General features: G+C 46.1%; 1 pseudogene; it reads right to left on the bottom strand.

Moving 5' to 3' along the window:
* Nucleotides 1-29,623: 29,623 nt before the first annotated feature.
* On the bottom strand, nucleotides 29,624-65,881 carry LOC114689496 (annotated as a pseudogene).
* Between the last annotated feature and the right edge of the window lie 6,208 nt (nucleotides 65,882-72,089).

The following is a 72,089-nucleotide window of genomic DNA, read 5'->3' as shown; positions in this document are numbered from 1 at the left end:
ACATTTCGAAGAACAAAAATTTTTCATTTTCTAATTATTTCACAAAAATCTAGCTTTTCATGCCAATCTCCATTCTTCCTCTCAGCCAAATGATTAAGGGAACATTCATTTCCTGTGTAGGGCCGTCTTGCAGAATGCTTGTGCCCTCCGGGTAGGTTATTTCAATTTTGACTATACGGAGGAGATGGATTCTGGGAGGGAGAAGATCCGCCTCCAGGTTACCGCTCCAAATAATTGCTCCTCATTTATAGAACTTGGTCGAATGTATATTCTCTCCCCCCAGCACATCCCCACTGTCCCTGCAGGTCTTAGAGCAGGTAGAACATTCAATGCTGGTCTTTTATCACCTAGGCTACGCTCTTCATCTCCATATGCTGTTTGTGTCCTACTCTGTGACATACATACGTATAAAACATACAAAAGAGCCACCAGCACTAAGTCTTATTATGAACTGGACTGTGTGCCCCCAAAATCATATGCTGAGGTGCTTGTGTCAAAGCTGAGGTGGTATTCAGAGATGGGACCTCTGGGAGATGACTAAGTTTAGATGAAATAATGAAGATGGGGTCCTGATGATGGCGGCAGCACCCTCTTAAAACAAAACACCCCAACGCTCTCTCTCTCTACCCTGTGAGGACCCAGGCTGAAGTCCGCACCTACCAGCCAGGAAGTCGGCCTTCACCAGAACCTAACAGTGGAGACCTTCCACTGGGCTCCTAGCCTCCTGGGCTTTAGAAGGGAATTTCTGTCCCTGAGCTACTTTCTTATGGTTGCTTAAGCAGACAAAAATACCTGAGGATCCCTGCTCTCTCCCTTTTCCTTTAAGGTAGGAAAAAGAAATGTATCACTGATTTCAACCTTGGAGATATATTTTTGTGCGTTTGTCTTAACCAGTTTCATCATCGTCGGTCTCTTTGTTCACTTGTGTTTGCAATGCTGGGGAATCAAGGCCCGGCACTCCAGTCTCGCTAGGCAAATGCCCTACCACTGAGCTCTACCACTGAGTGGAAAGGAAAGACGGCTCATGTCTCAGAAGAAGGGCACAGCTTTTGCAGAAGCTCAGCATGGCTCTTACGGATAAAGAAGGGTTGACCCTTGTGTCATCTGTGGTGGTCAGGGTATTACAGTGGAGAGGCGGCTGAGAAGCACAGTCCTGGGTGTTTGAGCCACAATCTGGTTTGGCCTTTATTTCAAGGCTTTAACTCTGTGCCTTAGCTTCCACGTCCATATCTACAATGACATAAGTGGTTTCCACATCAGTACTGGAGGGACATGGCAGTTCCGTAGGCACTTTATGGATGACTCAGAGATTGGGGTGAGCCTCAGAAGGGAAGAGTCGCTGGTATCCAAACTTACTCTGCTTTGAAGACTCATTGCACATACTGCCTTCTTGAATGTAAAGGGAAGGCTCGATAGCCCAAGAGAGAACCATGGGTAGAGTTCTCTATCCACACAGACAAGTTAAAAAGGGGGTTGTGTGCATGTGCGTGCACATGTGTTGAGAGGACGGAGCAGATGCCATAACAGGCTGCTTGATCTTCTACCAGAGATCAGGCCTCGGTTTCAGTTTCCTGAGACTGAGCAAGTCATTTTTGAGGAAGCCACAAACAAAGAACAACCAGTCTTCAATGCCCTTAATAGCAGGGACGAGGGACAAGCATGGACCCAGCCTGGGCTACTGAGCCAGCCCCCACAGGCAGTGCATACTAGGCCAGCCAGTCTCCACAGTCAATAGCTCAAGGTAATAACCAAATAAGGACAAAGCTTGGGACTTGTCCAGGCCTGCCTCAAAATGGAAAAGCTATAGTCTTAACCAGCCCCTGACTAGCCCTAGCCAATTAGAACATACTGTTACAATTGCCACTTGAGTAGGCCAATCCTATCTGAGGTGACTTAACTGCTCCAGGAACTCCCCTTGGCTGTGCTTAAAAGGAATCTGTGAGCTTCTCTTGGGTTCGTTGCCATTTTACCTTCGTCTAGGATGGTTGGCCCCAGCATGCTGGAATAATAAACACTCTTGTTGATTGCATATGTGGATGGTGGTCTTTTGTGGAACTTTTCCAGGACCACCATAACAATGTGTGTGTGTGTGTGTGTGTGTGTGTGTGAGAGAGAGAGAGAGAGAGAGATATGTTGCTCAAATTGTAATAGCACCATTAACATGTGCTGAGTATCTGTGACAGTCAGATCCTCAGACTCATTAAAATCAGCATCCATGTTTAACAAATCCCCAGGTCATTCGTTAGCATATCTATGTGTGAGAAACTCTGGTTTCGATATTACCCTGTAGGTAGAGAACCGTGTGTGCCATCACTTCTGGAAAGGATTGGTGGAGGAGCTGAGGGGCTTCTCTGCTCTTTGGAACTCATAAGAGTTTTTTAGAACTGGAGCCAGTAGGTACCATGTGTCTGTGAAAGAAAATCAACAGGCAGAAGTAGAGCTATTTAAAAAACATTTGTTCAGTCTAGGTTTACCAGAATCTGAGCATAAGATCCTGGGACCTGAATGCCACAGTATGAAATTGTGAAATGTATAAATCAAATATGCATGATGCTTGAAATTTGCATATAATCCAACCAGTTGGATCAATTGGCCCATCATATCTACCTCAGCTTCATGCCCTCCTCTCCTGCTTCCACACACAAATAAAACCTTTTATACCTTCATCCTGCCACTTTTTGAGCTAGTCCATAATTATTTTTTTAATATTCTTTCTTCCAAAAAAGGGAAGTCATTGATAATAAAGCTTATGGCCTTTAATATCTTTCATACCTGCATCCAACAAAGATATAAACCAATCTTTCTGATACCTCACAAGGTCGATGCAATGTGCACTGTAGGCAGACAAATAATTCTTGAAACAAAATGGATGATTTCACATTTTTACCTGCAGAAGTTGAATATAAGGAGCTATATAAGACTTTGTTGAGGGTGTCATAGGAATCCTGGAGTTTTTAATGCTGAAAATAAATGTAAAAAAATTATTCTAGATATTGTCTGTATTTAAATTATAGATCTGGGGGCTGAAGAGGTGGCTAAGCAGTTAAGAACATTTGCTACTCTTCAGAGAAGCCAAATATGGTTCCCAGCACCCATATTGGTAGTTCATAACCATCTGTAACTCCAGTTCCAGGGGATCCATCTTCTGGCCTCTGTAGGAACTAGTCACAAATATGGTACACATATATACATATATGCAGGCAAAACATCAATAAATCTTTTAAAAGCACAGATCTAGGCTGGGTGGTAGTGGCACACATCTTTAATCCCAGCACTCAGGAGGCAGAGGCAGGTGAATCTCTGTGAGTTCGAGGCCAGTCTTGTCTACAGAGTGAGTTCCAGGGCAGGCACCAAAAGCTGCACAGAGAAACTCTGTCTGGAAAAACAAAACAAAAAAACAAAATAAAACCAAAAAAGCACAAAAGATCTCTATAAGATAACAGGGTCTGGTTGTAGTATGACTCAGTGGTACAGGCCCTGGGTTTGATTCCCAGCAATGATAAAAAGGCAGGATCAATGGAAGACGTTAGGGGTGTGAAGTTGAGGAAGAGATAGAATAGGACGCAGAAGGGAAGGCGGGGACAGGACAGGTCTCCTGCTCCGCTATGAGCCAGTGGTGCTTGAATCATCCCAGTCATCCTGGAGTCTAGGTCTCCTTTCCCACATGGGCAGGAAATAATATGGGTGTGGGGAACACACTCTGGTAATCCCTAGTCTTCCTAGGATACAAGTCTTAAGCTTGTAGGCTCTGGAATGAGAACTCTGGATTTCCTGTAGTCTCAGGTTTTCCCTATGCCCCCAAAAGTATACTGGAAGCTGAGCATGATGGCATACACATGCAGTTTCAGCACGTGTGTGTGTGTGTGTGTGTGTGTGTGTGTGTGTGTGTGTGTGTGTGCTTGTGTGTGTGTGTTTGTGTGTGTGTGTTTGTGTGTGTGTGTGTGTGTGTGTGTGTGTGTGTGTGTGTGTGTGTGCTGAAGCTGGAGGATCATGAGTGTAAGGCTAGCCTGGGGTACAGAGCAAGACTGTAGTGGGTGAGAGGATGGAAATAGGGAGGAAGTAGAGAAGGAAGGAAGCGATGGAGGTGAGAGGAGAGGAGAGGACCCTAGGAACAGCTCTAGAAACACTTTCTATCCTTTTGTGCCTCTCCTTGTGAGTCAAAGCCAAACCCAAGGGCACACAATTTTTCTTGAAAAAAGAGAATTTATTGACATATGAGTTGGACAAATGGATCTATCTGATTTAAAGCTATTTTGGAATTCGTGCATTAACATCTGGCCAAATGGGCCCCTAACTCAGCTTCCTTGGATACAATGAACTCACCATCCACGAGTGATACTAGGCAACATGATGTCCCTGTGTGGGCAACTTCTTCTCAGTTGCTCTTACCTTACATTTGTGTTTACATAACAGAAGGCATCATCTCAGCAGGCAGGTTCAGCCCAAGAGGGAGTGTCTTGGTTACTTTTCTACTGCTGTGATGAGACACCATGACTAAGGTGACTTGCAGAAGAAAGAGTTTTGGTGGGCTTACGGTTCCAGGGGGTGAGTTCATGACCATTATGGAGGTGAACATAGCAGCAGGCAGGTAAGCACAGTGCTGGAGTAGTAGCTGAGAGCGTACATCTTAATCCATAAGCACCAAGCAGAGTTAACTGGGAATGAAACCTCAAAGCCCACCTCCAGTGATGCACTTCCTCCAATAAGGCCACACCTCCTAATCCTTCCCAAACAGTTTCACCAACTGGGGACAAACTATTCAAACATATGAGCCTATGGGGCCATTTCTCATTCAGACTACCACAGGGAGAATTCAAATAATTACTACTCATGTCCAGCTGAGAGGATCCAGGACTAGTCCTCTTGTGGCGTGTCCCTACACCAACACATGGAGGGGAAGAAAGCAGTGTCCTGGGGGGGGGGTACTGTCCCCAATCCTTGAAGCCCTTTCACGGTGCTGTTCCTTTGCATCTCTCCCCCAGGGTCTTCAGGTGAAGGTGTAGACTTAGCTAACTGTGGGTTGACAAATCAATCTAGATAGTTCAATGAACCAACGATGCAAACCAATGATGCAACGATGCATCAATCCAAGACTGAACTCTCACTTCCTTTCTGTTTTCTGTAACAAAATATTTCATCCAATGTAGCACATCAAAGATTCCGAAATTTGACTTAGTAACAACATGAAAATATTTCAAGAATAAAAGGTCTTCCATTTTATTGAATCCTTTTAGAGAACTTTAAGTATCAGGGCTAAATTATCTTGCAAATTAAAGTGCAAAAAAATTTTTTTCTAAAGAAAATCTTCTTACTTTATGATTCCAAAATAACAAATTTGCAGTCAGTTTTAAAATTCACAAAAGCGGAAGGAGGTGGGACCCATGTTCTCTCTGCTACTCTCTCCAATCCTTCTTGACATTGGGATGGACATAGTGTCTTCCAAGTCCCTCATGAGACTCATCTTTTTAGGAAACGCAAAGCTTGGCTATGACGTGTACAATTGTTACAGTGCTAGCTTTGGCTCCTTAGGGTGTAAGAAGCAAGAGCCATCTCCACTAGTCCAGGATATATTGGCTTCCTAGGATTAGTGTGTCATGCTGCCAATGACCATGGCAGAGTCTCGGGGCTGTCTGCAGAGGAATGGAGGAAACACGGATTTGGTCCCCCCAGATCTGTGCCAAGTGACCACAGTGGAATTCAAGTTCAGTGAGGAGACTTTTCCATGCAGGGCTTAAGTGCAGAGCAGTTTATTTACCATTTGAAGGACAATAATTTCTCCATTCTGAGTGAGGCCATGTTAGGATGGAATGATAATGGTAGCCTCAAGTATGGGATATTTTTATTAGGTGGACAACAAAGATTGAATGTTTCTCAAGTACAATATGTCATTTAGAAATGTATAATCATAGTACGAAGGTTAAATCAACCTAATATGTATTACTTCATATACATGTGTGTACATATATGTGTATATATATATATATATATTGTGTGTACATATATATGTACATATATGTGGTGATAAGAACACTTAAAATCTATTCCCATCAATTTTCATAAATATAATCATATATTATCAACTTTGTGTTGATTAGTTTTATGTCAACTTGACACATGCTAGAGTCATTGATGAGAATAGAATCTCAATTTAGAAAAATGCTTCAATGAGATCGGGCTGTAGGCAAGCCTGTGGAACATTTTTTAAATTAAGGATTGATGTGGGAGGGCCTAGGCCATTATGGGTGGTGCCACCCCTGGGCTGGACGTCCTGGGTTCTAAACTAAAAAGTAGGCTGAGCAAGCCATGGAGAGCAAGCCAGGAGGCAGTACCCCTCCATGGCCCTTGCACCAGCTCCTCCCCCAGTTTCTACCCTTTTGAGTTTCTGTCCTGACTTCCTTTGATGATGAACAGTGATGGAAGTGTAAGCGGAAGAAACCCCTTCCTCCCCAAGTTGCTTTGGTCATGTTTTCACCACAGCAATAGTCACCCTAATGAGGACATAACTCTTGTCATCACACTGTATCAAAGATTTCCTAAATCTATTCAGTTTTACAGGAGAACTCTCTCTCCTTCTATCGTGTCCAGATACTCTTCCCGCCCTTGAAAGCTGTGGTGACGTCTCTTTCAGGAATGGAGGGTGAGCTGTGAGGGACATGGGGTCGTATTCTTATGGAACTGTGAGTAATAAGCAGCTAGTCCTGGACCACAGTAGTGAAGCCCTTTGCTCTCGGTACTGATTTGCTGAAGCCATAGGACCTGCTTGCTAAGATTTCTCCACCCCTTCATATTTGCCTCCCCCACGAACCACACGTGGCAGATCCCTAACTGCCCATGCTGATGCTAACATCGGTATAATGAGGGACCCAGCGAGTCCCAGCCTCTGCCACCTACTCTTCAGGGGGCAGACTTCCTCAGGGCTCGGCAGTCCACGCTTCAAGGTCCATTGCTTCCTGTTTCAGCTGCTGCAGAGTGACATTTACTCATGTGACATGGGCCCTGCTGCTCCCAGAAAGTCACCGCTGAGTTCTTAACAACATGCCCTTTTTCGAGAACTGTTTTTCTCCCCCTACAAAAACCTCACACATTTGCAGTACCCTCCTTGAGTTCTCCTTTGTGGACCTGGTAATAGCTTCCAAGGCCTTCTCATGCTGCTCTTTCCATAGCAAGAGAGAAAACAATGAATGGCAGAATGTTTAAATGGTGTCCGACATCACTCTGGGTAGGATGATTCCTCTTGGAAGATACTGTCCCAACAGACTAAATTCTGCTCCAACCTGCCCTGCTCCTGATGGTGGATCACATCTTCCCCCAGGTTTTGTGAGGTCATGTCTTAGTCATACATCCCCCCAGATAGTAGGGAATGTCTGAACACTTCCCTTACATCAACTGTAGATACACATCCAAGAACACTACCCTTATTTTACATCTATTTTCCTAGTCATCCCTTCCCTATTGGAAGGTCTGTAACCTTGTTGGACAACTGCCTCAGCTTCAGTGGTGGTCCTCTGTTGCTCTTACTGTGGACCCCATCAACATCGCTAAGAAACACCTCCCTGATTTGTTGAGTGTCAACTCCTTTTGGGGACGGCCATCTGGCTACTCCTCATGTTCTCTGACCTATGAGATAATTAAACCCCAACTCACGTTTCCATGTTTTTGGATCTTATAACGACTATAACTTCTCATCTTCTTCCATCTTTCTCAAGAGTCACAGGCCTGGCTGCTCCTCCGGACTCTGTTTCTCTCACCCAGGGTTCCAGATTAGCTTCCTTTCTGATGCCAGAGACATCAGCCATTTTCCCGGAGGTGGGGTGAGGGTGGGGTGGAGTTCCTCTGTCTCCAGGCTTGGAATCCTGCTCACACATAATTTCCTCTTTGTCATAAGAATTATATATATTCTCCATAACCCTAAGTCCTTCCTAGATTTCCAGAGAAATCTGATTTCTACCCAAACCAAGTTCCAGGTACAAACCCTTTTAACTGTCTTCTGGGGCTGTGAGTGGACTATAGTCTTGTCTCTTAGTGTCCCTCTGTCTCAACAAGGAGATGAGACCTTCGCTTTACGACAGTTCCTGCTCGTATTTTTCTTTTCACTTTGGTTTCTCTACAAAGCCCACCTCCCTCGAGTAAGTGGTAGACAGAGCTTCTTGTCAACAACGCAGGCAACAGAAAAGTCTGGGTCAGGAACCAGCGGGCAAGCTGGGTCATTGTGAGAATTATCTCTCCCCTTTGGGGTGCCTTGAGTCCCAGCACCTCCTGGCTCGACACTGACGGCTTAGAGGTCACACTGCACGGATCTGTCCTGTAGCGTGCTTGGCTCTTCCTCTCCCTGAATTTGTTCTTTTTCAGTTTGCCGCCTTTGCCTGCGGACAGAATTGAGAAACACAGTAAAGGCAGCAAATGTCAACGCATACCCGGATGACCTCTTCCTCCCTTTCCATCCTCATACGCGCTCCGGTACCTGCGCCAAGCAATGCCTGGAGTTTAAGATCAAGCGGGCTATGTGCAGTGTGACAGAAGAAACGCGTGTTTAGAGCTGGCGAGATGGCTCATGGGTAAAAGACCTGACAGCTTGGGTTTGATCCCAGGACCCATGTGGTAGGAAGAGGGACCTAGCTCCCAGAAGGAGGCCCCTGACCTCCACTCAACCCCTGCTCCCTGCCCCTATACACACTGTATTTTTGAGTATGTATCTAATATTTTTAGTAAAACCTACACCAGGACAAAACCAGCTACTCTCTGCCGGCCAAGTTTCCACGGGCAGCCATGCCCAGTCTGGACAGAAATCCCATTTGCACCACACTCACAGCCTGACCCTTGAAGCCGTCCAAACGTAGGCGAGCTAGAGAAGCTGCCCTTGGCGTGTGGGCAGCTTTTCTGTTCTTGCTGGGAATGTCTCACGGCAATGGGCCATGTGATAGCTATGAGGATGCTTAGGAAAGTCAAGCCCTGTTCAGACAATTGTCTCGCTAGCACAGATGGAGACCAGAACACCCCGAGTGTCTCCCTCCATAAAGCAGTCTGAGAATATTTCCTGGAATCCACAGAGGGCTTGCTGCTGCTGACTTTCCCCTAGTCACTTGCTTAGCAGGGCATGGGTGAAACTGAGCTACCATGGCTGCTCCCACCCCTACTTCCCAGAGAGAGAGAGAGACAGACAGACAGACAGACAGACAGAGATAGACAGAGAGGGATAGGAGGGGATGGTGGAGAGAACCAGAACCCGGGACTCTTGCCACTAATACCTGAGACATGTCTGCTGTGGGATGGTCTGTATGTCAAATTGCTCTGATTGGTCAATAAATAAAACACTGATTGGCCAGTGGCCAGGCAGGAAGTAGGTGGGACAAGGAGAGAGGAGAATTATGGGAAGCGGAAGGCTGAGAGAGAGAGACACTGCAGCCGCTGCCATGACCAGCAGCATGTGAAGACACCGGTAAGCCACCAGCCACGTGGCAAGGTATAGATTTATGGAAATGGATTAATTTAAGCTATAAGAACAGTTAGCAAGAAGCCTGCCACGGCCATACAGTTTGTAAACAATATAAGTCTCTGTGTTTACTTGGTTGGGTCTGAGCGGCTGTGGGACTGGCGGGTGACAAAAGATTTGTCCTGACTGTGGGCAAGGCAGGAAAACTCTAGCTACACATGTCATGTCCATGGACCTCAGTCTAGGGATGGATGTCTCTGGAATATCTTGATTCTGCGGTAGTGGAAGTCACAAGTTTCTTCTGCACTGCCCTCTGCAATCAGCTGCACTGTTTCCCCATCTAAAGGGTGGCCAGCCTCTTCAGAAAGCTCCGAGGGACTCCAGCCCACCAGCCTCCATGCACAGAGCTCCACACATCCCGCTCAGCTCTTGCTGCCCGCCTTCCTTCCTACATCGACCTCACTCACCTTTCCCTGGCTCCTTCCTGCCTCTTTCCTTTTAAACACAGCTGGCTGGCCATCTGGACCTGTCTCTCTCAACTGAAGTCCCACACTCACACTCACACCCTGCCCCCTCTACTCTGGAGCCCCAATTCTTGCCTCTCTGCTTTCTCAGATCCCATAAACATAACAGAGCATTCCCCAGGCTTCAGGCCAGAAAAAAGAAAGAAAAAAAAAAGGAGATTAGCCAAAATGTGCATATCACATCTGCCACTCATAGAGACATTTTAATCCATGAGCCTGACGACACCACATTGTTGCTTCCCTGACTGTTCGCCCTGGGGGTGAAACCGCCTAATCTTCTCCAGCAGGGGCAGTTAAACTTTAAAGACCCTCTCATCCACCATGGCATTGGGGCCCAGGGGGAAGCTATTACTATGAAACAAGCACCCCAGGCCTTCAACTCCCCTCTGATCTTGCTCTTGCTGGTTACATGCTTGGTGCATCTCCTGCTGGCATTTCTGTGTGGTATCACAGCTCCATGGATGTTGATAAATGTTATATAAAAAGCCTATGAAATTAATCCAAGGACTTCCATGCTGGTCCCCTTTTGATACCACAGATATGGGGATGGGGAGTCTTAAAAGTTGAAGTGCTTCCAGGGAAGCTCCGGGTGGCTTCCCTCATGAGGTTTAAATATGCAATCTATAGCCACTCCGAGGGCTTACTGGCTGGCCACCCCAACCGTGTGTGTGGAGAGCTACTGGTGTATTCCTTCATTTTGGTGTTTGTCCACGCCATGCAATGCAGACCTCTTTTCTCTAGAGGAACAGAAATGTATATGTATACAGGGGATTGATTAGAGTGGCTTACAGGTTGTGGTCCAGCTAATCCAACAATGGCTGTCTGCCAATGGGAAGTCCAAGGACCTGGTATTTGTTCAGCCCCTGAGGCTGGATGTCTTAGCTGGTCTTGAGTATATGCCGGATTTCCAGGGAAGTATGCTCTAATAGAAAGGAATGAACTTGGCAGCAAGAGTGAGGGCAAGCAGGCAAAAAGAGAGAGAGCTTTCTTCTTCTGTGTCCTTTATGTAGGCCGCCAGCAGAAGGTGTGGTCCAGATTAAAAGTGGACCTTCTCACCTCAAAAAGATACAGATTAAAAGATGGTCTTCTCACTTCAAATGATTTAATTGAGGGAAAAAGAAATCTCTCACAGGTATACCCAGGTGCTTGGGTTTTAGTTAATTCCAGTTGTAATTAAGTCAATGACCAATTATAGCCATCCTGGGTCTTTTTCCACCTGTTGTTAAATTTCCCTTTCCAGCCCTTCATCATCATTATTGCTGTTGTTTGATTTATTCTTTTTATGTGTATGCCTGTGCAGTTCTCACGGAGCCAGAAGAGGGTATCCACTCCGCGAGAACTTGAGTTACAGATGGTTGTGAGTTAGGATGTGGGTGCTGGGAACCAAACTCTGGTCTTCAAGAAAAAAAAAAAAAGCAACATATGCCCTTAACTGCTGAGCCATCTCTCCAGCTCATTCCTCAGCCCACCCCATCCCCAGGCCCACATCACTTTTTACCTCTCAATAGTTTGCCATTAAAGGGTAGAGATAGATCAGTGGTAGAGCACTTGCCTGGGGGTCAAGAACCTAGAGAAATAGCCCCATAACTATAGCTGCAAGAGAAGCCAGGAAGGCAGAGCACAGTGTCCTGCCACTAAAAATCTCTTCCCTAATCTGGACAACTCCTCTGCTAACAAGCCCTACTCCTCAGAGGAAGGACCTAGCCAGCCCCTGCCCACCCCTAGGTTAGCGGAAATCCTTCTCTAATACGCACTATAACTTCTCTTCAGAGTTATATCAGGAAGTGAAAATCAGCTAGTTTGTGTCTCTACGATCATTTGCTCAGCATCCAGCTCCCCGCCTGGGCCCTAAGTCTCCTTCCTAACTGCGTCCATGGTGCAGTCCACTGACCCTCTTCAGCAGATGTGTTCAGTGAATCAGTGACTAAACAATGCCAAGAATCCTAGGTGCCCAGCAGCCCTTTGGCAGGACACTTGCTGTCTTAGATCCTGCCTCTGTATTACCACTATGGAAGTGGTGAGGAGTCCCTTAGTCACGGGAATCTAGAACATTCCTTTTCATTCCTTTGTTCCATAAACATGTGCCCATGGCAGAAGAGTCAGCTTACCCTGTGCCGAGATGACTCAGTAGCATCACATGCAGCCATCGGAGTAGAAGGGACAGGGACGGCACTGTCAGTCCCAGCCAGCCAGCAGCTGTATATATAGCTAATCACTGTCAGAGTCCACAGAGTGTTCCGAGGATAATCAGCACCATGACTCAGGCTTCCTTCTGCCTGGGTGGCCGAGAAGCCATTAGCCTTTTGCTCTTTTTTTTTTTTTTTTTTTTTTTTGCTTATCCCAGATCCAACAAGACTGGTCGCTTCCTTCCCTAACTTCTAGTCCCTCATTTCATTTTGGTTTCCTTACATATGGCTTGTCTGACTCCATAATCCAGGGAACCCAAAATCATCCACTATTCATTAAATTTCTTGATATCCTCCTGGGCTACTTCTGATGAATATTTTGATGAATATTCATCAATATTCAATATAAGAGAAAAATAAGATTTAGCTAAAATGGGTGTCTGCACATACAGATGTATTTGAGGAAGAAGTTGGCCTGCGTGGTCTTCAGGTCCTGACTGTGTGCTCATTCTCTCCATCACCTGTCACTCTTGCCTCAACCTTTACTAAATCCTTGATGTTGGAGGCTGTCCTGAGTCTCTACGGCCGAGCACAGAATGGTGCATGTGAGGTTCCAGGTGCCTGTATCCAGAAAGAGAACTGGAAGAGTGGAAGAGATGGGGAAGAGAGGAGGCAGAAGGGGATGGTCTTGGGTTTGAACCTGATTCTATTTCTGCAGAATAGTGTCTAGAAGCTGACCCATCCAGCATGTAGCTATCAGCCACATGCATAATTAAAATTAAAATTAATTGAAACTCAAACTTCAGCACATCAGCCCTAATCATTTTTCAAATGTTTCAGAACCAGTGCCTGCCCAGTGAGACGATGCCTGCCCTGTGTGACAGTGGCTGCTCATGAGACGGCGTCCGCCCGTGAGACAGACAGTGTCTGCCTGTGAGATGGTGTCTGCCCGTGAGACAGACGGTGTCTGTCTGTGAGACGGTTGGTACAACAATTCCATCATTGCAGACCCTAGGAAGGTCCCAAGTGCCCATCAGTGTTCTCTATTAGGAGAAGAGGGAGGTCAGGTAACAAGTTTGTTTACAATTTAAGAAGACCTCCATTTGAGATCCTGACCACGTGGGAAGTCCACCTGTATTTCTTTGAGGACATCATTTCTGTATGTGGACAATTCAGAAGTCTGAGTTTGGCGGGGACTTGCTGCTTTTGCTGTGGTTTATGATACTGGGGACTTGAACCCAGAGCCTCTGCATGCTAGGCACAGTACTTTCCCACCAAGCTACACTTCAGCCTGTCTCTGAAACTAATTAAACAACAACAATAGAAGCAGAGAGATCAAGAATTACCTTATGATGTCATGGGTTTTTTGTTTTTTTAAGCCAACCTCCTTATGATTAATTACCTCCATTACTCTTAACCCTAACCCATGTTTGAAACACCATCACCCTGCCACAAGGATCACATGAGTAAGGCAAATTAGCAAGCCCTGTGATCATAAAGGGGCAGCAGGCATAAAACCGCATTGATTTTAATCCATTAACACAGACTGTGAAATTATGTCTTTTCTTAATGTAGTAATTTGGTTAATAATATAGAAACTCTAAAGGAAATTCTCTTTTCGGGCACTCTTTAAAGAGCATGTTAGCTCTAATGTGCTGTGTGTGTGTGTGTGTGTGTGTGTGTGTGTGTGTGTGTGTGTGTATGTGTTTATTAAAGTGTGTTCCAGGAGGAATTTTACTTAAGGAAATTGTATTAGCTTGGTTCTTATGGCTGTATTTATGTAAAAGAAATTAAGTAAAAACAGTCTTCTTGGGGCTGGACAGATGGTTCAGCAATGGAGTGCTTCTTGCTCTTTCAGAGGACTTGAGTTTGATCCCCAGCACCCACATGGTAGCTTACAATCACCTACAATTCCAGCTCCAGGGGATCTGACACCCTCTTCTGGCTTCCACAGACACCCAAACACACACACACACACACACACACACACACACACACACACACACACACACACACACACACATTTTTTCCCTTAAAACATAAAGTGGAGGGATGGGTCAGTAGTTAAGAACACTTCCTGCTCTTGCTGAAGACCTGGGTGTGGCTCCTACCACCCACATGGCAGGGGATCCAAAGCTCCCTCTGGCCTCTTTAAACACTGTATGTACACAGCACATTATATATATATACATATATAACATTCAGTTAAACACACATACACATAAAATTAAGTAAGTAAATACTTTATAAAATGTATTCTCAGCTCAGAATTTTCATTAATTTAAAATGTTCATATTTATTTACCTTATGTATATGAAGGTTTTATCAACATATGTGTGCATGTTTGTGTGTATGTGTGTGTTTGTGTGTGTACATGTGTGTGTGTAAATGTGTATATGTGTATGTGTGTGTTTGTGCATGTATGTGTATGTGTGTACATGTGTGTCCGATGCCCATGGAGGTCAGAGGAGGTCATCAGGTGCCCTAGAACTGGAGTTCCAGATGATTGTGAGCCTCCATGTTGATTCTGGGAACTGAACTCAAGAGCAGCAAGTGATCTTAACCGCTGAACAACCCCAAAATCTTCACTGATTTAAAGGCAGAATCTCCTTCTCTCTCCCTTTCATCCTCCTCTCCTCTCCCCTGTAACCTCCATTTTGATATAGTGAGACTCTCTTCCTAACATTGAAACAGTATGTATGGTAGCTGTTACGTGTAGTCCCAGCGCTGAGGAGATGGAGGCAGTCTCATTGGGAGTTCAAGGCCAGCCTGGTCTGCATAGGAGATGTGGAGAGCACCAGTTATTTTTTCATTGTTGTGATCAAAATATCTGGCAGAAATCATGGTTTGTTTTGGCTCATGGGCTCAGTCCATCACAGCAGGAAGGCCTGTTGGAGCAGCTGTATCCATGGCAATGGAAGTCAGAAACTGAGTGGACATTCACATGGCTCAGATTGGAAGCAGAGAGAACTAGACAAAAGCCAAGGATGTGGGTAGCTTTCCAAGTCTTGCTCCTGGAGATCTGCTTTGGCCAGCCATGCCCCATCCCTAAAGGCTTCAGGATGCTCGACAAGGGTCAGGGATACAACTCCAGGCAGGGGTTGAGGGCTGGCCTAACACACACAAGACCCCAAGACATGGAATCTCTGACATCTCACCATAGTAGTGCAAGCCTGTCATCCCAGAACTTGGGAAGTGGAGGCAGAAGAACCAGAAGTTCAAGATCAGCTTGAGCTACATAGCAAGTTCAAGGCCTACTTGGGGTCCAAGAGATCCTATCTCAAAATAATAAACAAATGAATAGCCCCACATGCTAGGGAGTAAGTATTCAAAACATGAGCATGTGGGGGACATTTCAGATTTGGGCGGTCACATGTAAGGAGACCTTGTCTCACTCAGAGGGGAGAGAGAGAGAGACAGAGAGAGAGAAACAGAGACTGCGAGAGAGACTGTTCAGCCTGTTAAAAGGCACGAGTCTCAGTTGGGTTTGTTTTCCCCAGCCTATTCAGCAGTGGAGAAAAAGGGAGCTTCTGCTGAGGTTTTGGGAGAGGCCCTGTAGCAGCCACGCACCGAACAGCAAGAAGCACATCCTCTGCAGAGCAGCAACAGAATCTGTGGCGGGAACCACGTCTCAGGCTCAGCAACATGTTCCAAACTTCCTGCGGTTGTTTATACCTCCAGGCAGATGAGAATGTTCTGTCTGTAGCTGGGCTTCAGCAAAATGATTTGCAACTCGGGGCCCCAGCCAAAGGCTGGAGGTAGAACACAATAGATGTTTGTTTTTTTTTCTTCCTGCCAAGGAGAGAACGTTCTTTTCAGCTTGGTAAAATCAGATACACAAGTCACTCAAGAGTCAGGTTCTTCTCCAAACCATGTCTTCCTCTTCGTCGGGGTGAAACTAAACACTGGATAAAACAGATAGGCAATAGTAAATATTCAATGGATAACTCAAGATAGAAGGCTGTGAGACCAGAGATGTGGCCTTGACACACTTCGTGGGTTCCCAAGGCCGGGAGACATCCTGGCGACCTCTGTATTAGAAGAATCTAGTATGCACAATAATCGTCAACCCTCATAAGGTACTCTTTACCCTAGTCTCAAGCCCAAGAATGAGTGACTGCCTAGAATACATGTGTTGGGGGTGCTTGAACCTGTGGCAATACTCCCATTGTCCGTGGCCACTAGTGCCCATCTATGCCACGACCTCAGTCACCAGCTCCTTTTTGCCTTTTTAAAAATTATGTGGCAAGACGTAAGGCACATATTTAACTCCAATACAGACCTCTCATATAGACTCCATCTTCCCTAGACTCCGGCCTTCCCTGCCCTCCTCTGTCAACGGCGGCTCCATCAAAATCAAAAGCCTTGGAGTCCTCTGTGACTCCTCCTTAATTCCCAACCTGCAAACTCAACAAATCCTAACTCAGATTGCTTCTTGCACCATTGCCATCATTAACCTACACTAGTGATTCCGTCCTATCTGGGGACACACTGAAAGGGTACCAGGGACGTTATTGGTCAAGGCCAGGGATGCTGAGAAACACGCTGAAGTATACGGTAGAGCTCCATCCCACGGCCATGGAGAATCCTCTACCCCACAACACAGGCATCCATCGAGAGAAACCAGTCCCGGCTCACGTCACTGCCCCTCAGCTGAACTCCCTCAGTGATCTCCTGCTCCCCCACCGCTGTTCTTGTCCTGTCCCCTCAGCTGTCATCCACACAGCAGCTGACTGTGCTGTGGGACAAATCGGAGCATGTCACTTCTCTGCCGAAAGCACTCCTGCTGCTCGCCACCTTGTTCAAGAAGACACACGGCTTCCACCAGCCTGCACGTCTGCACACAGTCCCACCCCTGTGCCGTCTTCGGTCTCACAGCTACCCGCCCTCCTCCTTGGCTCACCCGCGGCCATCCTGGCCTCTGGCTGCTCCCTGGATCCTCCCAGCATGTTCTCATCTGGAGGCCTCTGCTCCCATCCCTCTGTGAGAGCGTTTTTCATCCCGCTCCCCCCAAAGTTTTCCTCACAGGTTGTAGTCTCCGTGTGACCGTTTCCCACTACGAGACCCCCGTCTTCCTCCCACATTACACTGCTCACTTCCCGCAGCATCACCGCTGTCACCCTGGACTCGGCCGACTAGGCATTCTTTCACTCATTCACTCATTGAACACTGTCTCACACCACCAGAATACAAATTCCATGAGAGCAAAGTTGAGTGCTTTGTTTTGTTTTGTTGACATGACCTCTCTACCTAGCCCTGGCTGTCCTGGAACTCGCAGTGTGGACCACGCTGGCCTCGAACTCATGGAGATCCACCACCTAGTGTTGGAATTAAAGGCAGGCACCATCACACCTGCCAGAGCAAAGTTCTTATTTGCTTCTTCCTATTCTATTTCCAGGAATTTCTTGTGTATAAGAACATAAAGAGAGGGAGGAGAGAGAGAGAATAAACTCACTACAGGTCATCCAGCACATACAAAGAGAAAGAAGATAATAAGAAAAATAAATTTTAACCCCAATACCAGAGCTATGATCTCAGAGCATATTGTATGTATTCTCGGCCTCTGGAAGGTTCTAGGGGCTCTGCTTGTATCCCATTGTCCCTCAGAAGCAAGGCAGGGAAAGGGAGCAGGGCCCTGCCCTCCTTGGCATGCCTGACCTTTCAGATGGCAGTAGGTGTGGCCTTCCTGCTTGCATCCATAGTGGGGGCAGGGCCCAAGGGACAGGCCTGCTGTCTAAGGCTGCCCAGGACTCCTCCAGAAGCAGCTCCTGAGCATGCCTTCAGAGAGGCGGTCTGTGCCCTCCTGACATTTTACCGTGGCGGATCCCACCCAGCTGCTTCTTTTCTCCCAATTTTCAATTTCCCACATGCAGTTGCGCCCACTTTTCCATTATCTTTCCGAAATACTATTTGCCAGAGCTCAGATACATACTTGATGGTGAGTTCTTTCCCTCTCAATGGGTGTGTGTAGAAGACCTGCGCATGATTGGGCCTGCCAGTCTTCCGTCATAGGGTGGGAGGGGCTTATAAGGATCAACCATTCCCTAAGGGTGTACAGTTCCTGGTTGTGTGGGGGGAATGATTTTCTCCAGTAATGGAGGCCCTGGTAAGGGAACCATGTTCCCATAAACAAACCCTCACCCACTCTCCTGCAAGGAACCCTGGTTAAACTCATTGGCTCACAAAACAATAATAAAAAAAAGTGAGAGAGATACAAGTAGAAGAGGAACTAGTCAGGAAGAGGGTAGAGTGGGAGGGGTCAAGAGAGGGCGTGTCCTGCCAACTTGTTACAAGCTAAAGCCATCTGAGAGGAAGGAATCCTGGTTGACAAAATGCCTCCATAAGATGGGCTGGAGGCAGGCCTGTAGGGCATTTTCCTAATTAGTTGATTGACAGAGGAGGGTCCAGCCCATGGTGGGTGGTGCCATCCCTGGGGGGGTGGTCCTGGGTTCTATAAGAAAGCAGCTGAGCAAGCCAGTAAGCAGCACCCCTCCATGGCCTCTGCGTCAGTTTCTGCCTCCAGGCTCCTGCCCTGCTTGAGTTCCTGTCCTGACTTCCTTTGGTGATGAACAGTGATGAGGAAGAGGAAGCCAGACAAACCCTTTCCCCCTCATGGTGCTTTGGTCACGGTGTTTCAACACAGCAATCGGAACCCTGACTCGGACAGGGTGGGAGGGAACAGAGAGGGTGATGAGAGGTGAATACGATCAAAATACATTATACAAAGTGTGAAAATGTCATGACAAAAATCTATTATGTATGATTTACATATTCTAATAAAATTCAATTAAGAAAACATACTATTTCTGATACTATTGCTCTTATTATTAACACAACAATAGCTAACATTTTGGGTAACTCTTACTAAGTTCCAGACTTATTCTAAAATTTTTATTGCATATGTGTGTGTGTGTGTGTGTGTGTGTGTGTGTGTGTGTGTGTGTGTAATAGTGTGTGTGTGTTCCTAAGCCATAGTGTATGGACATCAGAGGATCAGAGAACAATTCGTGGAAGTCAGTTCTTTAAATCGTGTGGGGCCTGGGGATCAAACTCAGGCGGTTAGATTTGGCAGCAGGCATCCTTATCAGCTGAGCCAACTGGACAACCCCCAGACCTTATCCTAAAGATCCACCGAGTCCCCAACCCCATGAAACTGGAACCACGTGACGAATTTTGAGAAGGCCTAATATCCCACATTCCTGCTTCCCCTGTGGCTGAGAACCAGCTGACAGTTAGACAGGTATCTGAGTAACTGGTCATAATCCCTCTTAGGTCATAATCCCTCTTCTAACTTATGAGGCAGAGCATGGCTGAGGACTTCTTCTCCCTAGCCCTGCAGCACAGACCTAAGCTGCCCCAAACTGCTCACAAAATAGTACATCATCACAGAACTGCCTCCAGAAGCAGGATCCTGATGTGCGATAATCTTTTTGTACACTGTGAAGATGTGTCTCTGCTAAAGCACCTTTTTGATTGGTTTAATACAGAGCTGAATGGTCTGAATAATTGATAGTTAGACAGGAGAGGATAGGCAGGACTCCTGGGGGGAGGAACTCAGGGTTAAAATCTGGTGAGGGAGATACTAGCAAGACACTGAGGGCATCAGGCATACAGAACAAAAGAGAGGTAAAGAACCATGTGGCAGAAAGTAGATTAATAGAAACAGGTTAATTTAAGTTATAAGAGCTAGTTGGGAACAAGTCTAAGCTAACGCCAAGATTTCATAAGAAGTCTCTATGTCATTATTTGGGGTCTAGTGGTCCAAAGAAAGCCCGACAAGAAAGACTACAGGGTCCCATAGAACTTAGAACCTAACACTTAGAAATTGTCCATGGACGGAATCCGCTTTGCTTGAGTGAGAGCTGAATTGGGCTAATGATCTCCACTCTCCCCTTCTTGGCTGCCGGAGCTGGAGGGGATGTACTTCCCGACGAGCTCCAGAGTCAGTAGAACTCCAAGATAAGTAAGTACATTAGTCACCTTTCTCTTCACTGGGGCAAAAGTACTGTCACGGGCAACTGTCACAAATCCTTAAGAAAGGAACCGCATCTCGTGACTTCTAGATCCAGGGGGATTTCACTTCATCAAGTCAGGAGACAGAGGAGTGCTCAATGGCTGTGCACAGGAGATCAAAGCTTGTTCACTACATGGAGGAGGCGCATGGGACCAAAGCTCATTCACCAAGAAGTAGAAAATAGGACCAGAAGTGGGGCCGGGAAGGCCCGCCCCCAGTGAACCCCTCCCACAGCCAGACTCCACCTCTTAAAGGTTCCGCAACTTCCCCCAAGCAGTGCCCCAAGCTGGAGACCAGGTTATCCGACACAAAGCCGATGAGGACACGGCACATTCATACCACAACTACGTGCTGGATTCTAAAGCTGTGCTCCTGCATGGTTCAGGGATGTTTTTATGAATGAGTGGGTCTCTCAGTAATGGATTGGTCTCATAGATGTCATTTCTGTACCCTGAGGCTGATTCCCTTTCTTCAGCACTCTGTGTCAAAGCTTGGTATAATACAGGTTCTGCCTGGGTTCACAAGGACACCGGGAAATCCAAGACCTGTTCCCGACACAAACGGGAGAAAGTCACTGGGACAGTAGAAGGTAAACCTTAACAGGCGAGGTCTGGGAGCCCAGCTGCACGGCCAACGGCATCACGAACTCAGATGCACTTGGCGCTGGACTCACAGGGTCTGCGTCAAGCAGGGACGTGAAGTGGGGGCTTCTTGGCAAATATGTGAGGGCCTGGTCTCACTCTGTTTTGTTACTGTAACTGAAAACCGCAGAGTAATTTGCAAAAAAACACAATGCTTTATTTTTGCTTGCAGTGCTGAGGACTGCGGGGGGGGGGGGGGGGGGGGGGGGGGGGGGGGGGGGGGGGGTGTTCAAGGTCAAGGGGTCACAGCTGGTGAGATCCTCATTGCATCACAGAGCAAGACAAAATGCCCTACTTCGTGTCTCCTCTTTTAGAAAGCCCCAGTCACATCTGGTCTAGGGCTCCACCCTTGTAGCCTTCTTTAACCTAGATTATCTTCCAAAGGTCCCACTTCCAGATATCACAGCTGGTAGACCCCACCCTCCTAATACTCATTGGTAGAGACTGATTTGGGTATGACTTTGGATAAGTACATTCAAAACAGAGAAATATCCGATTGGGGGGTGGGGGTGGCATGAAGGAAGGGAAAGGAAAGAGGGAGGATAAGAAATGCCTGATGTATGTCAGAGAAAGGTCAGAGAGCTAGATCCAGTCCTAGGAAAAGGAGATTGCAGCCGGAGAAGAAGCCCAAGGTACCGGATGACCAGGGATCAGGCACAGCCTCGAGCCACAGAAGAACAGAGACAGAACCTGGGAAATGCAGAGGAGCTGAAACCCTGGGAAGTGGACAAGCCAAAATCTCTCCAAGGACAGGGAGGGAGGCAGGCTGCAAGGTGCTGAGAAAAAAGTGCCCTCCGCCACAACTCAGCCTCCAAGCCTGTAGCTCTCCTGTCTAGTGAATACATGGCCAGCTCCAGACACAGCAGTCCGGGTTCATGCCGGCGAGACAGATGCAGGGCACATGCACAGTAAGCTCTTAATGATGGGAGCGAGGGTGGTCGCAGCTGGTGTCTAAATACGTTACTGTGTATTAGTTTATTGTCTGAAGCAGGACTCTCTGGAGAACAAAGATTCCATAAATGATTGTTAAAACTAATGACAAGAGCTAGGGATGGAACACTTGCCTAGCATGAGTAAGGCCATAGGTTCGATTCCCAACACAGGAAAAAATTTTTAAAAAGCATAAACAAATCAAATAAAAAAAAAACTAAGTACAGATTCTTTTTGTTTATCCCAAAACCATTTATGTAGCTTGCCTCTAAGATAACACTGCTCCCAGGAGCGGGTGTCTTTAAATGGAGACTAATGACTTTGTGTGTCCAGGAGGCTGAGGGGAGCAGACTCATGGCTGGTCCGTCCCCTCCACAAGCAGAGCTGCCTCTGTCTGACTGGCAAGTCAACCATCTTCAACCCCATGAAAGCTTCTCAGCACACCTCCCACACTCTGCTTCTCCCCCTGAGAGGTTCTCATACACAGAGTTCCCTCTGATGCCAGGAGCAGCCCCGAAGCACCAGTACACAAGTCTCCTGGGAGGCAAAGATTAATTAGCAGGGATGACAGTTCTCCAGTGGCTTCTCCACACCTCGATGTTTGCTGGTGGGTCACTCCAAAAGGCTCCACGAGCTTCCTCGGGGATCTCTTGCGGGACCCAGCTGACTGACCCTCAACAGGAACTCATGCGTTAATGTGCCGTTCACCGGCCTCTCTCTTCCCGCTCTCAAATAAACCACCTTCATCTGAGCCTTGTCTTCCAGCCTTTGGAGAGACCCATCTCAGACAGCAAACGGACCTCCATTCAAACCTGTAGTCAAGCCAGGGCTCATGGCTCACACTTGGTCTTCTCATGCCTCAGGAGACTGCGGCAGAAGAATGGCTGAGAGTTCAAGGCCAGCCAGGCCTACCTAGTGAGGTCCTTGTTTAAAAGACAAAAGTGACGTTCATTAAAGTTCTATTGATCGTCGAGGACACAGAGTTAAATAAGCCAAAATCCCTACTCAAGAAAAAAAAGGAGAAAAGCCCAGGGTTAGGATCAAGTCCCAAAGCCAAGACTTGCATTTGGCCCACAGGCAAATTTTTTACTTTAATTTTTCTTACTGAAGGGTAAGAAATCCCTGGTCCATCTCTCTGAGTGATGATGGGCATCACCCGGTGGGTTTATCACATACCACACACCATGCTGGACATACGGATAGACAGAGCTCCTTGTGGCAGGCAAATGAAGCCATGGAATCCATTTAAGCCTGGTGATTTGGTGGACTAGGGAACCTGCAAGCATCCAGGCGCATGAGCCAATTCTCTTGAAGGAAGGAGTCTCCCTGGAGAAGATGAAGATTGCAAAAAGACAGCAAGGTGTCCATTTCCCACCCCAGCCCCACACCGGGTCCCTTCTAAGCCCCGGAGCCTGCAGATAAGGTCAAAGGATTGATTTTCAGGAGCATGTGTTGCTTTAAGACCTCTGTGAATGACAGGGCAGAGGCGGTGAGGGGCCACCGAGGGCCACAGGGCTCTGCTGAAGCAAGCTGCAGGGAACTGGGCTGGTACCACAGGGCTCGCACCTGCGCAGGGCCAAGAAACGGCGTGCCAGGGGGCACAGCGGTGAGGTCACAGAAGAAGCCTCAGAGATGAGGATGCAGAGCCAGGCTCTCAAGGCCCGGGAAACAGTGATACCTGACCCCAAGGGGCCAGAGAGGTGAGGACTGGGCTGCGGCTGAGCTGCTGTTATCCGTGTCAGGGGGGATCACTAAGATGTAACAGGACCTCCAGCTTGTGGTGAAGGTCAAGTCTGAGTTACTCTTATCAGTCTGACCCCACTTGTACCCAGAGCTGAGAAATGCGAATTTCGGTCCTTGGAACATTCTGGGCCCATGCTACAGACGCGGGGGTTGCCCTTTAGAGCTGTAGAAATAAACGCCAGGAAGAAACCTCCACGGGCCAGCAGACAGTAGCCGGATGTCATGAGGAGGAGCCGCAGACAGCCCTACAGGATGAGTGGTGTCATTTCTGTGTGGGAAAATGATGGCGGGGTCTTCTAGAACATACAAAACAGAGTTGGGGGGGGGAGGTCACAGGAGGTTAGAACACACTAACACAAGCTGAACATGGTCGGGGGAAAAAAGGGTCCTTTCTCAACACATGCATTCCCCACAGAACTGCTTGAGTGGCCTCAGCATGGCAGCAGGCCTCCCCAGAGAAAGCCAAGACGATGGCGGTGTGGTACATCCCGGCTTTGCACTGTACGCTGGGCCATGGGGTGTTGACAGAGGCTTGCTCGCTATGCTGACTGGAGGTGAGCAAGGCAAACAGAGGGCTCGGTGAGGAGCGATTTGTCTATGATTGTTCCTCCGCCCAGATCTGTTTGCCACAGCTTCTCTCTTGCCCTGTGCCCTCCCCCACATCACCCTGGACCTCTAACCTCCGGACATGTTTACCCAAAGGGAGACTTAGCAAGAGCTTGGAGGGAGGGAAGGGAAGCTAGGTACTTTCTTGTACCGTCCAGCCTCTGCCCGAAAGCGCGGGAGAAAACCTGCCTTCCATGCTGGCCCTCATCAAACTCTGCGGCCATCCCCTCGTGCTCGGAGGGTGGGGTAACAATGGCCCTCTGCTGTGGCTTAGGGTCACCCTGATACCCCACATAACGTTGGCTGGGTTAACCCGCACACGTTCTCCAGTCAAGCCGCTTGAGTGAGTCCTCACTACCAAGGGGCCCCGACGGATACCGGAAGCCACGGTTGACACAAATGAACGCTGTGGGGACTGACACAAAACCGAGGCCGGAGCGGAGACAAATTGAGATTCCGAGCTCTCTGGCAGGTAAGAGCAAGGGACTAATGAGACACAGGAGAGTCCATTTGCTGCCTGCTGCTCTGTAACAAGTCACCACAGCTATGGGCCTTCAAACAACACATCCTGTTATCTTGAGTTTTTCTGTGCCGGGAGGAAGCCAGACACGGCTTAATGGGGTGCTGGGCTTTAGGATCATCCAGGAGGCTGCTATCGGGCTGTTCCCAGGAGCCGAGGTCCCCGATGAAGGTTCAAGGGTGGGATACTCACTTTCAAGGTCGTATTATGGTTGGTGGAAGAAGTCAGCGGGACTAGGGCTTCAATTCCTTGTGGCCTCCTCATTGGATCCTGCCCTCTGTTCCTGGTAAGCATGGCAGAACGCTCGGTCCAAATCTGTAAAAGAGTTTTCTCAGGACAACCTGATGTGGTGGCGGCACACACCAATGATCCCAGCAATTGGTAGGCTGATGAGCGGAGTGATAGAGAGTTCGAGACCAGCCTGGGCTACATAGTGAAGTATATGTAAGTACAATTATATGCTCTAATTACAATGGTGACAGCCGTAGATCCTGTCCACACCTCAGAGAATGAGGAAGGAATTGCACAAGAGTGTGAACCCCTGGATTTGGGAGTCACTAGAACCATTCTACAATCTGGAGGAGGAAGTGGGGGGGACTCTAAAAATCTATACTTCAAAAATTGTACCATTTATCAGGCAAGTGTGTTGAAGAACAAATGGATGGAGTTGGGGGGAGGGCTGTGTCTCACTGGGCCAGTGGAGGTCAGAACAGGCTGTCCTGACAGACTCAGAACTGACCTCCAGAGGAGACAGAGGAAAGGGCAGGCCTTGGGAGCTAGGAGGTGGTTTTTCTGGTCTTATGTATTTGCCAGGAAAACAAAACAAAACAAAACCCAAAAAATCAAAAAAAAAAAAAAAAAAAAAACAGTTCTGTGACCAAATCTCTGTAGAAAAGATGAAGGAGAAGAAAACACATTTGTCTTTCCAGGACCTGGAACTGGAACTGCATGTTTTACAGGTGAGTTTCCATGTTTACTGAAAAGGAGCCAGGACAACGTCCAATGTCTCAAGTCCTGATTTTATCCCCTAATGAAAGGCGTTGGGTTCCCCCTAAAAAAATGGGGTACTACTTATGTGAGCCTTCTGGGGGTGTTTGCTTGAGAGCTGTGGATTCAGAGATGAAGTGGCTAACCGGCTGAGCAGCGTGGGGTTGTGGGACGATGTGAGCCACACGGAGACAGGGGATCTGGAAACTTGTTCACAGCCCGCTGGCTGACTGGCTTCTCTGATCCATCTGCAAACCTCAGTCATGCGGACATCACCTGCCCTGCTCACCTTCCAGGACTGTCGTGAGGACCACAGAACAGTGTGGATGGCACCACTGGAGACAATGGATAAGGAGGTGAGATGCAGGCCCCAGCCTGTTAGCCTGTGGGTGAACCTGCCTCATCCACCCAGGCAAGTAGGATTTGCCTCAAGGATGCCCGCTCTGTTGCCAAAGCCACCCCTGGTCTGGTGCACAAAGCAGGAGTAGGTCAAAGGCTAAGTGAACTACCCCTAAGTCCCTGACTCTGACAGTCTCAAGCCTGCTAATGTTGTGACATTTCCCACCAGTGTTTTCATATGCACTTAACAAATAGGTCCTGATACCATTTTTTTCTCTTTTGCATGTATGTGTGAATGGTGTGTGTGTGTGTGTGTGTGTGTGTGTGTGTGTGTGTGTCTGTCTGTCTGTCTGTCTGTGTGTGTCTGTGTGTGTGTCTGTGTGTGTCTTAATGTGTGTGTAGAAGTGCATGTGTGCCACAGTGTACATCCAGAGGTCCGGGATTATCAGAGATTGTGTTTTTTTCTTCTAGCTCAGCTGAGATAGAGCCTCTTTGTGTTCAATGCTGCACAAGGCTAGCTGGACCAGGGACTTCTGGGCATTCACTAGAGGCAGCCAGAATAACCCACCAGTGCCTCCATGGTGGATCACAAGCATCTACGGCGCCAGTTCCAAGGAACCTGACACCCTCTTCTGACCTCTGTGGGTGCCAGGCACCCACATGATACCCAGACATACATGCAGGCAAAACATCCACACACATAAAATAAAAATGTTTAAGTTAAAAAAAAAATCTGTTGTCTTCAGAGTCTCAGGAGGCTGTGGGCACCTGTCAGCACGTCTATTTCTCTGGTGTACATGTGCTTACCTACAGCCGGGCTCACTGTGTGTGGTTCCCATCAGACCAGAAACACTGAGAAGCCCACTGTCCCCTGTATCTCCTCCCATCTTCCTCCTCTTAGTAGAAGACCTCACTGTAATGTCTTAGCAGGTCAGCCAGCTGGGTTAAACTTTGGTAAGGACCGTTTCCTCCAAGCATGGCCGCATGACCAAGTTTGTGCAGCAGGAAGAGGCGTGAAGGCAACGTCTGTAACTTCCCTAGGAGGAAACAACTAATGTTGGCTGTTCTCCCCTTCCCTGGGCTAGCAGGTGAGTACAGTGAGTTGCTGTAGCTTTTAGCTGGTGGATAAACGTGTTACCCAGTGGGCTGGAGGGATGGCTCAGGGGTTAAGAGGGCTTGCTGCACAATCACAGGGACCAGAGTTCAGATCCCAGCACCTGTGGAACAAGCTGGGTGTCCTGTGTGTGACTGTCACCCTCGTTCCAAAAACAGAGACAGGAGAATCTCTGGGGCTTGCTAACTTCCAGCCTAGTCAAGAAAACACAAGTCCCCAACCCAGAGAGAGACTCTGCCTCAAAATAGGAGGTGGGTGATAAAGGATACCTGACACATTCATCTGGCCAATCTGTATGTGCACAAGATTGCACATTTACACACACACACACACACACACACACACACACACACAGACAATCACAGAGACACAGAGACACAGACATACACATCAAATAAATAAATAAGTCATTTTTTATAGTGCCATCCAATGGGACAGCATCCTAGTAAGAGAGGAGGAACCTGGGTCTCTCGGGGCCCATCTAGTTCAGAGCCACAAGCCTAGACATAGTTATTTCCAGATAATGGCGTAAGAAGACATGAGCTTCTCTATCAGATCTACTTTAGAGTATTTGGAGGTGTTTGTTACAGCAGATGAACCTAGGCTCTGGTTGACGCCCCCTGCCTTGGTGGAAGTGCTAGCTGAAATACGGTATGACTCTTAACACCAGAACCAGTCTAACTGAACAACCTTGGACCTGTGAGCAAGACCTGAACAGCTCACACACGTTCTCAATAGAGCACTCAAAACGTTGCTCTTCTTTTTGGTGTCAAGACCATGAAGTTTAAGACTTAATTCTTCTCTGCTTCAAATGTGTCCCCTTTGTGTCTTCAGATTAGGATTAAGTCCAGGAGGTGATGGGAAAAAGCAGAGCAGGTAGGAGTCCAGCCCTGCCATTTGTCAGCTGTACTTATTCTGCTAGTTAGTAACCCCCCATGTATATATCAGATGGGGTGGCCACACGTGTCCCTTCCTACTCCACAGGTGGTGTGGGGAGAATCAGATATGCTGTGATGAGTCGAGAGAAGGAACCAGCTCTTGCCGGAGATACCTATGACCCTGTTTCTAGGTAGCTCCTTCACTGCACCAACTTGAACTCTATACACGTTAACCAGTTTGAGTATGGGGCAGTGACCCCGGTGATACGATGCATGGCAATTACGGACAAAATCCTGGGTTTGATTCCACAGCACAGCAGAAACTGGGCACAGTGGTGCATGCCTGTGCTCCCAGGATTCAGGAGGTAGAACAGGGAGATTGGTGGTTTAAAGACATTCTCGGCTACATAGTGAGTTGGAGGCTAACCTGGGATACAGGAGCCCATGACTCAAAAAGAAAAAGGTTAATTTTATTGGATGATGCATGCACACTTTTTACGATTTCTCTGAACATCTCAGACTTTGCCCAGCATGGGTCAACACAAGCATTGTGCAAGCATTAACTTATCCATGAATATTTATCTTCTTGGAGCCAAGACGAAAGCTACAAACAAGACAATAATCTCCACCCACCCTTCCCACCACCCACACGCAGTCTTTCTTTGCATGGATGCAACAAGCCCAGGGAAGAAAGGCAGCAGCCGCTCCAGGGAGTCACAGAAGGGACAAGATTTTGCACCGGAAGTCACAGAGTCAAAATTATCCAGATTGTCTGCAGACCCCCTCCCAAGGTGCCCTGCCCTTTGCTCTGCTCTCCAGTTCATTTTAGCTCTGGAGCTTTCACATAAACGCTGACTCTCCTTTCCTGATTGCCCCTTTAATCAGATCCACTCTTTCCCCACCTCCTTGATCTCTCCTCTCAAATACAGTCGCTAATGATCTGTGCATGTGCCAGACTTGAACAAATGTTGAGCTGCGAACTACTGCGCCTGTTAATTCTATCCTCGGCTCACACGGGCGGGATCCTCGAGTGCTGGCAGATGCTGCCTCCCCGGGGCTTCCGCGCCCAGTCACCCGCTTTCTTGATGAGGAAGGAGGGGGACATTTCTCCCATGACTACCATTTGAATAAAATTTATTGTGCTCAGAGAAAGATGCGCAAGTACAGAAAGGTACTGATGGACAGTAGCATAAATGAACAGTGATGAACGACTTGTGTGAGTCTTCAGTGAATGACAGCAATGTGGTTGGAGTTGAGGTTCTCCATAGCCAAACTAACTCCTTCTACACAGCCAGAGTATCTATCGAGGCTCTGTGCACAGTCCAGATGAATCATCACAAGAAAGTAAACAACTGAACAAACCACAGCATCGAAGAGCCAGGGTACCGCAAACAGATCCTTGATTCTGAATCCGGGTTCCATACTTGAGCAAGTGACTCCATGGCCTGTGTAAAGTTGGAAGTCTAGTGACACGTTATTTGTTGGTGAGCTGCGGGTATTCAATGAGTTAGTATAAAAAAAAATATGCACATGGTGCTTGGTAAGTATTGCACTGATGTTTGCTGGGTTTGTGGTGATAATGGTGAATGTCACTCTGCCAGGTTCCCAGCTGAGTCTGTCCCTGACTTCCCTTTGCCCCCCCCATTGCCCTTGTGTTTGTATGTAATTTATTTTATAGATGCATTTGTATAATTTGCATATTTATAGGTGTGTTTATATCATGTTATTTTATTTTAGCATAACAACATTTAATTGTACCAGTATCTCGCCATTAGACCTGTGATCGTATAGGCCACTTCTGCCTGTCAGCAGGAGGCTCTTCCTCTAAGGGCTCCCATGGCTTCCGCTGCAACATTTTTTCTTGCCAGATTTAGTCCATTTTCAGTCTGAAGAATCATCTCTCCTACTTCACCACCCTGAAGCAGGTCTTCTAGATTTTTAACACCTGGTTCCACGTTGACCCTACCCAACTTCTCACTGGTAATCTGTTCTGTGTGTTTTCTAATACAGGCTGCATTTTCAGGGAACTACTCCAGAAGAACAAAACTTTCTGTATACAATATTTCTGGCCTCTTGTGCAGAGTGTCCCACATAGCCAGTTCCACCAGGCCAGTGATACCTGGAGCCCAAAGCACGTGGTCCTCTGTTTTTTGAGATTATAATTACATAACTTCCCCTTCCCAACCCTCTCAATATACATACCTTCTCCAACTCTCTTTCAGATTCATGGCCTCTTTTTCCTTCAGTTGTTGTTACATACAGAGCTGTTGTATGCATATGTGATATCCCAAATTTATAAATACAACCTGCTCAGTCTATATATTGTTACTTGCATGTATGTTTTCAGGGCTGACCATTTGGTATTGAACAACCAATTGGTGAGCTGTTCCCTGGGGAAAACTCTTTCTCCTGCCTTCAGAATCCCTTAGTTGCCTGTAGTTCTTTGTGTACAGCTGAGGCTTTCTGAGGTTTCCCACTCCATGTCAGCATGTCTGTTGGTTCTGCCTTTCTTGTTTAGGTCGTGTGTAGGCAGCCATGTTGGCAGGACTGCAAGAAAGTGGCTTCTATATCTATATCTGAAAGAAGATTAATATCCAGACTGTATAAAGAACAACAAAGAGTCAAAAAGAAAAAAAATAACCTATTCAAAATGGCCTAGAGTATTGATAGAGAGTTCTCAAAAGAAAAAAAAAAAAACAGCTAAGAAATATTTCAAAAAGTTCATCTTCCCTAGCAATTAGGGAAATACAAATCAAAACAACTTTGAGATTTCATCTTACTCCAGTCAGAACAGTAAAGATCAATAAAACAACGGACAACAAATGCTGCAGGGTATGTGGGGGAAGGAGCTCTCCCTCCCTCATCGCTGGTGGGATTGCAAACTAGTCCAGCCACTCTGGAAATCGGTGTGGAGAATACTCAAAAAACTAAAAATGTGACGCTACAACCCAACTACACCACTCCTTGGCATACACCAAAGGACTCAACATCTTACTCCACAGATACTTGCTTAGCCATGTTCACCGCTGCCCTAGTCACTATAGCCAGGAAATGGAAACAACCTAAATACCCCTCAACTGACAAATAGAAAAAAAAGGTGTGGGACATATACACTGTGGCATGGTGTTCAGCTGTAAAGAAGAATGAAATCATGAAATTTGCAGGTAAATGGATGGAACTAGGAAAGATCATATTTAGGTGATGTAATCCAGACCAGAAAGACCACTATTTGCCCTTATCCCTGCAGAAAGTGCAGTCCTCACCTCTCATCAAGGAAACATCTCTTTGCAACAAAGACCATTACAGAAAACCACAACCAAGAAAACGCAGAGTTGTGGAGCCCCGTCCGAGTGGGTAAGTCTACAGCTCTCCTCCTGCACCTAAGGCCCAGGGATCATTGCAGAAGAGGGGTAGAGAGACTACAGGAGCCAGGGGATCTGGGAGTTTGCTGGGAGACGCCCTGTGTTTCTAGAGCAGGAATGGATGGAGGGCCTTGGGACTGCCTTCCACGTCTGCCTGGGTTTCTGACTTTGCTCTTATCCTTATATAGCTTTTCCGCAAGTACCTTCCATTTTATTATTGTTTATTTCAATTACCTGTAGAAGTCACAGGTGGTGGCTCACACCTGGAATCCCAGCACTCAGGAGACTAAGTCAGAAAGATTACCATAAATTCAAAGCCAGCTTGGGCTGTGTTAAGTTCCAGACTAGCCTGGCCTACAGAGTGAAACCCTGTCTCAGGTCCACCCCAAGTCCCATGTAGAAAAAGAAAAAAAGTAATGCCAGAAATAAATGTCCCAAAGGGCAGTGCTTATTTTTGAAGGACGGGACTGGATTAATTTTTGTCTTTTTTGACTGATCAAAATTTTGTTTTAATATAGGCATAGCCAAGGACTTTCTGAATTAGACCCCAGATAGCTCAGAAAGTAATATAAAGAACTGACAAATGGGATTGTGTGAAACTAAAAAGATTCTGTAGAGCAAAGAGAATAATTCTTGGAAGAGAGATGGGCCACAGAGCAGGAAAAATCACTGCCAGCTATTCATCCAGCAGGGGACTGCTACCCAGAATATATGAAGGACTCAAAAGTAATACCAAAAGAAGAATAATCCAGTCAATAAGGGAGCAGATAAATTCGGCAGACAGTACTCAAAAGGAGAAATACTGATGTCCAATAAATACACGGCAAAAATCCTCGGCATCCTCTGCCATCAGGGAGATGCAGATCAGAACTACACAAATCCTGTCTGCAGTCAGAGCAGCTATCATAAGGGAAACAACCACAGAAGCCGGTGACAGTGAAGGGGGAAGAACCCCTATCCATTGCTGGTGAGACAGAGATGACACCAGACACCATAGACACCAGTAAGGAGAGTCCTCAGAAAACTGAAAAGAGACGGTCCAGCTGTGCCATTCCTGGATGCCCCTTGAAGGAGTCAAAGTCAGAATGCGGTAGAAACACCTGCACATCCATAATCGTGTTTGTGGTCGCCAGTGTTCACAGTAGCCCCCATGTGGAATCAGCCTGCATGTCCATTACCAGATGAACAGAGAAAGAAAATGGTGTGTTGTTTCCTCATAAAGAACAAAGCTGTGTGGGTGATAAGACAATGAGCTGGAGATGGCTGTGTTGAGTGAGAAGTGAATCAGACTCCAGCAGACAAATGCCATGTTTCCTCTCATATGCAGGGTCTAGATTTTTTTTAAAGACATTGAAGTGGAAGAGAGATTATTTAGAAAAAGTAAATGGAGGGAGGAATAAGAGCAAGAGAAGGAAATGAGGGAAATATGACCAAAGTGTCACATGCATGTATGGAAATGTCATAATGAAACCTATTGTTTGGAACAATCGACGCACATTAATGATTTTTAAGTTTGATTTATATGTCTGATGCGTTAAGCATTAGCCACCCATTTAGAGCTAGACATTTTTTGCTCCTTCCAAATGTCACCACAGTTAGCATCAACTTATCTATGATAAATAATGAATCAGGTCTCAATGGCACAGCCACATCTAGACTGCTCAGGTGGTCAACTTTATTATACATCCAAATATGAAAGCACTGTGAAGCTATTGCTTTGCCTGCACAACACACACACACACACACACACACACACACACACACACACACACACACACAAATTAACAGCAAGCTGACTCCTGTGTTTTACAGTGAATACAAGTGAGTTATCTTGAGCAATAAAATGGTAGCCATTAAAAGAGCAGGTGGAGTTGTGCCAAACTTCTCTGCAGTCCTCAGCCTTCTGGTAGTGTTACTGGAACAGAAGAGATGGAAATCTGTCTGGGGGTCGTTCTGGAGGTGTGCGTCCGGCATGCTCATCTAGAGATGACCTTCCTCCTGAAGCAGTGAGTCCTCCTTCTGAGGCTGTGCAGAGAACCACATAGCAAGACACGGAAAACATGGATGTGTCTAGACCTATTTTTCTGTGATTTGCAATTTTCTAAGCCTAATTTGTGTGTGTGTGTGTGTGTGTGTGTGTGTGTGTGTGTGTGTTTACAGTGGGATTTGTAAAATAGGTGTTTAAAAATGGAATAAGAGCAGATTTATTCTATTTGCTCTCTTCCTAAAATAACTTAGAAAACTTCATCAGACCATATTAACAAGAAACCAGAGCTGAGTCTGGTGGCACAGGCTTGTAATCCTACCTACTCAAGAGACTGAGGGAGAAGGATTTCAAGTTCAAAGCCTGCCTGAGCGGCAGAGTGAGTTCAAGGACAGCTTGAGCAACTTAGTGGGATCCTGTCTAAAAGTAAAAAGGGACTTGGACTTCAGAGAATGACGGTGTTGGTCTAGCATGTGTGAGGTCCTGGGTTCAGTTCCTCATTACTGGGTTCAATTCAGCAGCACTGCAAAGAACAAGAGAAAAATTGAAAAGTAAGCCAGGAACTCCATGGAGAGTGGATGTTACAGATGCTGTCTGTTGAAGGTCATTGCCAGGCCTGGAGCTATGCTTGGCCTGTGTGATGCCTAAACCCAAGCATAGTCTCGTGTACTATTCTATGTATAGAATAAAGGGGAGTATATATTACAAACCATTTGAAATCATAATCAATTATGAGTAACAGCAAACACAACACTATCTCCTGTAGGAATGCAGTGTTTACATTTTAGGTGGCTTTGTGAGGTCCTTGTGGACTGAGCATTTATATCAGGATCCTGCTGACCTGAAAAGCATAAGTTTGATGGATTGTGTTAAAGGGGAAGAAAGACAGAGAGTCCGACTCTCTCTAGTGTGACTTCTCTAAGGTGGGTTGTAAGAGTGCAATAATTCAGTGGGGGTTGGAAGTCCTTGCCAGTCAGTCTACACAGTACACATCTTAAGCTTCTCATGGATGATGAGAAGGATGCATTTGTCATCTCGATGTCCAATTTGTAATTTGTTGCTATGATTGAAACATAAGAGGAACAAAACAGAATTGTATGAAATGTGATGGAACCTCTTATTAGTTATATGATACCAAAATAATGCCCTGCAACCTACTGCCTTACAACTTAGTGGCCTGATTACATACTTTTATGTTGGTATGACGGGTATACCCATCAGTGTGCTGTACATAGTGGCACACACCTTTGATCCTAGCACTCTAGAGGCAGAGGCAGGCAGATCTCTGTAGGTCTGGGCGATCTTGGTCTGTATTGCAAATTCCAGGACAGGGCTGTGTAGAGACCCTTTCTCAAAAACAATCAAGCAAAACATCAAATATTTGATAGCTGGGCTAAAGAGATGACTCACAGGATAAGAGCACTGGCTGCTCTTCCAGTGGACCAAAGTTCAATCCCAGAACTCACATGGTGGCTCATAGCCATCTATAAATCACTTTCAGGGGATCTGATGGCATCTTCTGGCCTCTATGAGAAGCACAAGGCATGCAGATGGCACATAGGCATACATGCAGGCAAAACACTAGTACACATGAAATAATAAATAAGTAAATAAAATGTTTTTTTAATACCTGACTGAAACGACATAAGGAAGGCAGGGTCTACTCTGGCCCATGGCTTCTTTGGGCACCAGTTCACCATGGAAAGGAAGGCTGGGTAGAAGTACTCCTAGCCACAGTGGTGGCAATGTGTGGCAGGGACTCTTCACAATGTAGAGGACCAGAAGCAGAGCACTTGCCGAAGCATAGGCCAGCTGATGGTTGGAAGTAGACTGCGTCTCAGCTACTCTGTCATGATCTTCATCCGCAGGTTCTCTCCCCCTCCAGTGGTCAAACCCAGTAGTTCACTGATAGCCGGACAGTGTCCCATGAGTGAGAATGCATGTGCACATGTATGCACACAACCTGAGGTGTTCCAAAGCTTCTAGCTCTACTGTACCCATCCACTAAAGCGTATCATGAACCAGGCCAGATTCCATGAATGGGAAGAGCCACACAGTCATTTAGTGAAGGGTGTGCCTACAGGGATGGATAGAAGGAAAGGACCATATTCTTAATCAACCTGCCTCAAACTTGAAACACGATGAGATGTGAAATGAGAGACACTGGTTAGGAAATACGTTTCACTGTTGTAATTATTCTGAGACAATGTAAATCATAAAAGAAAAAGAAAAAAATTAAGTCAAAGATGTAAAACTCATAAGCACATCAGATCTTGATCCTCTTCCGTCCCTCTAAGAATTTTGTCCTTGAAAGAAAATCCCCCTTGATTTGTGATGATGCTGTAGAAGGTGACTGCATCTGAGGCACCCTGCAGAAGGAAAACCACAGCACTGAGAGGCAGGTGGATACAGATTATGACTCCAGTCCCGAAGTCACAGAGGATGGGTCTCCTTCTCAGCCTTCTACAGACACAATCAAGACTGGACAAAAGGTAGACACCTAAAGCCACAGCCATTATTCTGTAGCCTGAAAAAAACCTTATCTTAACTGCCACTCAGACACTCCACATCCATGGTTGCATGCATGGGATAACTGCAACCATGCAAAGAGGTGTGCATGAGAGGACAATGGGCAGAGAATACACAGAGAGGTGTGCATGAGAGGACAATGGGCCAAGAATACACAAAGGAGAGCAGTTACGTTGAAGAGATTAGATGCTTGGTTGTGTTTCTCTCGTGTTTCAAAATTCTTTGATGTGGGGTTATGCTGTCTTACAATAAACAGGGGGAGAATGTAAATAAGTTGAAAGCAAAGATTAATGAGCATTTATCTTGAATAGTATACACATCGTACAACAGCCAAGGCTCAGCATTGTCTTTTCATTTCCTAATCCCTGAGGCTGACAATGAAATATTCAAATGCCAAGAAACACAAAAGCATCCCAGAATTATACTCAAGGAAGAGTAATGTGACTCCACTATCATTACTTAATTCATGCAAAGTGCCTTAAATAAGTGCTTTTATCTTCATCTCGTGATTTTTTTATTTAGTAGATTTCTATAAATGCGTCTAATGATGACGAGCCAGTGAGACCCATGTGCTGGAGCATATCTAACAATGCAATCACAGGGATTTGAAAAAAATAACAAAAGACTAATCATGGCCAGAGCGTCTCTGGGTAGTTTTGAATACAGATGCAGAATTTGGGGTAAATGTTCATAATTAAGGTATCTGGAGCCAAAAAGGGAAACCTGGATCTGTAGGAAATGTTTAAACTTGGAGTTTCAAACAATAAAGTGAAGTTAATGTGAGAGCAAAGGAAGTGTGTCTCATATTTTGTTTTCTAGGGTGAATACAAAGGCTTCCATCTTAATCACAGGCAATAAAAGGGACCCGGTGAGATATAATCAGGAAAGTCATTTTTGTTATTAAGACGATGGGGTATCCATGAGAGGTGAATTCCGGACTATTCTTAGATCCTGCCTCCCTTCTTCCCTCCCGGCCTTGACTAGAAATAGCCACAATAAGGAAGTTCTCTATTCATGCCATGCTGATTCTTTTCAAATTATTTGTGCATGCGCTTTCTCATTAGAGAGTTTTATTTGAGTGGATTGAAAGGCACACACATTACCATGTTACAACTTTTTTAAAAAGGCACAAAGAGATCTAAGTAGCTGACAGATGGACCTCAAGGGGCCAGACTGGTTAGGATCACTCTTCAGAGCAGCCAGAAAGGAAGAATGCTTGCAGGTGCTCCCCATAAGGGAAGGAGCCTGCTCTGATGTGCCTGTTAGGGGGATCAAAACACAAAATCGAGATCACTGAAAATGTCCACAGTTCCATACATTAGGGAAACCATTTTTTACACCTCAGAGTATCTTGATCTGGCTCTCGTGATCTTTCTTTGTAGTTGCCTGAGCAAACTGACAGGATTATAAACGAATGTGCACTCTCAGCCTCCAAGCCTCCAGACCCCACAGCTGTGCCTGCGTACTCCACGCCCCCTTCTGGTTCTGGGGTAAATGGATGTGTTCCCACCATTCGTTCCGCACCCCACCCCAGTTACTCTCTCTCACCGGAAGACGTGCTGTGCAGTTGGCTCCTTACCTTGGCTCCTCCCTGGCGCCACACCATTTGCGACAGTAGACAAACGTGTTGGAATTTTCCTGTTGTTCCATTTCTCGGGAATAAGGAAACAGCAGCTGGGGAGCAGCAGGTCAGCGGTACAGCGCTTGCCTAGTGTGTGCCAGGTCCTAGGTTCAACTGGCATCACAAGGAAAAAAGAGACTCGTGAGTCCCCGACACCCCTCCTATCATGGTGAAGGAACAGTGAGACAAACAGTATGGCAGATTTGCTCACACATGGTTTATCTGAAGCCTTCCTACTAAGTATTCGGCCACAGGCAAGCAAGAACATTTTTAAAATTTTGGTTCAGGGCTTTATCTCAGGACCTAAAATAATGTTTTACAGACAATAGAACTTTTATATTCTGGAAGTAGACAGAAATTAAATAAATGTGCAAACTTAGCATGCCATAGTTCACGTAATTGATTCATTTAAGCTATGAAAGAAGAAGAAGCAGATTAGGGAGTGGAGAATGAGGAGGAAGAGAAAGGATCTGTTAAATGCACACACTGCTCATAAAAACAATGCAGTGGTTGGTTACTGGGACCAACAGATGCAAACCGCGTCAATACGGAAAGGTTCATCTGGGCTCGTAGCTTCCAGAGTCTCAGTGCTGCTTCTTGGCTCCATTGGTTTGGGGTCTACAGTGAAGGAGAACCTGGCAGAGAGCACGTGGTGGAGTTGACCTCATGCTTCAGAAGGGGGAGGGAGAGAGGAGGAGGCAAAGGCCCAGGGATGAGACGTGGTCCCCAAGGACATTCCCCAAGGACTGCCTTCAACTAGGTCTTCCTCCTAAGTTCCCATCAGCTTAGGAATCCATCAATGGATTGATTATCCATGTGATCAGAGCCTCATTCAATCACTTCCACAAACGCACCTCTGAATAGGATGTCAAGGGGGCCAAGCTTTCAACACATGAGCCTTGGTGGGACATTTTGAGATCCAAATCATATCAAGTACTGAAAAACGTCGTTGACCAGACTAAGTTTTTTTACTAAAATGTATCTTCAGAGTGATTTTATTATTATCCTTTACATTATTTTTAATAAGAGATAGTGTGTAGACTGACCAATATTTATTTGACCAACTCAAATGTTAGGTGACTTCTAATATTTTACCCTTGTAAATACCAGTTATATTCTGGCTTGTCCTAAACCTATTATCCACTATGTCACCACAGCTACATGAGGCTACTGAGCACTTGAAAGGTAATTAACCCAAACTGAAACATATATATATATATATACATATATATATATGTATATATATATATATGCGTTATATGTGTGCGTGTGTGTAAGAGCCATACCAATCTTAGTACAAAACAAGAAAAGTAATGTTATGAATAATTTACTATACCTATTATATGTTGAAATCATAATATTTTGGTAGGCTTATAAATTCCTACCAAGATTACGTTCACCTGTTTCTTTTTGCTTTGAAGGTGGCTACTGGAAAGTTGACATTAGCTTGAGCCTCATAGCTATGGCTATTGTATTTCTCCTGTGCATTGCTGGTCTAGACACATACAGAGGACATTAACATTCTATTTAATTATTCATTACTCTGGGTTAACAAGCTATCTTCTAGAAATCTGCACAGTCCAAGGTGCTCAGCCTTTCAGATTATAGTCTTAATATAATAACTTCCTTAGTGCTGGAAGGAGCCCTCCTGAGTGAAATAAAGGTTTCTGTGTATAAAAAAATAACCTTGGCCAGTTTGACACCATTGGTCCTGGTGATATCTCCAGTCTAAAGTCCTGTGGTCTCCCCTACAGGGAGTGGCTTCTCCTGGTAGTGATGTTCAAGGAAAAGCCAAAGGACTGGACTTGGGAAGTGACTGAGGCAGGTAAATAGGGAGATTTTATTTTTTTTCATTTCTGAAGATGTTTTCCGTGACTGTTGGTAAATGTTAAACCCAGAAAGCCACACAATTCATATGGGTGTCTCTCCAACAGAGGCTTTTTAGCATTTTTATTCTATGTGTTTATTTAATGGTGGGGACACATGTGGGGAGGTCAGAGAAGAACTTGTGGGAACCAGTTCTCTCCCCACCATGTGGGTCCCAGAGACTGAATCAGGTCGTCAGGCATGGCAGCAAACGACTTCACCCTCCGGGCCTTTGTTGCTGGTGTAGGTGATTCCGCAGTGATCATCCCTGCACACGATTCTGATCGGCTCGTTTTCCTCAGAGCTTCAGTGAGGTGCTTAATCCTGATGGTCAACTCAGTAGGATTTAGAATCCATGGAAATGAACTCCCAGAAGGGGTTTCTAGGTTGGGTTGATTCAGATAGGAAGAGCCACCCTGACTGTGGGCAGAACCATTCTTTGGATGAGGATCTGAGATTGAATAAAAAAGTTGAGCACCAGTATTCATCTCTCTCTCGCTTCCTGCCTGTGGATACAATGTGACCAACAGCCTCACAATCCCACTACCATGCCTTAGCTGCCATGGCGGCCTGTATCCTCTTGAACCAGAAGCCAAATAAACCCTTTCTTCTTTAGGTTGCTCCTTTTCAGGTGTTCTGTCCCACAAACAATAAAAGTGACTAAAATATGTGGAGTCATTGCTGGAAAATTCTTTTTTTTCTTTACTTTTTTGCTCCATTTTGTAAAATTGAGATTCAGAAATATGTCAGTTAGCCAGGTGGTGTGTTGGCTCATACCTGTGATAAGAGATTATTGGTATGAAATATGACTTCATCACTCAGGAGATTGAGTCAAGAAGACCGTCATGAATTTGGGAGCAGCCCGCACTACAGTGAGACCTTGTCTCAAAACAACAAAACGAAAACGGTGTGACAGTCCATGCCTGTAATCCTAGCACTTGGGAGGTGGGGGATGACACAGTGAGTCTGCTGGTTTGAGTGAGAATGGCCTCCCTAGGCTCATATGTTGGAATGCTTGGCCCCCAGTGAGTGGAACTGTTTGGGAAGGATCAGGAGATGTGGCCTTACTAGAGTCTGTGTGCCCTGGTTGGAAGAGGTGCGTCACTAGGGGTGGACTTGGAGTTTCAAATGCTCATGCTGAGCCCAGTCTCTCTGTCTGTCTGCAGCTTGAAGCTCATGTGAGCTCTCAGCTACTTTTCCAACACTGTGCCTGCCCCCACACTCCCCACCATGATGATGGTCATGGATTCACCCTCTGAAACTGTAAGCAAGCCCCCAATTAAATGTGTCCTTTCATAAGCTGCCTTGGTAATGGGGTCTCTTCACAGTAACTAAGTTAAAGGCAAGCCTGACTAAAAGAGACCCTGCCTCAAAACACACACACACACACACACACACACACACACACACACACACACGCACTCGTGTGCACATGAAAAAGAGAGAGAGATCACCCCCTCATACACACAGATAGTGGCTTTTCCCAAACACACACACACACACACACACACACACACACACACACACGCACGCACGCACGCACGCACGCACGCACGCGTGTGCACATGAAAAAGAGAGAGAGATCACCCCCTCATACACACAGATAGTGGCTTTTCCCAAACACACACACACACACACACACACACACACACACACACACGCACGCACACACTAGAAGAACTGAGCTCACATAAACAGCCATGTAAACAGGTAGAAGAGGACATATGTGGCCCTCACTGAACCATTTGCTCAGTGATTAAGATACTCAAGAACCCCAATACAAGCTCGTTGTCATCTCTGGCCTGACTCTACATGTTTGGTACAGGCCCAAAAGCCACAAAGAACTGAATGTGATCCTCAGTCATTTGGAACTTTGGACTTCTTGCCTTTCCCATGGGGATAGTATAGTCTATTACCTCACAGGGCTGTGGTGGGTCCAGAGGAAATAAGGTGAACATTTGGGAAGAAGCTTGTATTTAGGAATATCAGAGTACCATCTAAGACCCACCATATTCTCCTTTTCCATCCCATAATGGCTCCTTCATCCTCCCACCCACAGTACAGGAGTTGGTTCTCTGCCACTGTAAGATCCTGACTTGCCATGAATTATTTATACTTCTTTATCTGACTTGATGTCCAAAGCCTCTGACTGAAGTCGGATGCTACGGCTTGAATATGGTAGGCTATACTGTGAACCACAAATGTCATGCATCAGAAATTCAATCGCCAAAGTCACAAGTAAGGGAATTAGAGGAGGACCTTTGGGATAAGACAGGATCATGAGGGTTCTGCCCTTATAAGGAGATTTATCCATTTGCTGATTAACAGATTAATGTGTGATTGAGGAAGTGGCCTTCTTATTAAAGCAAGGCATGCTTTAATATCTGACATGCTTGCTCTCATACCACACAATGCCCTGTGCTGTTTTGGGACTCTGTAGAACAAAATGTCACCAGAACTGTAAGAAGTAAACAGATGATTTTCTTTGTAAATTATCCAGCCTGTGGTATTTAGGTACAGTAATGGAAAATAGACTGAAATCAGGATCAATTTAAGAATCGGAGAGAAGAATTCTCTTTTCTGAGATACTGTCAGACCTGCTTATGTTCAAGCTGACTGCATGAGCTCTCTGAGCACTAGCCAGGTGTGTTAGTCAGAGTTCTCTAGAGGAACAGAGCTGACTGCGTAGACACTTGTTAAAGGGGGATTTATTAGATTGCCTTACAGGTTGTGGTCCCGGTAGTCCAACAGTGACTGTCTCACAATGCAAAGGTTCACGATCAGTCCGGAAGACTGGTTATCTCCCAGTCTGGTGCTCGAGTCCTACAGAGCTGCTGGTCTTCAGTCTACATTAAAATCTTGAAGAAATCAGATTTTGTACCAACAGCAACAAGAAAGATGAACTTGCAAGCGAGAGTTAAGGCCAGCAGGCGAAAAGCAAAGTCTCCTCCATCCATGTTCTTCTATGTAGGCTGCCACCAGGAGGTGTGACCCATATTTGGGGTGAGTTTCCCTGCTTCAAATAATCTAAGAAAATCCCCTTACAAGATTGCCTAGCAACTTGGATCTCAGCTGACTGCAAAGGTGGTCAAATTGATAACCAAGACCGGTCATCGCAGCAGGTTTTGGAAGCCAGCAACCTCTCAAATAAAACTTTCTCCTTTTTTTATTTTATTGTTTCTTTCCCCAGTAGTTTTGGTTTTAATGTAGCCCTCTGGGCTATCTAGACTCTGGCTCTTAGTCACCCAAGCAGTGTCAGGTATGGGTTCCATCTTCTGGAGCGGGCCTTCGGTCAATCAGGCGTTGGTTGGTGACTCCCACAAGGCTTGTGCCACCAATGCTCTAGCAGTGGCTCTCAACCTTCCTAATGCTGCAAGTCTTTAATACAGTTCATATTCTGGTGACCCCCAACCACAGAATTATGTTCTTTGTGTCTTCATAACTGTAGTTTTGCTACTGTTATAAATTGTAATGAAAATATGTGTGTTTTCTGATAGTCTTAGGTGACCTCTAAGAAAGGGTCATTTAACTCCCCAAAGGGTCATGACTCACAGGTTGATAACCACTGCCCTAGCATATTTTGCAGGCAGGAAAGATTGTAGATCAAAGGTTGTGGGTGGGTAGGTGTTTACTTTTCTCTTTTGGCAGCCTGCAGACTACCTTTCCATTTCATAGACACTAGAACATGGGGGTGAAGGTTCTGTGTAGGCACCAGCTCATCTTTCCCATGTTCAATAAGTTTTGTGGGTGTTCATTTCAGCAATGGGGACTTACTATCAGTTTGTGGAGAGCAACCTATTGTCTCGGCAACAGCCTGGGTTGTTTTGGGATGTCCATTGGCCCCTTGGGCCAACAACTCAATTGGATGAAACCTAGTCCTAGGATTGGAAGCTTCATTTGGTGACAAGAGATGGCCAGTAGAGGTTCGGTCTCCCTCATTATTTGGAGATTTCATTAGATTAGGATTGCCTTTATATATTATATGAAGTTTCCATTGCACTAGGTTTCCATGTTGCCGCTCAAACGTTTTCAACTCTAGCTGTCTCTCCCCTCATTCCCTCCCTCAATACCATCTCCCCTCCCCCTTCCCACCCGATCCTCCTGGTCTTGCCCCTCCCAGCTCCAGTCCACCCATAAAATCTATTCTATTTCCCCATCCCAGGGAGATCCATGTGTCCTCCCTAGTCCCCTCCTCTATGCCTAACCTCCCTGGGTCTATGGATTATAGCCTGGTTATCATTTATTTCATGGATAATACCCAGATATAAGTGAATACATGCCAGATTTAACTTTTTGGGCCTAGGTTACCTCACTCAGGATGATTTTTTTCTAGTTCCATCTATTTGCCTGAAAATTTCATGATGTTATTTTTTTAAGAGATGAATAATTCTCACTTGTGTAAATGTGTCACATTTTGTTTATCCATTCTTCTGTTGAGGGACATACAGGTTGTTTCTAATTTCTGGCTATTGTTAATAGAGGAGCAACGAACATGGTTGAGCAAGTGTCCTTAAGGTAGGATGATGCCCAAGAATGGTGTAACTGAATCTTGAGGTAGATGGATCTCTCTCTCTCTCTCTCTCTCTCTCTCTCTCTCTCTCTCTCTCTCTCTCTCTCTCAGTTTTTTTGTTTCATTTTGTTTTAAAACATGGTTTCTCTGTGTAGCCCTGGTTGTCCTGGTACTTACTCTATACTATAGCCCAGGCTGGCCTGGAACTCAGAGGTCCACCTGCCTTTGCCTCTCCAATGCTGGGATTAAGGCCATGTGCCACCACTTTCAAAGGCAGAGTCCCATCTTTTTGAGGAATCACCACACTCATTTCTATAGTGGCTGTACAAGTTTGCACTCTCAGCAGCGATGGAGGAGTGTTCCCCTTGCTCCCCATCCTCACCAGCATGAGCTGTCACTTGTATTATTGATCTTAGCCATTCTGACAGGTGTAAAATAGAATCTCAGAGTTGTTTTGATTTGCATATCCATGATGACTAAGGGTGTTGAACATGTCTTTAAGTGTTTCTTGCCCATTTGAGATTCCTCTATTGAGAATTCTCTATATAGATCTGTACCCCATTTTTAATTGGGTCATTTGGTTTTTTAATATCAAGTCTTTTGAGTTCTTTATATATTTTGGATATTAGCCCTCTGTCAGATGTATGGTTGGTTAAAAAAAAAAATCTTTTCCCATTCTGTAGGTTGTCACTTTGTCCAAATGACGGTGTCCTTTGCCTTTCAGAAGCTATTCAGTTTCTTGAGGTCTCATTTATTTAGTGTTGACCTTAGTCCCTGTGCTGATGGTGTTCTGTTCAAACAGTCTTCTCCTGTGGTGATGTGGTTAAGGCTATTCCCCACTTTCTCTTCTGTGGAGGTTCAGTATACCTAGTTTTATGTTGAGGTCTTTGATCCATTTGGAGTTGAGTTTGGGGGGGAGGGGGACGGTGATAAGTATGGGTCTATTTGCATTCTTCTGTATGCAGACACCCGTGAAGATGCTGTCTTTTTTTCCAGTGTTTATTTCTGGCTTCTTTATAAAAAATTAGGTGTCCATAGGTGTAGAGGATTATATCTGGGTCTTCAATTCAAGTCCATTGATCAATGCATCTGTTTTTATGTCAATACCATGCTGTTTTTATTACTATGGCTTTGTGGTGTAACTTGAGATCAGGAATGGTGATACCTCCCTGTAGCTCAAATTCTAAAATCAGTCTTATGGTTAAAAAAAAAAAAAAAAAAAAAAAAAAAAAAAACAGAGTCAGACACTGGGGAAAATGCTGAAAGATCAGAGGAAACAAAGGAACAAGCCACTGCCACACCTTACCTCTAGGACTCCTCAGCCTGGAAAGCTTTAGCCAGAAAGCTTCCTCAGCTGAAAGGCCTCAGCCAAAAAAGGGCTCTCAGTCAAAAAGCACCAGTTCCTGTCTCCTCACTCCTTATAAACCTTTCTCCGCCCAGCCATATCGCTTCCTTCTTAGTGCTGGGATTAAGGTCGTGTGTGCTTCCCAAGCAAAGGCATGAGATCCCAAGTGCTGGGATTAAAGGTGTGTGACTCCCAAATACTGTGATTAAAGGTGTGTACCACCACTGCCCGGCTCTGTTTCTCTCCTAGACTGAGTCAATCTCATGTAGTCCAGGGTGGCTTTGAACTCACAGAGATCCAGACAGATCTCTGCCCTCCAAGTGCTAGGATTAAAGGTGTGTGCCACCACCGCTTGGCTTCTGTGTTTAATGTAGTGACTTGTTCTGTTCTCTGGTCTTCAGGCAAATTTTATTTATTGAGGTACACAATATATCACCTCACCTCCCACAGTACTTTTATTGTTCAGGGTTGTTTTAGCTATCCTGGATTTTCAAATAAAACTTTTATTTATTTTAAAACAACCTCTGGGGTTGACAAGATGGCTCAGCAGACAAAGGTACTTGCCTGCCAAACCTGACGACATGAGTTTATTCCAAGTGACCCACATGATGGAAGCAGAACACTAACTCTTCAAGTTGTCCTCTGACAACAACAATAATAAATGTAGCAAAAGTATTTTTTACCACATGCTTGTATAGTTTTCTGTGCTAAGCATCTACCAGCAACACGAGGCTCAAACAAAGCCAGGAAGCTATTGACCATTTACAGAGAGACATTGCTGAAGTGCATATTTCCATTCCTTTACATTTTTAGTCATTTTCTGTTCAAGCTCGAAATGACTTGTGAGTAATACCCACTGGCATTCACATGGGGGTGTATTGTCTGTTCCTCAGCCATTTGAGTGCTCTCCTGGCCAGAGCTTTCTTAGCGCTCACTGTGCATGTGATCTTGAGATCATGAGCACTCACTGTAAACAACAGAGATGCTGGAACCCCAGCTCACCCCTTTGGTGCCCTACACTAAAGTCCACATTTGACACAGTTGAAGCGTCTGTCGGAGACAGGCAGGGAGCAATAGATGTTATGAGAAGGTCACCAAAGTTATCACACAGTGTAAAATTATGATGAATGCCACAGAGGAGGAGAAAGGCCTCTGGCTGTGGTGTCTGGGGCACCTCATCTGGCTGGCGAGTGACACTCCAACAAACCCTAAGGGACGACTAATAAAGGGAAGAGTAGTACAAGCTGAAGCTGACTATTGTTCTCTTAAACTGGTCACAACTGCATATCCTCCTCCTGACACAGGCATACCTTGAGAACCTGCCCCCATTACATGGGTTGATGGGGTTCATGCATCCCACTCCACCCCCACCCCCCTTTGCTTCTAGACAGGTCTCTGCGATTGTTTTAACCAAGAGGGCACATTGGGAAAGATGCTGTGTGTCGTTTGAGATTCATCGTCAAAGACAGCATGGCTTCCAATCAGCCTCCTCTGTTGGTTAACCACTTGCAGAAGGGCCAAGTCCTCAGCCCTCAGGCCTGTCTGAGATTTCAGCAGCGGATTTCTAGGCATGAAAAGGAACCATATCCTCTATCAGGCTACCTTGAGTAAGAGACATGCAACAAGAACAAGCCTTCGCTCAAGACTTCAAACTACAGTTACATGAACAAAACAAGTAATTGCTGCCATTCTGCACCGCTAAGGGAGAGAGTTACACAGCCGTGGATAACCACCGGTAGACCAAATATATGACGCTGGTGGTGGACCAGAGAGATGCAAGAGAGCGCCCCCTGTCTCAAGCCCGGGTGACTGCAGTACACTGAGGGAGTGTGAGGGAAGAAGACCAGAGAAGTAACATGAGGAGAATGGAGAGTTTGGGAGGTAGGGCCCCCTGCAGGCTGGCATGTACTTGTCTGAAGTGTAGACTGCAAGAATCAAAAAAGGTTCCTGTCCGGGCGGCGGAGGCAGAGGTAGGCGGATCTCTGTGAGTTCGAGGACAGCATGGTTTACAGAGCGAGATCCAGGACAGGCAGAGAAACCCTGTCTTGAACAACAACAACAACAAAAAGGTTCCTGTCCCTCCAGCAGCGGGTGGCTCCACCTCCAGCCCTCTGCTTCTTTTGTCACACAGGACACTAGCCTTGTCATGTCCCACCAGAGGTGCCAGCAGTAGCGAGCTGGAATGCCCCCTTGGGGTGGCTAAAGGCAGCCGCTCGCTTGCTGCTGTCCCCATCCAGGAAGTCATCCGCTGCTTACGAGTATCTAGGTGCAGGTGTGAAATAAATTTTTCTATACTGATTCCTCCTGTGGTTGGTCTCTGTTTTCTTATCTGAATCCTGACAATAGAAGGACCCTTCCTCGTCCATTACTTCTCTGATAGAAGATTACTTGACTCACAGAAGCCCCTGCTGGACTCCCCATTATTAAAAAGTCGCCATTTGCTATCACCAGGGTCTCCAGGGCCTTGCTCCAGCACTGGGGCTAACAACAGCTCTCACTCGTTGGTGCCTTTAATACCTGGGTAGATAAATATCTTGAGTCTCACCTCCCCTTATGGACTGTAGGAAAACCTTAGGCTGCCGTGTCTTGAGGCCCACAGTTTGTTTCTGGGGACCCATGTGATGGACGGGGAAAATTGTATGCAGTGGCCTGCCATAATCTAGCAAATATATCATGAAGGAATTCTTGCTCTGTGCTGACTGTCTTGGACAGGATGTAAAAGTGAATGTGGTGAGGTGACTTCAGAGGTTACCCTGCTCAGCTGGGTGAGAAGTTTACTGCCACACTAGGGAACCGGCCAAGAGAATACGGATTCTGGGCAGATTTATGTGGGAGAATGGGTAGTACTCTGGGACCTATTGAATGTGGGGATGACAAGGGGGCAGATAAGAGAAAGAGCTCTCAGCAAAAGGGCAGACAGAGTTATTTTGCTGATGGGAAACGCATAAACACAGTTTGGGAGGATGGATGGTAAATTTTATGTGAGGCAGATTTGGGCCAATGATTGTGATTCATCCAAGGGCAAGTGTTGACACTGATACGGAAGTTGGAAGACAGTGATCTTTATGAGAAATTCCAAAACAAAACAAAACAAAAAACAAACAAACAAAAACAGCCACCTTCCAAAGCACCATGCTATAGCAAAGATGTGTAGAACCTTGAAGATGCTGGTAAATAATCCAGATGAGCTCTTTCAGGAAAAACAAATAAGGGAAGAGGGTCCAAATGGTATGAGGAAGCTCCAAGAAGGGAAAACAAAAGCTGCTGGGTGGGCCTGTAATCCCAGCACTCCAGAAGCAGAGACAGCCAGACTCCTACGAGCTCTAGGCCATCCTGGTCTAGTTAGCAACTTTCAGGCAAACCATGGCTTCATAGTGAGAAGAGGAGGAGGAGGCGGGGGCGGGGGGGGGGAGAAGAAGAAGAAGAAGAAGAAGAAGAAGAAGAAGAAGAAGAAGAAGAAGAAGAAGAAGAAAGCAACTGTAAAGGTAGAAGAAAATCTATGAGTGTTCCAAAAAAAAATGGTAGTCAAAAACTCTGAGTTGGGTAAGCTGAAAACTGAAAACCTTCCTGAGATGGTTATGGCTGTGGAATCCTTAGTGCTGTTAACAAGATCCAGATGGTTAGTTTTGTCTGCCTAGTGGACTGGATAAAGGGAGACCTAGGTAGATGATTAAACATTATTTCTGGGTGTGTCTGTAAGAGTGTTTACAGAGAACAATTGAATTGGTAGTCTGAATAGAGAAACCACCCCCAACATAGGGCATCACCCGATCCAGATGAGCATCACAAGAGAACGATGAAGGGGAGAGGGGGCAGGTTTGCTCTCCCTGCGTAAGTTGGGGCATCCATCTGCTCCTACCCTGCAACGCCTCTATCTATCTATCTATCCATCTATCTATCTATCTATCCATCTATCTATCTATCTATCTATCTATCTATCTATCTATCTATCTATCTATCTGTCTGTCTGTCTCCCTCTCTTGCCCTCCCTCCCTCTCTCCCTCTTTTTCTGGTTTTCCTATTGATTCTGTCTCTGAAGATTTTTGATTGATGCTCATACTGTTTTGATGGAGAAATTGGGGGTAGGGGTAGGGTGGATACCTGGAGTCCAGTGGATTGAAAAGTTGTCCCAATGAGAGCAGAAAACTCCAGAAGCTTGTTAGTGACCAAATGAGATAAACAGGTCAGCAGCAAGGTGGCAATGGGAGAATTTATGGGGAACTTTTTCCTTTTACTTGGGAAAACTAGGACCTAGTTAATACAGGGAAATAGCCTGGTAGAAAAGCAGAGGCACGGCCCACGGGACAAGGTTTCTGAAAGGACATGAAGGGTGGATTTGAAGCAGAGTCAGGTCTGGTTCAGGAGTGGAAGGACAGCCACTTTGTCCTCTGTGACAGGCACAGGGAGCGGAAGGGCCGATAATGGGAGGTCTGCAGATGGGGTGATAAAGATGGTCCCGTTCCTCCCGGAGAGGATCCGCTTGCCGGAGCAGCTGCAAAGCTGAGTTGTGAGGCAGGGTGAGGCGGGCTTGGAGGAACGGCGAGGGAGGTCAGGGGTTTGCAGAGGGAGGGAGAATAAGCTGATTAGGGAGACACAATACGATTACCCAGCACCACTGAGATATTTGACATGACTGCGATGAACATATTTGAGATGATAACCGATCTGTGAGATTTTTCTCCTCAGCCTCAGCAGTTTGGGAACAAGCAACAAAGAAGACAGAAGTGGTTAGAGAGGGAAGAGGGGGGCAGGAGAAGTGGGGGGCAGGAGAGGTGGGGGGCGGGAGAAGTGGAGGGGCGGGAGAGGTGGGGAGCAGGAGAAGTGGGGGGTGGGAGAAGTGGGGACAGAGAAGTGGGGGGGCGGGAGAAGTGGGGGCAGGAGAAGTGGGGCAGGAGAGGTGGGGGCGGGAGAAGTGGGGAGCAGGAGAAGTGGGGGGTGGGAGAAGTGGGGACAGAGAAGTGGGGGGGCGGGAGAGGTGGGGGCAGGAGAAGTGGGGGGTGGGAGAAGTGGGGGGTGGGAGAGGTGGGGGCGGGAGAAGTGGGGGAAGGAGAAGGGAGGACAGGAGAAGTGGGGGCAGAAGTGGGGAACAGGAGAAGTGGGGGGTGGGGAAGTGGGGGCTATGTTTGCATGAGAGAAACTGTACAGAGAAAAAAACCCATTAGCTCTAAGCTCCAGAGTAGGAGAAGGGAAGACTAGGCATCTGCTGGAAAGCAGATGGGCCATCAGAGGAGGGGGCAGCCATGGCCAGGGAACAGCTCTGGTGCTTGAGGCCTCCAGGGGTGCACAGACAGCTGGCGGGGGCAGGAAGGCAGGATTTCAGAAAGGGACTTTCAGGTAGGGCTAGGATCGTGGCAGATAATGGGGGGGGGGGGCTGCATCTTAGTGACCCCAAAGACTGATGCAGTAATAAATAGCCGTGGAGTAGAAAGAATACTTTGGGATCAGAGAGACCTAGGCTGAGAACCTGGCCTCACTGCTCATCTGCTACGTAGTCCCAGACAAATATGGTTATCTCTTTGCTTTCAGCTTCTGTGGGAGCCTGAGGGGATCTATGGGAGTCCAGCTCCGACCTGCTCCCACCTTTTGAAGGGTTCTTGGGTGAAGGAGAAAGGAATGAGGAAATATTAGATAGAAAGACAGAAAGAGATAAGAAAGACAGAGACACAGGATAGCTTTGGAAGGGTCCTGGATTAATACCCAGCCATGCAGAGGTTTATTAAAAAGGGCTTTTTATAATACGCCCAGGGGAGAGGCAAAAGACCTCTCCCTTGCAAGATCAAAGCACACAGTACAGTCAAATGTAGCCCCTTCCAAATACCTGGTAACCACACCCGTGGCCAAATCATCCTCTTATGCAGCCCTGCTGGGTAAAGCAAGCCCAGATTCTCTGACCCTGAGTAAGGTCTCACTAGGAAGCCTCTGTGGGCCACCACAAGTTTCTATCTCCTTTTCCTTGTATTAAAACCACACACAGTATAACAACAAAGGAATGTGAAGTAAAGATATATGGATAAATAGTCACATGTGCTTCTGAAATTGATGCCTACCTGATATATATAAATACATATATATAAATATACATATATATATATATATATATATATATATATATACATAAAACAGCTCCCAACCTATGATAGGCCAGCTGAAGATTGATTTCAAGAGGTGCTCGAGTTGACCCATGGGGCCAGCCTCTTTCAAAACAGTAGTCAACAAATTTCATAAATACTTCATTGTACATAGGCTATGTGTTAGGTCATTTTTTTTTCTCAGCTATTGGTGAACAACAAGTGTTCTGCCCCACAGGAGGCTCCGGGAATGTCACAGATGAGAAGACAGAAAGAATGTGAGAGCTGGAGGATGAGGAGAAGTGCTGTGTGGCTCTGTCTTCTGGATATGACCTGGACGCTGAACTCCTAGTGACCCGAGTAAGACCTGTACAAGATCAAGCCAACAAAATCAGTCTGTATTCCAACAGGCAGCACTAACTGGACTCTGTGGGTCTTTTCAAAAACAGGAATGTAAGTAGAGGATATGAAGTGGGGGGAGGGGGCATGCTGGAGGTGCCAGGGAGAGTGTACGGAGCGTTTGGGGTGTATATAATCAAGATACATTATTTACACCTATAAAATCATCAAAGAATAAATACAAGACTTCCTATCTGAAAAAGTAAGTGTTCTGAGTACATTTAAGGTAGGCTAGGCAAAGTTGCCATGTTCAGTCACTAAGGTCTATTAAATATATTTTTGACAGTTCTTCAACTTTATGATAGATTTATTGGAAAACAGTCCCATTGTAAGTTGAGGAACACTTACACAGAAATTGCTATCTCTATATAGATTTTAAACAGCTATAAATAGATAGAAGTTTACTTTTCAAGATATGGATCAAATTTTTCAGCTACTGCAGATACCCCACAAATGTTATAGCCCATCACACATACATGCTTTCCCATCTAAATCCCGGCTTTTTTCCACACTTAAAAAGATAAGAGCCAGCTGATTTAAATGATAATTCACAGCTCAAGCCTTGAGCATCTGTCCTTTCAGGCCCTGGGAAGCCTCCTCCGGTACCCAGAAGACAGGCCCCACAGTGTGCAGCTCTCCAGCCTCTCGGCTGGCATCCTGCAGATGCCCACAGACCTTCCATTCAGAGCGCCTGAGCCCGCGCCGAGCATCAGAGTGGACTACAAAATAGTCCACCTTTCATCACTCATCACTGAATATAATGTCTGTGCTTTTCTACATTTTTAACTCTGGGAAGGCTGCTCTTGACTTTAGTGAAGAAGTGGATTCTTTTGGCCATGTGGAAATTGGTTCAGAAAAACCTATATGTCTCCAGGCTTCACCCACGAATATCCAGATTGGCCTCGCCATCTCTGTCACTTAGAAATGACACATGTGAGGTGTGAGGCAGGGCAGTTGGAGGCCAGATGTTCTTGGATATACAGTTCCATTTCAAATTTCCTACCTGGCAGACCCAATGGTCCAACTATCTTGTGAGGATGTAAAGCAAGCCCCGACCCTAGACTTGGGTTTTGACACTACGGTTTCTGTTTAGGAACTTCATTTCTTTCTCCAACTTTATTTATTGTGAAAACATCAATACAGGCAATATACTCATCGCTTAGCCAAAAGAAAAATTCGCCCATGAACCAAACATACCGAGACATCAATACCCTGTCTCTTTCAGTGGGTCCAACATCACTCCTCATTTATTAAATATTTGTCATCGTGGAATAAAATATATATGCACCCTGTAGTGCCAAAGTGTGAACCTCCAGCCCTGTAATGCCTCACCCTCTCACCAACTCTCCTCGGTAGATATACAGAAGTAAACAGTTCGGAGTGGGGGTGGGGCGTCTCCTCTACCCAGCCCACCTGCAGGTGGTCCAGATGAACACCCCCAAACTCTCCATCAATCATCGCCAACCATTGTCTAGGGCGTGCTCAGCTCTCTTCTAGACACAAAGGGGGTGGGGAGGAGGGATGTAGGAAAAAAACAGCCTGGTCCTCCCTCTCCAGGGACATTGCCATGGCAACAGGAAGGAGGTGGCAGGGGGGTGGGAAAAGGGCACCAAGACCGGGAGAGGCCAAGTCCTCACCCAGGCTCTTGCTGGCTTCATGAGTGCAGGGTCCAGCTGCCTCCTTTGTCCTTTGTGAAGGACATCACTGACTGTAGTTTCTGGGGCAATTTCCCAAAAGTGTTTCATAAGAAAGAGGCAAGATGCTAATAAACTAAATAATAGTTGGTGGCCACCTGATAAGTAAGGAGAAACAAACGAGCTTTTCACTCGGATCTCTTACACCACTAACAGCAGCGTGCCTCCCACCGAGGGCGCTGAGTCTGATTGCATTCACCTTGAGGAACAAGGGCCCAGGGGACACCCCGTGGAAAATGCAGCTCCTGGTGGAGCATGGTGGCACTCACTTTTAATGCCAGCACTTGGAAGGCAGAGGCAGGTAGGTCTCTGGGAGTTTAAAGCCAGCTTCATCTACGTAGCTCCCTGGGCAGCCAGAGCTACATATTGAGAATATTCTCAGCTGTGCCACCATCCGCCATGTTCCCCTTAGTGTTTCTAGACTAAAGAAACCATTGTGGTGTATGGGGTGTGTGTGTGTGTGTGTGTGTGTGTGTGTGTGTGTGTGTGTGTCCCCGTCCTTGCCCTCCCTTCCTAGGAGGCCTAGAAAATGGTCGCACTGAAGGAAAACAAGAGGTTGGGTCCCAGGGCTCCATAGGCAGAGAGACACAAGAGAGAGCAGGAAGGAAAGGAATCTCGGAGGCCACAGCACTTCAGGAACTCACCTCTGCCTCCAGCCCTGAAGCGGCAAGTGACAGCCGCTATTGTGCCTATGTCTGAAGGCAGGCAACCCCCGACAGGAGGCTCCACAACCCAGCTCCAAGTCACCTTCCTGAGAAGCCACAGAAAACCCAGCCTTTCCTCAGTTCCTTTTCCTCTCAGCCCACCCCTTCCCAGTGGCTAATGTAAACCCCTCAAATGGGGTCAGGAAGAGCCCTGTGGTTCAGCATTCTAGATTTCCTCTCACTGAGGCACAAGGCTTGTCAGCTTCCCCTAGGTCTGTCCATCCATTTGTCCATCTGGCGGGGGGGGGGGGGGGGTGTTTGTTTTGTTTTAAATCCAAAGGCCACTCATCTCATGTAAGTAAAGTCAGAGTCAGGGGTGTAAAACTTGGGCATCCATATTTTCTTCCTTGAGTGATTCCTACCTAGATTTAGGGGCACCTATTCTCCTGGAAATGGGGTTGGTCCGGAAGCAGATTCCTCCTCACCCTTTACTTTTAGCCAAAAGTATGCTATCCAGAGTACCCGCATTCCTGTTTGGGGGTGTCTTTTGATCATCGTGTCTCTTGTTTATGATCAGAGAATTCTGTGGACTCGGCATGCTCCAGGCTCTGGGAATCCAGTTCTTTCTGCGTCTGGAGTCTGAATTCTCATCCACGGGTAACTGTGATTGACATCTGCATAGCCCTGACCTCCAGGAGGCCAACCACTTACAATCGCAGTGTCAATGATGCTTTCCAACTCCCGAGTTCTTTTACTGACTTCAGTGTCGCCATCTTGGCTCCATTAACCCCTGGATACCTTCCCCCAAACCCTCATCTCCAAAGACTTTTCTTCTCACAGAAAGCCAAGTACAGGACATGAATCCCCCTGCCGGACTCCTCAACACTCACAAGGCTGCGGTGGGCTGCTCCCAGGAATCTCAGGAACTAGAAAGAAATGTCACCTTAGCTAAAGCTGAGACTAAAGGAGTCAGTGTGGGACAGCTGAGACCTCCACACATCAATGACTTACCTTACAGACTGGCATCAGGCTCCTACAGATGTGAGCAAACGTCACTAATAAAAGATCAGGGATCAGCCAGCCAGGTGTGGCTGCCCAAGCCTGTTACCCCAGCACCTGGGAGACCAAGACTTGAGGACTGAAAGTTCAAAGTCATTCTGGGCTGTATAGTAAAGTCTGGGCTAGCCTAGGCTACATAGCAAAGGACCCTCTCAAAGACAAAAAAAATTGAATGAATTTTTTCAAATATTAAAAAGTAATTTTATTTTATGGGTGGATTTGATGTAAAACCAGCAGTCTTTAAAGAAACAGAACAAGACAATTTGAGGCATAGAAAAAAATGTTAGCACTTCAACTTACATTTTAATTTATAGAACGAATGCATCTTCATTTTGACATAAAATTGTCAGTAGTGCTATATCCATACTTTATAAATAAATATGTGTGGATCCAGCATTCGTCACTTTAGTCATAAGGGTCCACGATCTTTCAAAGTCTGACTAGCAGTGCTGCTAAGAATTACATGGTAAAACCTAAGAAGGCGCTCCAACGGCAGGAGCGACCAGCTCTTTTGGCCCTATTGAGAAGTGGGCTGTCTTCATCAAACACACACAGAAGCATGGCTAGCTCTTAAGAAGCGAGTCTTTAAAGTCTTCCCACCCTGAGCCTGCACCAGCCAGTACTTACAGGTGATCTTCTGACAGCCTTGCTTGCTCCTTGAGGTCACGGGTCCATCAGCCAACTCCTGTCCCAGGACTGGTTGGACGCACTGTAAGCCCATCAGCTTCCTGGTCCGTTCGGCTATTCGGCACATGGAGTTGGGTATGTGAGTTACGTCACCTGAACCTTTACACTCTGAGGAGAAGATCAGATCCTAGGTCTCTTGGAAGTTCTGTCCTGTTTGGTGATTTTGGAAATCCTCAACCAGGTCTTTTCAAAGCCACTGGCCCATTTCTTCTGCATCGTCTCTAGTGTCTCTCAACACACATACAGCTTGTTTTGTTAGGACCTCAGACTGGCGAGGTTGCTGAGACCACCTACATTCTCAGGGAAGGAAAGTCGGTCTCATTCTTATGTGCCAGATAGGAGGACCGAGGAGAGCACAGGATTCACAAAATGAAGTATGGGAGAAGCAATCACACTGTCCATCATCAGATAAGTCAGTGGTTCTCAACCTTCCTAACACTGCCACCCTTTAATACAGTTCCTCATGTTGTAGTGACCCCCAACCATAAAATTATTTTCGTTGCTACCTCATAACTGTAATTTTGCTACTGTTGTGAACTGTAATGTATATATCTGTGTTTTCCAATGGTCTTAGGTGACCCTTGTGAAAGAGTCAATTGACCCCACAAAGGGTTCCAACCTGTAGTTTGAGAATCACTCAGATAAATGCATACCCAAAAGAATGTGGCGTATCACCACAGAGGAATATTACTTAGTCAGGAAGAAGGAATGAAGTTCTGGCACACGCTGTCCCACTGGTGAATGCTGACACATTGAAAGAAGCAACCTGTCTCTCCCCACAGCTTCAGACAGGCATAAGATATTTCATCTGTCCTCCAGTCCCCTGCCCATCTCCCCACAGGGCATTTACCCTTCCTGTCCCCTTCCCTCCTACCAATCTCTTCCTCCTACTTCAGAGAGTTTGAAGTTGCTGTTTTAGAGTGACGAAAACCCAAATCTGTTATTTCCTGCTTTCTTCCTATGCTTTCTAATTTAAAAAAAAAAAATTACACTTGCCCTTCCAAGCTTTGAGAGCACGGATGATCTTTTTTCCATGCAAGTCATTACCCCATTGGGCCAATGAATGGTTTTCCCCAGTATGTCTGCTGAAATGAGTGTTTGAATCTCTGACCAGTTAAATCCTTTGTTTTTCTTTACATCCTAAAACTAAAATCCTGATCTCCCTGAGGGCATGTGCTGTGGGGTCACTTCGGAAATGTACAAAACCAGACGAAAAGAAGCACAGTGCCATTTACAGGTGTCAAAACGGGCCACCTGGCACTCTCTAGTTCAGGAGATTTATGATTCTGACTTCAACACAGCCAGCGCTGAATCTCAGTTCTTCTCCTGTGAGAAGAAATCCCAAGATTTGATTCTTCCCCAAATCCTCATCTTCTTTCTCCTTTCTATCTTCTCCATATGGTTGCGTGATCAGCCTCTCAAAGCGCTTCCAACCCATTCCCAGTTGGGGACGGTGGGAGAATGGTCACACGTCCCCTTGTTTCTGGGGAAGAGCCTACAATAAGTCTTTAAATTCTTTAAAATCAACTTGATTTTGTATTGAAAATTGGGACTGGTGTGATAGTTCAGGGGGAGAAGGGGGTGGGGCCTGACAGCTCCTACCTCCTCAAGAGAGCCACAAAGGATTCAGAGTTTTCTGGCCGAATCCAAAGGCCTGGGCTCCTCTTTCCTTGCTGTGGATATCGCTCTGTATGCTGTGAATGTGTTGCTCTGATTGGTTAATAAATAAAGTGCTGATTGGCCAGTAGCCAGGCAGGAAGTATAGGCAGGACAAAGAGAGAGGAGAATTCTGGGAACAGGAGCTGAGTCAGGAGTCGCCAGCCAGACACAGAGGAAGCAAGATGTGAAGGCAGAACTGGGAAAAGGTACCAAGCCAGGTGGCTAAACATAGATAAGAATATGGGTTAATTTAAATGTAAGAGCTAGTCAGTGGTAGGCCTGAGCTGGTGGCTGAACAATTTTAATTAATATGAGCTTCTGGATGATTATTTTATAGGTGGGCTGCAGGAGTGCAGGGCCTTGACGGGACTCAGAGAGAAACTTTGCAGCTACATTTCCTTATGAAACTTACTTCTTCCCCATGACCCCAGAAACCTGCAGGAGTAGAGCTGAGGAGGCGGTAGAGTCAGAAAGCCCAGGCAATGGTCTCCTGGAGAACCATGCTGAGCCCAAGATTGGTTTTCCTAATGGTGGGCACATTCCAGGGCTTTGGGGTTTTAAGCTGGGAATATCCTGATGAGCCAATTTCTTTCTTTCTTCCCCTTCCTCCTCCTCCTCCTCCCCTTCTTCTTCTTCTTCTTCTTCTTCTTCTTCTTCTTCTTCTTCTTCTTCTTCTTCTTCTTCTTCTTCTTCTTCTTCTTCTTCGTAGGTGTTACTATGTCCTTCAGGGTGGCCATAAGTTCTCTACCTTCCTTCTCATCTCTGGTGACTAGTCTTGCCCATGTGCACCATCATGCCAATCTCTAAGCTGAACTAAGAGTTATATGTAGTTTTACCATGTTATCACACACACACACACACACACACACACACACACACACACACACACACACCGGCTGGGAAGGTCTTCTTAGCATGGAGAACACCCAGCTGACGGTCTTCACTCACCTGGTTTGCACTGTGAGGACATTCCCAATCCCGAGTCACCCCTCACTCAGCACTCTGGCCCATGTTCTCTAGCTTCATCCTCACAGCAGCAGCGTTATGATCTAGACAAGAAGGAGTATGTGTGCCACCCAAAAAGTGAATCTAAAAACCTCATCTAAAAGCATGCCACTCAGAGCACGTCACAGGGCCAGCACTGGAGGCAGATCTTCTGATAAGTACTCAATATTTGATGACTCCTCAGAATCTAAGAATTCCCCCAGATTTATCTTTCTCAGTGCTTTATTGAATATCATTATTAGATTCAACTCTGACTGTTCATGGCTGGTGAGGACGATTCACAGAGTACCTCCTGGCTAGATGGCTGTGCTCATGACCCCAACAGACCAGATCCCCCAGCTGCTGACGAAGCCACCCTCCTGCAGTGGGCCCTCACCTGCCTTCCCCCTGGACGAACGACAATAGGAAAGCCAGAACAAAGAGCAGGTTGACCAAGGACTAACTTGGTGTGATGCTTCCCTCTTGTGGTCAATGTGCAAGCTACGAAGAGAAGGAACGATGCTCCAAAGGTCTCCCGGGTCTGGGATACCTCACCTGTTCAGGTAAGCCACTGGGCTTGGCACTCGGTGGGCTCAATCAGCTCCCCGCCACCCCTGGCTCCCACCCAAGCTCACAGATCTCACAGGAAGAATCCTAATCTTTATTCATCTTCTGCTCTCCTGCAGGTAAAACTGGAAGAGAACAGGTTTTCTCATGAGAAGTCCAAGTGTTCAAAGACGAGGCCCACAGAATTGTCTGTGACAGCATTTTAGCCTTGCTCCTGGGCTAACGCTGTGCGACAAAGCAGCGCTTGTCTGTCAGGAGATGCTGAAGCTGTCAGCTGGCCATGAGCCATGACTGCTGCCACAGATGAGCATAGAGGAGAATGTCTAGGTGAGCCAACCCCAGCATCATCAGAGCCCCACTCAGACCCCCTCATAATTGTTATTCTCTATATGGTGAGTGTGTGTGTGTGTGTGTGTGTGTGTGTGTGTGTGTGTGTGTGTGTGTGTGTGATGAGTAAAAGCAGTTTTAGGGAACTATTCTTTTTATTTATCTTGACACACAAAGAAAGCTTTAGCCTAGAAGGCTAGGAGTATGTAAGCTCCAAGGTGGAGAACAGGCTTAGTGGTCTAACCTCCGGCACCGAACCCAAATACATTTGCTCATGAGAGCCTCTTCCAGCTCTCTGGCTATAGCCAAGCCTTTCATGTCCAATGCCCCTGAAGCTATGACAGGGCCACAAGCTCACGGGGTTGTCACATCACCTACCCACCGTGGCCTCGTTCAGGGGCCTGAAGGAGGATGGATAGAAGCATGTTTAACTTAGCAGCGGAATGGAACCCAACTCCACACAGGTTCCAACAAGAACAGGCCAGCAGAAGAGCCAGAGTGTGGGAGTGGGAAGATGGGTGGCGAAAGGGGGAGGGGAGGGGGAGGGCAAGGCCGAGGGACCTGGGACAGACAAGTTCCTGGATTGCTTTCCTTAACTCCAAGGAGGCAGTACAAATGGTAACTAATTACTTAGAAAATGTCTGGACTGGCTTGCCTCGTACTCCACGTATATAATGTTTGCCCAGCATAAGGCTGGGCGTGGAGATGCCAATAGGGCTGGAGTTGGAGGTGTTCCTATTTGTTCTCTCTCACTTCCCTCCTGTTCCTTCTTTTCCTGGTCCCTCCTAATGCTGGTCCATGTGGTTCCTCATGCCCTGTCTCAGGCAACCCTGGTCATAACTCTAAAGTTGCTTCCACGTGGACTTCTCCACCCTGCCTTCTCCCTGCCTTGCCCACATAATAGCAGAAGATGAATGGAGAAGCAAGATTCTCCCAGTGAATCAAGACGGAGTGATTTAACCCTGCTGATTTCAGCACCTGCGCCGTGAATTAGGACAAGGATGTCAATGCATGCTTGGAGTCAAGGAGGAAATGATTGACGGGCTGTGTTGCCGAAAGCACAGATGCGGAGTGTCATCCCAGGCACTGGAGACACAGGGGGCAAGACAAAGAAGGGCCGGCCTCAAGAAACCCACAACCCAGCAAGCAATCAGAAGACAGATGAGCGCTTGAAGGACAAAGACAGCGAGCTGTGGAGATGTCCTGTAATGAGGCGTGGCTTGGGGGTCCGTGCATGTCTCAAGGGGGAAAATAAAGCAGTGCGACTCACTAAACAAAGAGGTGTCAGTCAGAGGAAAGAGCATTCTAGGCGGAGAGAAGGCCACGTGCCAGGACCTAGGACAGCTAAGAATGTACTACCCAGTAGCTGGAAGGAAAGATGGGCAAGTGGCTAGGCCAGAATGAAGGGAGAGAGGCACACAGGAGTGTGAGCAGGGCCATTTAACCATGACTGAGTTGAACTTCCCTATAGACAATAAGAAACCGTTGTTGTCCTTAAGCCGGGAAGTGGCAGAACTGGTTGTACCGTTCTTTAATAACCGTTTCTCTAGTTGATGTGTGGAGGATGTATTAGAGAGGGAGGTGTGAAGCCTAGACCCCGCAGAGACCATGCTGTGCCCCGGATGAGTGGGAAACTGGACTTAATCTTGGCCATTGAGATGGAGTGGAGGTGGGATCCAGGAGTGACTTGAAAACAGAATTTGGAGAGTGTAAGGCACCAGAGGAAGAAATCAGAACGATACCTAGGCCCAGGTTTGCGATGTGCACGTTAGATGAATAGATCTCTGGGCTCATCGGTGGAATTCCTGGATTTGAAGGTCCTGCTAGGTCCCCTAAGCCAGTGATTGGCTCTGTGAGTCTCTAGTTCAGAATAGAGCATCATTAGAAACCACGAGAATAGGGATGGTCAAGGAAGCCTAGCAACGCCAAAGGAAGAGAGGTCTGGGGAATCCCACCCAACCAGCGGTGACCAGACAAGACGATGCAGAGCCCTGAGGCCTATGCCATTGCATTCTCTCATCCAATCTCTGTACTCCTGTGGGTATCACACAATGGAATTATCACACACAGTAGAGGCTGCTGGTTGCCTAACCCTATATCCATCTCTCTTGTGTCTACCTATGTTAGAAAGGGTCTCAATGTGCTCGGCTAGAAAACTACACTTCCCAGCACCCTTTGCAAATGAGAACAAAAAAAAAAAAAAAAAAAACAGAAGTTGCTGAGTGAGACTTCTAAAAGAGAGCTCCTAAGGGAGCCAGATGCCCTATTGCTCTCCTCCCTGTCTTTATTACTTCCCTGGAACTTGGGCCTGATAAGTGGAACTCCAAAGGCCATCTTACGGCACAAGGAAATAACCCTGAGTACAGAAGCTGTTCTTTAAGGTTGGGGAACAGGCAGGAAGATGATTTCTGCAACTCTGGAGCCTGAATACAACCAGAGATTTCATGGTACCAGTGTGACTTGATATAGCTAATAGATTATTCATGTGACAATTAATCAAGATGGTGAATTCTAGAATGAGACTTTGCAGAGATTCACACACACACACACACACACACACACACACACACACACACACACCAAAACAAAACACATCAGGTCAAGCTAATGAGCAAAGGAACAAATCAGGGAAAATGTCCACATTCCTTTCAGTGTCTTGAGCTGGGACTGCAACTACCGAAGGAGACACCCAGATGCCCCCTTCAGGGTCTATTAGCAGCTGAATATCTCTGAATCCCAAGGGAATATTAATTCTACATATTGAAAAGAATACAAAAATAGTGCCCATTGTGATTACAATCTCGCAATGATAATTGAGTGATTGCAGAACTTGGACAGCACCACTCTCTCAGCTGCGTGGGGTGCACATCCCTATTTAGTACAAAGTTCCTTCACAAAATTTTGGGGAAAGAATTCATACATAAATACGTGCGTGTGCATATTTACCCATCTATGTGTATGTGTGTGTGCAATGTGTTATTGTAGTTCCCTTTAGCCTACTAAGTCTTCTAGGACTCCAGCTCCAGGGTTTCCTAACCAGAGCAATGAATGGAGGGTGACTTGCAACTGGGTCTCCTTCCCAAAGCCGCCCTGGAGGTTCTGGTCAACCTGGAAGCAGTGGCAGTTTCTAACGTCTTTTTACATATAGCCACATCCCTTGACTCGCTGAGTCTCTGAGATACATGAGCCTGCCCCTTCCTCTCCACCTACCTACGGCACTGCCTTGATTGATGATCTTCAAGGAGCTGAAGACCAGGAAAGCATTGTCAGGACTTCTGCCAGGCAACAGAGAGGACTTTAGGGACGAGCGCAATAATGCATTCAAACCAAGCCAGATCCATTAAGTAAACATTAGCATAACAGGAGGAAAAACGTCTACTTCCTTCCAAGACAAAGGAAACAAGGATATGGCCAAAAGACAACGCTCTCAACGTTCTTAGAGTTTCTGTTGCTCTCTAGCAACCCCTTGTGGAACTTTCAACGCTTTGCAACCTAGAACCTGGGAGGCTCCATACCCAGCTGTAGGTTCATGTCTAAGCACCTAATACCCTAAAATGCACTGTCCCTGGTCCAGGCACAAGAATGTAATAGAATTTACCAGCATTTTACAGTGATGAAGAAAAACTACCAATAAGCCCATTTTCTGCACACCAGTAAAATTCAACTATTGAGAACCAACTGAGTTCATATATCTATGCTCTGTCTGTCTGTCATAAAGGACCTTTGATGGTCTGCTGAGAGGTGTGAAGGAGATAGAGGGACATGGGACAATAAAAAAAGAAGTATAACCCAGTCTACGATACAGAAAAGATCATTCTAGAAATAGCGTCACATTTGGTTGGGTGTGATTCAGTATGATAGATTAGGGCTAAGAAGTCAAGACCGACCACCGAAGTGTGCTGGCTAGTTTTATGTCAACTTGACACAAGCTAGGGTCATCAGGGAGGATGAGGGAGTCTCACCTGAGAAAATGCCTCCACAGTATCAGGCTGTAGGCCAGCCTGGAGGGCATTTTCTTAATCAGTGGTTGATGGGGGAGGGACCAGACCATTGTGGCTAGTGCCATCCCTGGACTGGTGGTCCTGAGTTCTGTAAGAAAGCAGGCTGAGCAAGCCAGGAGGAACAAGCCAGTAAGCAGCACCCCTCCATGGCCTCTGCATCAGCTCCTGCCTCCAGGTTCCTGCCCTGCTTGAGTTCTTGTCCTGACATCCTTCAGTGATGAACTCTGATGTGGAAGCATAAGCTGAGTAAACCCTTTCCTCCCCAGCTTGCTCGGGTCCTGGTGTTTCATCACAGCAACAGTAACCCTAACTAAGACACCAAGGCAAGAGTGTAAAGCACAGAGAAAGAGGTGGGCAGTTTAAAGAGTCCCACCAGTGGTGCTGACAACGTCACAGGTTAGGTCAGCTCTCCAGCTAAGACACTTGGGCTGTTGGTGATGTGGATCACTACTGCTGCTGTGAGCTGAAGGGATCTGGAATAAGGGCAAGGTGGGAGATGAGGATTTTGTGACGGTAGGTGCTTTCACAGAAAGAGCTTTGCATCTAGAAGCAGGTTCCTGTTCTAACTGCATCTTTCCCAATTGCTTGCTTTTTAATGCCATCATGATCCATACAGCATTGGCCAATCCTAGGGCTAAACTACCCACTAAAGTTGTATGCTTCTCCCCTGCTCTCCAGCTTTCCCAAGGTGCATGAGAATCACACTACTGACTCTACGACCCATCCCAACTGCACAGCCACAGTTAGCTCCTTTTCCTAACATTTACAAAGTAGGGATTGACTATGAAAGGGAAACGACCCCCCCCCCCCCGCTAAGCTCATGCCCTTGAACACCTGATCCCAGCTGATGGCGCTGCTTAGGAAGTGCCAACTCAGGTGGGTAGAGCCTCACGAGAGGAAGTGGGTCACTATGGGAGAGGCTGAGGCTTTACCGCCTAACCTCACTTCCGGTCTACTCTCTGCCTCCTGACTGTGCACTGTGCCCAAGCACCTCAGCTCCTGTCACCATGCCTCGCCTGCCGAGGTCCTGAGTTCGATTCCCAGTGCCACAAATAGCCTAACAATAAAATAGAATTACTTTGCATGATGTCATAAAGCTGATATAAAAATGTAATAACAGGGGATGTGGAGAGATAGCTCAGTGGTTAAGAATATTTACTGCCCTTGACTTCCAGGGCAACTCACAAGTCCCTGGAACCCCAGCTCTTCCAGCCTTCATAGGCACCTGCAATCACACGCATATACCCACATACCCACACACATACACACAATTGAAAATAAAAAATAATAATAATTTTGAGACAGGATCTCACTATTGTAGCTCTAGCTGACTGGTGCTCACTATGTAGCTGAGGCTAGCTCACTCTGTAGACCAGAGATCCATCTATGCTGGCATCCCAAACACTAGGACTAACGGCATGCACCATCATGTCTAGCATAAATCTATTTTCTTTTTTTTTAAGAATCATAACAGTCATAGTAGATGGATATGACCAAGAAATCATTGTATACATGTATGAAAACTTCAAAGAATAAATAAAATAGCATTTTTGAAAGTGATGGAAGTCTGCACCTAATAAGCATATTCACTATTGTCATTAGTCATTTGATGAGTTGCTGACTTTTCCAGCAAAATGGGCTTCTCAGGAGCACAGTACCGTTAAGGACCCCTTTTTCATGCACTGCGGTCCCAGATGGAAAGCATCATACTGTGATCCCTCATCTGGTCTCTTGAGTAGCAATAGAGCTGGAAGGAGCTACACTGACCTGGTTCTGCCTACTGCAATCCACACAAAACTCTACACTCGAAAAAGAAAAGTCAGTCAAAAGGACTCCCCTGGCACATTTAAAACAAGAACAAAAACAAAAAAATAAAATAAAATAAACCAAGTTCAATTTATGGTGATACTAGTTAGAATGTTTCAGGACTAGTCAGGACTGTTCAGCCACTGTTTAAATTCAGCTGCCACTTTATAAAAACTCCCCACCAACTCTCAGTTACTACTGTTCTCAGCACAGTGATTAGGAAACAAAATGGAATAAATGTTTTGGAAAGGAAGGTAATACAGGACTAGAAAAATCAGAGAAACAAAAGCAAAATGGTCTTTTCTGGCTACAAAGTGATATTGTTACTCAAAAAATGTGGAGTTTCCACAGAAAGTCCCAGACAGTTTCAAGATGCTGAGAGGCAACGCCTGTCAGTCAAAGTACAAGAACAGATGGCGACTGAAGGGGACACGAGGCGGTTCTAGATTTCCCAGAGCGTTTTCTGCTAACTCTACTTGGTCCCCAAAGGCAACAGATCACAGCGGAACGCCAGCCGGGGTGAAGCGGCTGAGGCTCACCGGTGCAGGACGGAAGGACCACCCTGCCGACTCTGACGGTGCCCGGGACCCCGCGCGCAGCACAGCTGCCAGGCTAAGTCACTGGCTTAGAGCATCTTGAGCAAGAGGCCGGCCCTCAGCTGTAGCATAACCTAAACACAGAGCACTGTGTGCTGCTGGGCTCCACGCTGAAGCCTGCCTCTCCGCACAGACTGGCTCCTTTGCCAAGTGACTCCCATCAAAACCCACCCGGAGCTCCGACTGTGAAGAGGAACCGAAGCTAAACAGTGTCTGCTTATTTGGAGTCAGAGCAAGTTTGCCATCTCGGAGTCCGAAATCTTCACCCCGAGTTCTACGAAGTCGGCGGCCTGATGGCGAACCGCCACCACCCAAGGCCATCCATGCACTTCATTCCAGAAACTGCATTGCCTCCATGTTCTTTTCCTCCTCCGCGGTCACCTCAGTCACCCCAGACTTGGGTAAGAGGCCGAGCACACGTTTAGACCACTGGTTCTCAATCTGTGGGTCGCGACCCCATCAACAAACTTCTATCTCCAAAAATAATATTTATAGAATGATTCCTAATCGCAGCAAAATTACAGTTATGAAGTAGCAATGAAATAATTTTATGTTTGGGGGGGCGTCGCACAACATGAGGAGTTGTATTGCATGGTTGTAGCATTAGGAAGGTTGAGAACACTGCTCTTCGCGGTGGTTGTAAATTTCAGAATCTGGTGGGTGAGCTTTTCAACTTTCTATATGTTTGAAGCTTTTCATAAAAAAAACATAGGGGCAAAACTTTATTATCAAATATGGTTGTAAAAACTACCAGACTGAGAAGAGAAATATGAGAGAGGGTGTCCTGGGAAAACTGGAAAAGAGCTGAAATGGAGAAGGGAGTTGATACGATCATTGATACATTGCACACATGCATTACGCTTCTCCAAGAATAAATTGAAATATTATATTTAAAAAGAAGAAAACACATTAAAAAATTTACCTATTGGAAAAACAAAAACAAAAAACTACAATCTGCAATCCCAACACTCAGTCCAACACCAACCTGATCTATATAGCAAGTTCTAGGCTAGCCTGGACCACACAGCAAGATCTGTTATAAAACAAACATTTAAAAACAAATAAAATGGCCTCGTGTTTTGTTTAAAACAAAGTACATAACTCTTCCTTTAAGTTCAATGGTAAGCCAGGCGTAATGGCACACACCTAGGATCCCAACACTTGAGAAGTAGAGGCAGGAGGATTAGGAGTTCAAGCTGGGCGGCAGTAGCACACGCCTTTAATCCCAGCACTCAGGAGGCAGAGGCAGGTGGATCTCTGTGAGTTCGAGGCCAGCCTGGGCTACAGAGTGAGATCCAGGACAGGCACCAAAACTACACAGAGAAACCCTGTCTTGAAAAGACAAAAAAAAAAAAAAAAAAAAAAAAAAAAAAAAAAAGGATTTCAAGGTCATCCTCAGCCAGCCTAGCTACACAAGACCCTGTCTCAGACAAACAAATATTCTGATGGTAAGAAAGTTAGTAACTTTCTACGGATTTATTAGTTTTCTGGATCTGAGAGAAGCATTTTTGAAATGTGAGAAGCAGTTTTCTATTTGATCTTGCTGATAGTATCCCAAACATTTACTACCAGGATTTTGTCCTTTTTCTAAACAAACAAACAGGGTAGGTAGGTGTTCTGAATGGATGCTGTGGGCAGAAGTTTTGAGGTCAACATTGAGATTGGCCTCGATCATTGCCTAAGTCTTGACTGTTGCTATCTCACTCGAGGGCCCTGAGGTTTCCCGTCTCTTTGACCTCCGGGTGGGTAATTCATTCAACCATATTTACTGAATGCTCTCTCTGGTCCTAGCATTGTACGAGGCACCAGGGGAATAGCAAAAAAAAGAAAAAAGAAAGAAAAAAAAAACTAAGAAGGCACAGATCCTGCCACTGTGTAGCTTACACTCCAGCAGAGGGAACAGACTATAGTAAGAACCACGCTGGGGGCCAGGGAATGACTCAGCAGGTAAAGTCACCTGTTGCCAAGCCTGATGATCTGAATTCTTTCTCAGAATCCCACAGAGTAGAAGAGAACTGACCCCCACAAGTTTTCCTCTGACCTACACACACACACACACACACACACACACACACACACACACACACACACACACCATGGCAGTGCCCCCCCCCAAAGAATAAATAAATAGAATTTTAGTGTAATTTTTTTAAAGGAGGCATGCTGCTAAACCATCCAGTGTGTAAAGCCATAAGTGGGAGAAGAGAGAGTGGAAAGAACTAACGGGCCAGGAAAGGTCTGGGGCAGCAAAGGGGAGGAGACCGAGCGGATGGCAATACTAAATAGAGCAACCACGCTGGCCTCTTGGAAAGGGGACATTCAGCAGACGCCTGAAGGAAGTGCGGGGAATTGCCCGAACCTCAGTAGAGAAGGCACACCGAGCAGGGAAGACAACAGTTGGGAGGCTATGACGTGGTGTCCCTGCGCCCTAGAAACAGGAGTTGACAGCAGCAAAGACAATGAAGGGTGGGGCTGGCCCTGGCTTGCTCCGGGTGCATCTCTAAAGTGGAATTGAAACCTTGATAGATTGGATGCAGAATGTGAGAAAGAATTGCCAAGGTTGACTCCCACTCAGAGCCTGGGCCCTTGGAGGATGGGATTTATCATCAGCTGGGAGGATGGAGACCAAAGGCATAACAGACCGGAGGGCGGCAGGAGTCACTCTGAAACTAGAAGGCCAGCTGCGTGGCATTTAAGTGAGATGTTGAGTGTGCACCTGGCACACAGATGGGCAGTTCAGGAGAGAGGCCTGTGCCTGAGTTGAAAATACACATCCAGGAGTTCACAGTGTACAGACTGAGATGGAAGCCATCAGCACTCCGACATGAATAGAAGTTAGGAAACAAAAAAGATCATCGAAGAGATGGGAGACAAGGAGTGACGCAGGAGGAAGATGAAGAGACCAGTGTCTCAGAAAGCCAACGAGGAAAGTACGTGGAAACCAGGGATGACAGGCTCACTGTGCAATTGTTTAATTAATTACAGGAAAATTGTCTCATTTGTGAATGGATTTGTGTCAAGAGATAGGAAATAGGGAGCCACTTAAACGTGTGTTTTCCTCATGCAAAGAAAAGAACCGGTAGGTACATGATCAAGCCCAATATACATATGTAAGAACACCTCCAAGGATCCTGCCTCGGGCCCTGGAACTACCGTTTGTCAGTGTACGGCCTTTAACTTCAGAGTCAAAAGATGGCTGCTGCGGATCCAGACAGTGTCTTTTAAGTTCCAGGCAAGAAGGTACGCGAAGAACAAAATGAGAAAGGCAAAAGTTTCTCAGGGCTTTTGCCTTGTAATGCATGCACTACAGAACTTGATCCCAGAAATCACATGTACATTTGACTGAACAAAATTCAATTTCTGCTGCTTGGGAATTTGAAATTTCTGCTTTGCAACATTTTATTGGGGGAGGGGGAAAGCACCATGGAAATAATGTTTAGAAAATATGAGTGAGCGGCTGGAGATACGGCACAGTGGTTAAGAGCCATTGTACCAGAGGACCAGAGTTGGGCCCATGGCACCCACATTAGGTGGCTCACAAATATGCCTGTAACTTTGGTTCCACAAGTTCCAATACACCCTTCATGGCCCCCTGTGTACACACACACACACACACACACACACACACACATACGTAAACAAAATAAAATGGATTTTTGTTTTAAAACAGTGAGCCAATCTACTCACACACCACTCTGTGTGCTATCACTGTTAAGTAGTCACACACGGACTTTACAGGGAGAAGGACAGCCAGTGGATCCTGGCTTAGCTGTTCTGTTGGTTTCTCGTCTACCTTCAACACCCAATTCTAAAGCTTTTCTTCCTTTTCCCCCAGCTTATGGGAAGGCTGTTGTCTTTATACTGTGAGATACTTCGGATTATTTACCGTGTTGTATTTAGTCAAGATTTGTAAGATGTTGCTAAAATAGTGCTTTAGAGAGAAATTTGTACAATTAAGTCACTGTACTGAAAGGAACCATAATCTCAAATAATGATGCTCTACCTAAAGAAGCTGGAAGCTAAAAAGAACAAACTCAGAAGAAGTAATAAAAAATAGAAACCAGTTAAATAGAAAGGGGACAAATAACTGGGCGCAGAGAAACAAGGAGACCAAGAGCTGAAATTATCAATAAAATTGATCAATCTCAAGTCACAACCACCAATCGAAAACCGAGACAGCAAGCCAGGGATGGTGGCTTGCACCTGTAACTGCAGTACATGAGGGGCTGAGGCAGGAGGATTGCCATGAGTTCAAGGCTAGCCTGGGCTACAATTCAAGACCCTGCCTCAAAAAAAGCACAGCACACGCTGATCAATACCATAAATGGGCAAGAGGAATGCTACCGACTCTACGCTATTAAAGAAGAAAAAGAAGGTTATCAGAAACGCAATGCTCATTAATCTCATGATTTACAAGACAAGGATAATTTTTTTAAGAAAACAAAAATTATCTAATCTTCCTCAAGAATAAATAACCTGAACGTCCCCATATGTATTTTGTGCCTTAGCAGGGTAAAATCCTTCCAAGCCCAAGCAGGTTCAATGAAGACTTAGATCAAATCTTTAAGCCGAGTGTGGTGGCACATGCCTGGAGTCCCAGCCCAGAGTAAGGAGGCGGAGGAAGGGGGATTGCTGTGAGTCTGAGGCCAGCGAGAGCTACATAAAGAGACCATACGAGACCGGTAACAGTGGAGACATGGTTCAGGGATAGATATTCCTGCTGACAAACCAGACAACCTAAGTTCAATCCTCCAGGACCCATAAAGTGGAGGAGAGAACAGATTTCTAGGTATCCTGTGACCCTGTGACTTCCACAGGCACATTGTGGCATACACACACACACACACACACACACAGAGAGAGAGAGAGAGAGACAGAGAGAGACAGAGAGAGACAGAGAGAGAGAGACATAAAATAAATGAATAAAATGTAATTTTTAAAAGGGGACAGGAACAGGCATAGTGACACACGCCTTTAATCCCAGCACTTGGGAGGTAGAGACAGGTGGATCTCTGTGAGTTTGAGGCTAGCCTGATCTACACAGTGAGTTCCAGAGCATCCAAAGATTCATAGTGAGACCCTGTCTCAAAAAACAAACAAACAAACAAATTAATTAATTAATAAATGGGAGAAGGGCTGGGAAGATGGCTCAGCAGTTAAGCTCGCCTGCTGTTCTTGTAGGACACCCGCACTGCGGCTCACAACCACCGATAACTCTAGTTCCAGGGTATCTGACTCTCTCTTCTGGCCTTCAAAGGCTCCTGCACATATGTGCTACACATAAACTCACTCAGGCTTACACCCACCCGCATAATAAATAAATTAAATTAATTAATTAAATCTTGGAAAGGAAAAGAAAGCCTTATTATCTCAATATGTGCAAACAAAAGCTCTTCATGCATTTTAATATCCATTCCAGATGAAAATTCTCACCTAATTAGAAGAGAAAGAAACTTCCTTAACCCATTAAAGGATGTGTGTGAAAACTCTTTTGTTAGCATTACATCAAATCGTGAGAGTCTCAGCACTTTCCCTGTAATATCCAGAACCAGGCAAGGACGGGTGTGGCTTCCACCATCTTCACTTAGCTTGTGCTGGGGTTCTCCACCAACGCAATAATGGAAACAGGAGAATAAAAGACATCTACATTAGGAAGGAGAAAGTAAAATGGTCTTTTCTTACAGGTAACGCTACTGCCATTCTTTAAAAGACAAACAAAAAAACATCTGGGAATGATGATGCAAACCTTTAATCCCAGCATTAGGGAGGCAGAGGCAGGTGGAGCTATGAATTAGAGGCCAGCCTGCTCTCCAGAGAAAGTTCCAGGATAGCCAGGGCTACGTAGAGAAACTCTGTCTCAAAAAAAAAAAAAAAAAAAAAAAAAAAAAAACAATGTAAGGCATGCACAAGGTGTAAAGGCGTGCACAAGATATTGCAGCACTATTTACAAGAGCCAGGAAATGGACCGTCCTAGATATCCATCAACAGATGGGTGGATAAAGAAAATGTGGCGCACATAGACAATGGAATATTCGTGCAGCCATGAGAACAATGAGAGTGTGACATTTGAGAGGAAATGGACGCAACAGGAAATCATTGTGCTATGTAAAATAAACCAGATCCAGAAAGACAAATACCAGGTTTTCATCTGTATGCAGAACCAAGATTTTAAGTGATATGCTTTCAGGGGGTGCAAGGTGTAAGAATGCAAGGCCAATTCCATTTTCCATAAAGTAGAAACAAATAGAAACTGGAAAAAAAAAAAAACATTCAAATACCATTGGCCAGATGTGACGGTATTAGGCCTGCAGTCACAGCACTTTGGAAGCTAAGGCGAGAAAACTGAGTTTGAGTTCGGCTTAGGCTACGGCTACGTAGTGAGTTCCAGGTCAGCCTAGGCAACACAGTGAGACCCTTTCTCAAAAACGAAAGAGAAAGTTCATGAAAGTATGAAATATTTGTCAGTAAACTAACAAAATACACAGAGATGCATTCAAACTTACAGCATATAGTCTGCCCTCTGGGTCTG

This window comes from Peromyscus leucopus, chromosome 10, assembly GCF_004664715.2.
Source record: "Peromyscus leucopus breed LL Stock chromosome 10, UCI_PerLeu_2.1, whole genome shotgun sequence".
In the NCBI taxonomy this organism is placed as follows: domain Eukaryota; kingdom Metazoa; phylum Chordata; class Mammalia; order Rodentia; family Cricetidae; genus Peromyscus; species Peromyscus leucopus.
The sequence above is the reverse complement of the archived record's forward strand: the minus strand, read 5'-3'. Positions and strand labels throughout refer to the sequence as shown.